Source organism: Muscardinus avellanarius (assembly GCF_963383645.1).
Source record: "Muscardinus avellanarius genome assembly, chromosome: 2".
Lineage (NCBI taxonomy): Eukaryota > Metazoa > Chordata > Mammalia > Rodentia > Gliridae > Muscardinus > Muscardinus avellanarius.
Window position 1 is genome coordinate 12,488,153 of NC_137787.1, and position 72,089 is coordinate 12,560,241.

A 72,089-nucleotide genomic window follows, 5' to 3' on the forward strand; every position below is an offset into this window, starting at 1 on the left:
ATAGCCTCACCAATGTAGCAAGACTCTTAGCAACCTAGCCAAACCCTGTTTCAAAACAGAAAATAGCCGGGCGTAGTGGCGCACGCTTGTAATCCCAGCATTCGGGAGGCTGAGACCTGGAGGATCATGGTTCGCGGACAGCCTCAGCTACTTAGTGAGGCCCTCTGCAACTCAGTGAGACCTGGTTTCAAAATAAAGAATAAAAAATAGGGCAGAGGGTGTAGCTCGGAGGTCAATGCCCCTGGGTTCCATCCCCAGACCCCCCCACACACACAAAAAAAAACAGAAAATAAAAAGGACTGGGGATGTAACTCAGAGGTAGAATGCTATGGGTTCCATCCACAATACTACATTAAAATATATATATATTGCCCAAATGGAACAAGATTAGTACTTTTGGAAGGGCTGTACTGGGGATTAAACCAGGGACATTCTACCTCTATTTTATTTTATCTATTTTATTTTATTTATTTTGAACCAGGGTCATGCTAAAGTTGTTGAGGTTGGCCTTGAATCTGCCATCCTCCTGTCTCAGCTCCTCAAATTCTAGTGTTACAAGCATACACCACCACATCCATCTAAGATTGGTATTTTGTAATGTATTTGTATTACATGACAAATAAAACTTATGGTCTGAATAACTTTATGTTTAAGTATTTTTCCTGCAATTGCAAATACTTCTTATTCCATTTAGCATTTTTAGTTGCAGAATGGTTTTTGTTATATTTATCTCAGTTTTATAGAAATAAACCTGATTCACTTAAAACCTATTGATAAGTTACTTTGCCAGAACTATTTGACAAACAAAATAGCATTTTAATTATGTGGTAATACACATTAGACAGCACTATATCAAGGCTGTGGCAGAGAGAAATGGAAGGTTTCTTAAAATATTGATAGAAAAATTAACCATATTCACTTGTAATGAGAAATTAAAAATTAAACAGGTATGTAATAAGAAAAACTAAGCAGCTTTAACAAACAAAAGAAACTGAATTCATAACTTGGGAAACCAATGTGTCTCAAGGGGGAAAAAAAGGAATAAAAAGAGTAGAGAAACTAATTACAATGATTTTCAATTCTACTTACAAAGCAGGAAATATTTCATCATTATCATTTACAAAGGCAGAATGTATCTCAATTTTCAGATTTAATGTTCAATAAGAATTAAGACTATTAAATTGTAAGAAAGCATACCAGTTATAAATTCTATTCCCAGCCTGGTGTCTGATACTAACCAAATTAATTTCACAGTAAATAATGAGACTATGGAATCTTAGTGGGAGTTATCAAATGCCATTCTGAACACTGAGACTCCTATGTTATTATGTGAGCAAATCCCAAAATTACTTGCTAAAACTGTCATAAAGTGTGTGGGGTTTTCTTTAAAATCCAAGAAAAGGTTTAATGCTACTTCTGTGAGACAGATTAGCACTATACCTTTACTACTATTTTCTTATCTCTGATAAAGTTCATATAGTGGTTTCCTGAATTTTAAGTGTACAATATTTTAAAAAGTAAAGGAAAATGTAGGTTTGTTCATGGCATTTGTCAAGTACTTATCAAGGGAGTACATTCATAATAATTCAGTGCTTTCCAGATGCTTAAGCCTTGATTTTTTAAAAAAAATGTAATCTATGCACCACAATATTCATTCTCTTAAAGTACACAATTCAGTGGTTCTTAGTGTATTTATAAGATTGTAAAACCAATTCTAGAATTTTCACAACCTCAAAAAAAGACCCCAAACCCATTAGTAGTCACTCTACCCTCCATTCTCCCAGTCTCTGACAACTACTAATCTAAATCCTGTCTCTACAGATTTGCCTATTCTAGACACTTCATATAAGTGAAATAATATATTATGTAGCCTTTTATGTCTGGCTTCTTTTCCTTAACATAATGTTTTTAACCATTCATCCATAATGTATCAAGTACTATCCTTTATCTCTTTTTATAGTCAAGTAATACTGCATTGTATAGATATACCACATTTGGTTTATCTCTTTGGACATTTCAGTTGTTTCCACTTTGGGGTTATAATGACTAATGCTCCTACAAATATTTATATATACTTATTTGTATAAATTTTTTTTCAGGTCTCTTGGATACATACTTTGAATTGAAGTTACTGGATCATATGGTAACTCTATATTTAACTTTCTGAGGAAATAATCATTTTTCAATTTCTGTACCACTTTACATTCCCTCTAGCAGAGTTAGAGGGTTCTATTTTCACATATCCTCAACAATACTTGTTTTGATCCACCTTTTTTATTATAGCCATCATAGTGAGTATGAAGTGGTATGGATCTGCATTTCCCTAATGGCTAATAATAATGAGCAAATGTTTAAATTTATACTGCTGGAAATACAATATAACACACACACACACACACACACACACACGTTCACAAACACATACATAAGTCTAAGTGTGTTCACCCACCTCCCTCCCTATCCCCAAACCCAACAAATGATTTAATGAGCTTAGATAAGAAAGCTTCAGAAAGAAAGGTGAAACCACAAAGAAACTGGCTGGCTAAATTACAAAAACCTGTAGCACTGCCATTCCCTGTGCTAAGTCGTGCTAAAACGAAACATGCATGTGCTTTAGTAACACAGCGTGGCTCAGGCCAACACATTTGACTACAAATACTATAGAATCACTTTGAAAGAAACAGGATTACTATGCCTTCTTACCACAAACAATCAATGCAAAATGCTATGGAAATAGCAACTATATGTACTAAACATACAACTTCCTCTGCTTTTTGAATTGTAAGACCTGTTTAACAAATTAGTGTGTAATAAACAGCACATTACCTCAGTCAGAATACACATAAAACACTACATGCATTATTTTTCTGTTATTCCATTTTAGCAGAGTCTATTTTCTTTAGGAATCAAGTGAACTAGAACATTTCTTTTCACTCCTCTAATTAAAAAATCTTATCATCCATGGGTTTATAGTGGAAACTTGAACTATTTTTTATATTTGTTAATGTAAAGCCAGTGGATGAGAACTTTTAGTTCAGCACAGTAATAAAATCCTTTGTTCCTCAATGAAACTTTAGTACACTTTTATTTTTCCTAAAAAGTATTAGCTTTCTTAGGTCACAAACAACCCCAACGTACAAAATACAAATTATTAAGGTTTTTTTTTAATTAAAAAATGATATAGCATAAAATGTTTTTGTATTTAGTCAAAAGCAAGAATTTATTAACTGAATACTTACAAAAAAATCTATTTTTGTTTTCACTAATACATTCCAAAACGTTTTGCTATATGAAAAAATATAATTTTATAAATAACATGTAATCTGTGCTTTTTAAAATGTAATATTTAAATATTTAACATAATAGCAGATGGTATGGCTTCCCATCATTACACCATGCTCAATTTACCAGAATGCATCATCTACCTAAGCTGATTAGTAAAAAGGAAGTCCTGGGGAAACAGTAAGACAGCAAACTTATTCAATGACAAGTTGCATTGCATAAATGGCAATATTTTCTGACCATCTAAATCTGTTAAGTGGCTTCATGAGCTATTTAATCAAAGGAAATCAGAGTAAGGCTCTCTGTTGTCTTATTCCATATTAAAAGTAGAGATACAATGAAGAGACAACAAATGAATGAAAACTGACTTCATTAATAAAAAAATGAAAACTGGAATCAAATTATATTAAGGTAATGAGAATCGAGTCTTTATGAATATTTTGATACTTTCAGTAATTACATTCCAGTGTCTGTTCATAGAAATATCTTTAATTTGAACTGTGTTCCAGAAAAAAATTTAAGAGCATTTTCTCCTTTTGAAGGCTGCTGAGATCTTTCGTACCATGGCCTCCCAATCTCTAGTACTTCATCATTAGAATAAAATTAGAAACTCTAACTAGCTTGCCACACCCATTAGACTAATGCCTACTAGTTAACTCTTTCTGATTTTAAGTGAGCAGACATAAAGTTTTTAAGACACATGAGCTCCTCCTTCCTTTTTTCCTTCCTGTACCATCTCCCCCAACAAATAGAAATTAAAACTTTCTCATCCCTGAATAGACAACATTCAATTGTTTTTTCATAATGCCTTAGGTATCAACACCACCCACATACACAGGCAAAGAAGAGGAACTCCAGAATGTAGGATTTGAGACTACATGATAAACATAAAGAACATTCTAGACAAGTAAGTAACCATTACTAACCACATGTTATGTGGTGACAGACCCTACCGAAGGTCACACCTGTCCCACCTTACACTCTTTTCCATAATGCCTGGCTTGATGGGGTTAAATTTAATTCCATCATGTGACCTCTCTACTGCAATCCATCAAATGGTTTCCTATACTTCATCATCAAACGAGTCAATATAGTATCCTGGTTAAGAGAATGTTCTCTGGAACCAAATGGCCCAGATTCAAATCCTGGCTTAACTGCTTAGTAGCTACATGATCCTAAATAAGCTCTTAATCAATCTGTGCCTGAGTTTCCTCATTTATAGCAAATATTAAACAATAATAAGATCTTCCTCATAGAGTTGTTGATGATTCAGACATGTTTTAAAAAAACTCAGGATGATGCCTTAAACATAAGAACCATATAAGCATCAGCTAATATTAAATCTTAATCATCATCATCCAATCAGTTTCAAGCTCCTCAGCCCAGGAACTCAGGTGTTACTGTATTAACACTCCTTATAATACAACTAATATTTATCCAATTACACTGTACAAGTAGTTGTACATAACTTGCTTTTTTACTTAATCCACCGAAGGCTACTAGCTAATCCACCCAGCACTTGCCAACAAAGTGACTGTTTTATTTCCACTCTGATGCGCTCTACAGAGCTTCTGTCCTAGACACTGTGAAGATGCTGAATGCCAGGCCTCAGCTTTCTCTGTCCACGGTGCTTACTAAGCAGGGCCATCTCCACAGATGGCAGTCATGTCCCATGGGCTCTCGCACCACTAGAGGTCACCAGAGTGAGCTGCATACACATTCCACAGCCTGTACTTCAAACTTCTATTTCTTTTTTACCACTCCAAATGGTTAATTCCTGATTTAGTGAAAATCCCAGATGTTCTGGTATAAAACCATGAAAAACAATCAGAAATCAATAGCTTTTATACATAAAGAAACGAATACGACACTGTCCCTAAACTGGATGGCTAGGACTCAAACCCAGCTCTTCCTACCAGACAGTGCTACTAATCTGTCAACACTTCAGCGTTCTGCATCTCACTCATTCAACTCTGACTGCTACTGTCTACCCTGCAACCCAACCCACCCATCACTCAAGAAAACCAAATTCCATGCTCTGTGCTTTGACAGCACATAGCAAGTGCCTCAAATATCTACAAGTGGTTAAACTTAAATCTTTTGAAATTCTAGGCTGTGATCTAGAGGGAGGCCAGGAAATAGTTCAGTGTTCTACTTTACAGTAAATATTTTAAAACTTAAGTCATTAGATTAAAAACCCTTAAAAGAATATGTCAGTTACTTTTTTTATCCAAATGTTTCTTGGTGGATAAAGTAAATTTCAGAGATACTTTTTAAGGTCTAAAAGATCAAACTAAAGTTTAATTTTAGCTCAATCTTTAGTCATAATATACAGTGTAAGATTTAATTAGAACTTAATGAGAAAAAAAGTGATTAAAAACAAAATTCTTCCTTTTATGAAAAATAAACTTGCCAAAAGAGATAAGGTAGAACAATACAATTTGTTTGGCACTGCCTTTGGCAACTGCCTTAGTCTGGGTACTAAGACAAAGCCCCACAGAGTGGATATCTTATAAACAACAAAGTTTATTTCTCATAGTTCTGGAAACTAGAAGTCTGAGGTCAGAGAACCAGGTTCTGCTAAGAGCCCTCTTACAGTATGCAGATTGCTGAATTTTTTTGTTGCATCCTCATATGATGTGAAAAGGTGTGTGTGTGTGTGTGTGTGTGTGTGAGAGAGAGAGAGAGAGAGAGAGAGAGAGAGAGAGAGAGAGAGAGAAGAAGAAGAAGAAGAAGAAGAAGAAGAAGAAGAAGAAGGAGAAGGAGAAGGAGAAGGAGAAGGAGAAGGAGAAGGAGAAGGAGAAGGAGAAGGAGGAGAAGGAGAAGGAGAAGGAGAAGGAGAAGGAGAAGGAGAAGGAGAAGGAGAAGGAGAAGGAGAAGGAGAAGGAGCAGGAGCAGGAGGAGGAGGAGGAGGAGGAGAGGAAGAGAGAAAGAGAGAGAAAGAAAGAAGAATAGAAAGAAAGAAAGAAAGAAAGAAAGAAAGAAAGAAAGAAAGAAAGAAAGAAAGAAAGAAAGAAAAGAATGTGAATATATGCTTAAACCCAGGAGCATTCTAGTTCCAAGTTATACCTCCAATCCTTTTTATTTTTTGTTTGGAAACAGGGTTTCCCTAGGTTGCTAAGAGTCTTGCTATGTTGCTGAGGCTGTCCTTGAACCTGCCATCCTCCTGCCTCAGCCTCCCAAGTACTGGGATTACAGGCATAAACAACCACATTTGGCTATCAGGTCTGTTTTATAAGGGCACTAACCCATTCATGAGAGTTCTGCTGTCAGGAACAAATTACTTCCCAAATGTAATATCACACTGGGTATTCTGGAGTCACCAGAATTCCTGGATTCAGATCCTGAATTTCAATTGCATGTAGACTTTTTATAAAATTTATTTCTGTAAACACAAAATTTACTGAGGCAAAACTTAGATGGTACCTAGAAAAAGAAGTTTAACTATGGGGAAATGGCTTCAAATTATGTTCATAAACCACCATATCTACTTATACAAGCTACAGAAATACATGCTGGATCCAATAAACAGACTCACCAAAAGAAATTGTCAAGACTTGATAATTAGTTCTACCCTATGGACTCAACAGTAAGAAGAAATATGGGAGAGCAGAAAAGTGCACAGGGTTAAATAGAAGACATCGGTTTCTCCCTTGTTCTTGCAACTAAAGAGGAGGAGAAAATGGTGTAAATAAATAAAAGACAAGAAAACTAAAAAATGCCAACACTGCCACAACCAAACCCAAGCTATTCCATTACACTGAGCACTGTCTGCTGAAGGTAAAATTCCAAAGGAACTGTATGCTGGCTTTGGGTAAAGACAGATGACTCAGAAAAGGAGTTAAAGATTTAGAAAATGCTCTAAACTAGTTTCAACAACAATAGCACCACAAAAACAAAAGGGTACAATGTGTCAGTTTAAGGTCAGTTTGATTATAAATTACAGAGGCAACAAAATTAAGATTCACAATTAATTTATTCCAAGGGATTAGAAACTTCTATCAAAGTGAAAGGAAAGATAAGGCCTTAGTAGTGTGAACAATGTACAGCCCAGCAATGCCGAGGCTTCACATAAGAAAAAAAGGCAGCAGAAAGAACTGGAGTAACTATTCAACAGGGAGACAGCACTTCCATCTCTGCCTTTACCAGCTGTAATAGTCCTGCTCATCCAGGTTCAGCTCCTAGCTCTGTGGTCCTGGATACTCAAGATCATAAACCTCCTGAATGGTGCACTGAGTTGAATCATCAACTTGAGTTGCAGTATACAATACTCAGGAAGCCTAAGTGTAGTAGCTATTGTTTATTGACTAAAAAGGATATGCCCATTTTACTAAAAATATTTCTTCTAGCCGGGCGCGGTGGCGCACGCTTGTAATCCCCGCGTGTGGGAGGCAGAGACAGGAGGATTGCGCAGGTCCTAAGCCTGCCTCACGCGCTGGCTTAGGAGACCCTGTTTCCAAATAAAAATGTAAAAATAGATTTGGGAGTGTAGCCCGGAGACAGAAGGGCTTCCAGGAACCCCAGTACCACAAAAAAAAAAAAAAAAAAAAAAAAAAAATTCTTCTAAAATACAGATCAAAAAGAAAGTCAAACCACTGGTCAAAGTTATACATACACACATTACTAGTTAATCTTTGGTAATGCCACTCTCAAACTTGACATGTATGATAACGCCATTCAGACTTTTTTTTTTTGTGGTACTGGGAATGGAACCCAGGGGCCTTCTACCTCTGGGCTACACTCCCAGACCTTTTTTTTTTTAATATTTTATTTGGAAACAGGTTCTCTTAAGCCAGCTGAGGGTGGCTTCGAACCTGCTTGATCCTCCTGTCTCAGCCTCCCAAGCGCAGGGATTACAAGCGTGCGCCACCATGCCCAGATCCATTCAGACTTTTAAACGTTATGAACCAGGTACTATTACTATTCATTCCAATTGATGAGCAAGGATTTTAACCAAAATAATCTGGCTCCAGAGTCTCTGTTATTACAATATTATTATTAAATGTCAGGCTGGTCTACATTCCCAATAATTTATCAAAATTACTATTTTAGTGTTCCTACTAGCTACTTCTTCCAATATCTTCAGTTCCATCTAAGTTGATCTGGGTTATGATTCCCTGTATCAGCCTTTCTCTCTAGATTTCCTATAGGCAGTCTGAACTGTGGCCTGTCTTATAAGCACTGTCTGACAGATCTAAGAAAATAATTTTATTTTCAGTTTGTTCAGCTTTTCTCTTGTCCTGAGGACAAGGGTGATGACTTCCAAGCATTTTACAAGTCAGTACTCACACTTGAAGTTCTCCTACTGTCTTCTAATACAAGATATGACATTTTACTCACCAAATAAAAAAAAATTATGGACATACACAGTCTTAGTATAAGAATTAGTATTCCCCAAGAAGGGCAGTTGGTGACTTCAATTAAACATACAAAAATAGATAAGCCTTCTGAAATATTTCAAATATAGAAAACCTCTTTCCATAAAACTTTTACTCTGCATCAGCTGTAATTTTTTTCTTGCTATGAGTCAATTTATAGATCTACTTTTAAGAGAGTAATACAATATAATCATCAAATTGAGCTGCAGCACACAAAGTTTCAAATACTCAAGCTTCTTTTGGTAATTGTTATTATAGTCATAGCTAAATAAAAATCAAAGTCAGTTTTTAAAGCAACTTAACAAAAAATGTAATAATAACCAATTATCATTTCCTCATCTATACAAATATATATACAATATATATATATATATATATTTGTATATATCATCTATACAAATATATATATATACAAATGGGAAAATACGAAACAAAGGCTCTTAAGCCTTCTAAGACTTTCTCCCATGACAGCCAGGCACCTGCTGGCTATACTATGGATGAAGTTTGGAGGAGAGAGTCCTTAAGTTTTAACTGTTTTTCACCCTTTCACCTCTAGGCCCTACCTGTAAAGCAAATGTCAAACTGAGAGAGGCCACAGAGAAAGAAACTTTATTTTTCCACCTAAGAATTACCAGTTTAAAGAATCACTGTCCTAACATTTATCCCTGTGTTTTGCCAGATCACAAAAAACCTGCAAGCTCAGATCATACTGCTTCACCTTTGAATAATGAATTCTGCAGAAATGCAACTCAATATTTAGAGGCCTTGACATAAGCTTCTCTCAAAGAATCATCTTTCCACTTTTTGCACTGGGAACTGTTTCTGTGCAAAATTCCATCAGATGTAGAAAACATTTATGGTTACCTAATAAACAGATGTGCTTTCTTCGGCTGGGCTACACAACCATTTGTGTTTCTTGTTGTACTTTTTCTTTACTATAAGCTTGTGTCTTGTATCATCAAATGCAGATGCTTTTTTGAAATGTGCACATAAGATAAAAATATGTGTCAATATAGAAAACAATAAGTCAACGCAGAAGACCTTAGAAGATTCCTCACCTGAACCAGGCATGGAAAACAAAAAGTAAAAAAAAAAAAAAAAAAAAAGGAAGAGCCAGGCGTGGTGATGCAAGCTTGTAATCCCCGCGCTTGGGAGGCGGAGACAGGAGGATTGCACAAGTTCGAAGCCAACCTTGCTGGCTTAAGAGACCCTGTTTCCAACGGAAAAAAAAAATTATACACACACACACACACACACACACACACATATATATATATATATATATATATATATATATTATTTATTTATTTATTTCTGGGAGTGTAGCCCAAAGGTAAAAGGGTTTCCAGGAACCCCAGTGCCACCAAAAAAAGGGGAGGAAAGTGTTAAGGATAGGAAATAAATAATACGCATTTTCAGTTAGGGCAGATAAATAAAGTACAGTGAGGTCTAGGGAAGTAGTAGTTAGTTCTCCTATAACATGTGTTTATTTATTTATTTATTTTTGTGGTCCTGGGGAGGAAACTTAGGGGCTTTCTATCTCCGGGCTACACTCCCAGACCTATTTTATATTTTATTTGAAAACAGAGTCTCACTAAATTGCTGAGAACTTCACTAAGTAGCTGAGACTGGCTTCAAATTTGCACAATCCTCCTGTCTCAGCCTCCCAAGTACTGGGATTACAAGCATGCATCACCATGCCCGGCTTAAAACATATTTAAAATGAATGAACAAATATGTTTAATTGCAACTGATATATTAGGGAACAATTTAAGTATAATACTCATGGAATTTCCAGGAAAATGGTGACTAAGAGAAGCAACACACCTCAGTCATGCTAACAATTGAGATCTCTATCACTATAAAAATAGCATCTTAATAAGAGCAAAAAAAAAAAAAAATTGAAGAAAGCAACAAAATACTGAAAGACAGTGGAAACAAAGCCAGAATATATAAAAGAGGACAGAAAAGTACCCAGACTGCCTCCCCTGGGGAAAGGCTATGGCTGTGGGGGCCATGGCAGCACCAACTTGCCTAACTGGGCAGGGACTACTGGCACTATGGCCTCCAGAAATCCCCAGCAAAAAAGCCAATGACTTGATGCAAAGTAAGTGCTACAGCTCATCAGAAGTGTAAGTGGTCAGCACCCTGCTTCATGGTCCACACATATCCTACTGCCCAGACCCCTGGCTAGAACCTACAGCAGTGGTGGCTGAGCCTACCTCTTCCTCCAGAGATGCAGAGAAGCATTCAACAACATCATAAGTGAACTACCTGTCCTCATGTGTCCACAGGGACTGGTGCAGCAAGCAATAGACTCACCAAGTCTGAGATTTTATGCTTCACCCTGGTGAAGGTGGGACTGGAGTCTGCTGTCGAACACAGCAGAACACCAATTAGCAGACAGCCCCCAAGGCCAAAAGTCCATATGGCACAATGCCCTAATAGGGCCTCCAATATCACCACAAACCACGCAATCATGGTGACCGGGGAGAAGTTAGACTAACCCAGCACTATAACACAGACTCCTACGTACATACTGGGTCCAATCATAGTGACACCTCCCACCTGCATAGGTGGAGAGCCACAGGCTTAGGGTCTGTGGAAAGCACTGAGACCTGTGCTTACAATGGGTCCGGCCCCAATGATACCAGCCACCTGTGTAGACAGAGAATCAGGGACAGCCCCTGTGGCAAGCTCAGAGATCCAGGCCTGCAGCAGGAGAGGCACCAGTGGCACACAGCACCAAGATAGACAAGAGACACTGGGCCAGGGTCTCAATCATTGAAGGAGACCAAAAAGGCGGGCCATAAACTGACATCACTGCTATAGGTTACAGAGCAAATGAGAGTTCTTAGAACATGCTCAATAACCTAAAATAGAAAGTGAACCTTAAACAGCTGAAAGGATCCACACAAACCCAGGAGAACAACAGAGGCCAAGTCTGCTCTATACTCATATTTTTAGGGTGGTACTGCTTTGTTGTTGTTTTGGGTGTTGATTTTTATTTTTGTGTGTGTGCTTGCTTGTTTGCGCTCTTCCCTACCCCTTTTACAAGCCTCTTCCCTCTTTAATACCTACTCTCTTCTCTCCATCCATTTTTTTCCTTTTCTTTTTCTTGTTTTGTACTAAATCCATTTCATATCACTATTGTAAATACTCTACACTGGTTACCAGAATCCTCCTAATCTCTTCTATATATTATCTAACTACACATAAACTCTCATTCTGCTATTTTATTCTTGCACTTACTATTTCAGCAAATTCTTCTTTATACAACCTTCACCAGTGAATTCAACACAACTTGCCCTCGTATATACCAGCTGAAACCTGTAGACTGAGAGAAATCTATCAAAAGCAACAAAGATACAAACTTAAGAAACAGGAAATCATGAGAAGGAAGAATAGCAAGAAAACAATGAGCTCCCACAACAGTACAATACCACAACCCACCAACACAGAATTGCAGAGATCGCCAGAAGGACAAATCAGAAATTTAATAGTAGAAATGATACAGGATGTCTGAAAAAATTTAGAGAGCCTAAAAAATAAAGCAACAAATAAACAAAGAATATGGCACCCTTAACAGGAATCAAAAATAAGCTCTGAAGGAAGTGAAGGATGCAATAATTGAAGTGAAGGCATCAAACAGACTATAAACAGTAGACGAGACCACATAGAAAATAGAATTTCACTCTTAGATGATGACTACTCCAAAAATGAATATATAGTATATAATTTAGAAAAAATGATTCAACAGCATAAATTTGACATTGAAGAGGTAGGAGCCAATTTTAAAAGAGGTAACTAGGAATAATAGGCATAGAAGAGATATAACAGTGAAACCAAAGAAATCAACAATCTTTTCAAAGAAGTATTATCAGAAAATTTTCCAAAGAGGGGGATTCAAAATGGCGAATGCAGGACGCAGCATATCTCAGTAGCCAAAACAAATAAAATTCAACTAACAAGAAGGCAGCACCTAGACAAGCAAAATAAATACAGCTTACGAACCAAAACACAAACAGGAACCATGGCAGAAGGAATCCAATAACTCTGAACTGGGAGATCCACTGCAAAAAGCTAAGCGTGCAACTGACCTGCTGTGGACCAGGCACCGGCGCTAAACTGCAAGCCCCGGTGCCTCAGCCTCAAGAAATCCAGAAAATAATCCAAGTTCTTGAAAGCAGACGCAGACCTCCAACATCTTAAGTGGTGAGCAGTACCTGAGCCAAAATCCTTTGTGCTCACCAAAGGCGGCATCCCCAGCAGAACAGCCCTTCAGAGACCCAGAGGAGGACCAGGTAACCGTGTGCACCCAGAAAAGCCATGGGACCCACCAGCACAGCCAGCCCTCCAGTGACCAGGGCAGCCAGGTAATCATGTGTGCCCAGAGAAAGAACCCAGCAGGCTAGTTCTGTTAGAACGTACAGAGACACAGAAAAGGTGCTCAAGGTGCAGTACCTGCACAGAGTCACAGGGGGTCATGCCAAGTCTATATCAGAAGCCCTCTGCACAAAGCTGTCAGAGGTGAAAGAGATCACGCAGAGACTGGGTTCAAAAGGTGGCAACAGGGTACAGAGCAAATATGAGACATTGGAATATACTCTATAATCTATCACAGTGATCAGATATACAAATATTATATGGACCCAGCTACATATTTGTAAAATTAGTAGGATTTTTTATATGCTTTTGGTTTTTTGTTCTGTTTTTAGGTTTTTTTTTCTTTCTTTTATTTGGGATTTTTGTTGGTTTAGTTGTTTTGCTTTGTTGTCTCACACTGTTGCTAGTTCTTTTTATTTTATTTTTGTCCTCTACTTTTTTATCACTTCTCTTATTCTTTTTTCATTTGTTTTTTATTGTCTTTGAAGTATAACTGTTAGCTTTTGTATCTTGTTTTGTTACTTTATTCATATTTGTTTGCTCCTTCCCCCCACCCCATTCTTTTTACAAACTTCTTTACAATAGCCTATCTACTCTCCACTCTCAAAACTTTATTTTCCGTTACTGTATCTCCGTGTTTAATATTCAAGGTATATCTTATCTCCATACTTAAATACTCTACAAGAGTCCTACTATATAAACTTCTTTCATTCTCAACTAGATACTACATTATTATACTTAAATTCTTACTTAAACAAATCATATCCTCTACCTTATCCAAATTCTGTACCCATCACCCCAGCTCCTTCCCCATTACCCAACCCTCACCATTGGAAAAAGCACTGCTTACCTGCTGACACCTCTAGATTCCTACTACTACAATTGGATTAGACATAATACCCACAATTGATGGGAAGAAATCAGAAAAACAAGCTTGAGAACCTTGAAAATACGAGAACTAGGAATAGTGAAGAGACAAGAGAAATCACGAATACTGACAAGAAATGCAAGAATGGAAATTCTGAATCCTGATCAACAATATGATGAAGGGCCTCAAAACAAGTGTACAGGAAATGAAAGTGGAAATGGAGACACTAAGAAATAATCAGGAAGAGGTCTGGAATAAAATGAAAGATCAATAAATGAAATAAAGACAGCAATAGAAAGAAATTCTGGAAAATTAGATTAAATGTAAAGTAGAATATCACGGTTAGAAGACAGTTCATTCAAAACTAAAAACACAGTCAACAACATACAGAAGTAATTACAGCAACAAAACCTAAACATCCAACAACTATGGTACAATATGAAATGTACTTACAGATAAAAGGAATTGAAGAAGGAACTGAAGAAGGACCAAGGACATTCATAATCTCTTCAGAGAAATAATTTCAGAGAATTTTCCAAACATGGAAAGAGACTTAAACCTACACGTCCAGGAGACATACAGAACACCATTAGACAAGATCAAAGAAGGACCTCCCCACGCCATATAATAATCAAAATGACCAACAGAGAGGCCAAGAAAAAAATCTTAAAAGCAGTGAAAACAAAAGGACGGGTGACATATAGGGGCAAAACAATAAACATCACCCCAGACTATACAACCAAAATCATGAATGCCAGGAGAGACTGGTATGTAGTGATCCAGATTATGGAAGAAAACAACTTCTAACCAAAACTGCTATATCTAGCAAAATTATTATTCAAAATTAATGGAGAAAATTATTTCAAGATAAGCAGAATCTCAAAAAAATTCATGAATTCAAAGCCAACACTACAGAAAATACTTAACTAAACCATAAAGAAGAAAAAAAAAGACTTCAGAACCAGAGAAGAGAAAAGTCGATCAGCAGGGCATCTAAGTAAAGAAGAAATAACAGGATACCAAACAGAAGACAGAACATAAAATGATAGGAAACAAAAATCATATTTCAATAATAACTGTGAACATCAAAGGACTTAAGTCACTAATCAAAAGACATAGACTGGCAATGTGGATTAAAAACATAATCCAAATATATGCTGTTTGCAAGAAACTCACAGCCAAAGACATTCACAGACTGAAAGTAAAAGGATGTAAAAAGATATATCATGCTAATGAAGAAAAAAAACAGGCAGGTATAGCAAACGCTGATATCCCAACAAAGCAGACTTTAAGCTAAAACACATCGGAAGAGACAAAAGAGGGCACTTCTTTTTGTTAAAAGTGCCAATCCAACAAGACGATATAATGATAGTAAATGTTTATGCCCCAAATGTGGGTGCACCTACATTTGTAAAACAAATCTTTCAGGATATCAGATCTCAAATAGACCAAAATACAGTAATATTGGGAGACTTCAACACAGCTCTCACACTACTAGATTGATTGTCAGACTCTTCAGAATTAAAGAAAATTATAAACCAAATGGATCTAATAGACATATACAGAATATTTCAACCAGGAACAAAAGAATACACATTCTTCTCAACAGCCCATGGAACCTTTTCCAAAATAGATCACATCCTGGGCCACAAAGCATCAACAAATTCAAAAGACGTATTATAATTCCCTGCATCTTTTCAGACCATAATGGAATGAAAGTAGAAATCAACAACAGGAAACCCAAAAGAAACTCTTTAAATGCATGAAGACTGAACAACGGGTGGGTAATAATATGGAGAGAAATAAAGAAATTAGGAGAGAAATAAAGAAATTAGGAGAGAAATAAAGAAATTTCTGGAATTAAATAAAAATAGAGAAACAACTTACCAAAATATACGGGATACCTTGAAGGCCCTGTTTTGAGGTTTACAGCATTGAATTCCCAAATAAGAACAAAGAGTCACCAAGTAAACAACCTGATAACACATCTCAAGGACCTAGAAAGACTGCAACAGTCTAATCCCAAAGCCAGCAGAAGGCAGGAAATTATTAAAATCAGAGCAGAAATAAATGAAATAGAGAACAAAAAAACAAATCAACAAAACAAAAAGCTGGTTCTTTGAAAAGATTAATAAGATTGACAAACCCATGGCCAACATAACCAAAAGAAAGACAGAAAAACTCAAATTATTAAAATCAGAAATGATAAAGGAGACATACCACAAACAGTGAGGAAATTCAAAGGAGTAACAAAATTCATCTGGAATAACAAAAAGCTCATAGTAGCTAAAGTAGTTTCAGCAACAAGAACCATACAATAAGCATCACAATACCTGACTTCAAACTCTGCTACAAAGCCATAGCAATAACAGCATGGTATTGGTACAAAAAGAGAAACACAGACCAATGAAGCACAATAGAAGACTCAGAAACAAACCACACACTTATACCTAATTGATTTTTTACAAAGGGGCCCAAAAACCCACATTGGAAAAAAGATAACCTCTTCAACAAATAGTGTTGGCAAAACTTGTTAATTATATGAAGAAAAATAGGAATAAACTCCATTTTCTCACCCTGCACAAGAGTCAACTCAAGATGGATCAAAGACTTGGAAATTAGACCAGAGACCTTATAGCTCCTTAAAGAGGGCATAAGTCCAACACCTCAACACAGAGGCACAGGTTAAAAAATTTCTCAACAAGACCCAAAAGCACAAGAAGTTAAAAGGAAGGTCAATATATCACATTGCATTAAACTGAAGAGCTTCTCTACAGCAAAAAAAAACTATCAAAAACCTCAGCCGGGCTTGTAATCCCCACACTTTGCTTCTGTACAACAAAGAAAACTATCAAAAACCTCAGCTGGGTTTGTAATCCCCGTGCTTGGGAGCCGCAGACAGGAGGATGGCGCTGGTTCGAAGCCAGCCTTGCTGCCTTAAGAGACCCTGTTTCCAAATAAAACTATAAAATAGGTCTGGGAGTGTAGCCCGTAGTTAGAAGAGTTTCCAGGAATCCCCGTACAAAAAAAAAAAAAAAAAAAAAAAAAAAAAAAAAAAAAAAAACTTAACAGAAAGCTCAGGAAATGGAGAAAATTTTGTCAACTATTCCTCCAATAGAGGACTAATATCTAGAATATACAGAAAACTCAAGAAACTCACTACTAAGAAAACAACCTAAACAAAAATATGGGCAATGGGCAAGTGAACTAAAATGATACTTCACAAAAGAAAATTTCAAATGGCTAATAAATGTATGAAAAAATTTTGAACATCATTAGCAATCAGAAAGATGCAAATTAAAACTATCCTGAGAGTTCACCTAACTCCAATTGGAATGGCAATCATTAAACATATGAACAACAACAAATGCTGGCGAGGGTATGAAAAGTAGAAACTAGTACATTATTAGTGGGATTGCTAATTAGTGCAACCACTTTGGAACAATATGGAGGATCCTCAGAAAAATGTGAATAAACCTACCATATGTTCCAGCGATACCACTCCTGGGTATCTACCCAAAAGAATAAAAATCAAGCTACCAAACTAATGCATGCATATACATGTTCAGAATCGCACAATTGCCAATTGCCAAACTATGGAACCAGCCAAGATGTCCATCAACAGATGGACTACAAAACTATGGAATATGTACCAATGGAATTTTATATAGCCATAAAGAACAAAATTATGTCATTTGCAGGGAAATGGATGGAACTGGAGAACATTATGCTAAGTGAGATTAGTCACAAAAAGTAAAAAATTGGATGCTCTCCCTAATATGCAGAAGATAGGGAGAAAATGAGTCATAGGAGAAACTCTAAATGAAGGATCAGAAACCACAGATAAGTAAATAAGGTGACCTGAGGAGGAATGGAGGGGTAAAAGGTAAAAGGAGGGGTAAATTCCCTAATGTACATGGCATACATTGAAAAACATATCAAAGTCAATCATTAAGTCAAATATGGGGAGGGGATGAGGTGGTAATTGGGTAAGAGCTGAATGAGAGATGTGTAAATGTATGCCTCTACCATCTTGTACCCATTAAGATGTATGACTGCAATGCATCAATAAAAATTTATTTATAAAAATGTATACAAAAAACTCCATGCTGCTAAAACAAATAGCATAGAGATTGATAAAATGTACACTACTCAAATGTCTACCAACTACCTCAATTCCAGAGTACATTATAAACTACACTAATCCACATCTGTAGTTACAATTTCCCATCCAATTTTAGAAAACTCTTTTTTCCACTACTTTACAATAACTCACAAGTTGCAATCCTATAAGCACTTCCAAAATCAGCATTCAGGACTGCCGGGCGTGATGGCACATGCTTGTAATCCCAGCGCTTGGGAGGCAGAGACAGGAGGATCACGCAGGTTCGAAGCCAGCCTCAGCTACTTAGTGAGGCTTTCAGCAACTTAGCGAGACCCTGTTTCCAAATAAAATATAAAATAGGGCTGGGAGTATAGCCCAGAGGTAGAAAGTCTCTGGGACGCAGTACCACCAAAAAAAAAAAAAAAAAAAAAGAAAAAAAAATTCAGGACTTTTTGAAGTGTAAATTGCTATATTTACTATCCTGCTTATGTATTTCTTAATCATTTAATGTGTAAAACTGTGCTATCATTTAATTAGGTTCTTATCCTTTTTATGTGCCACTGACAATGCTTTTGAATGTTTTGTTCCAGACACCATTGGTCCTAAAACTCTACAGGTTTTATTGACTAAATGTGCACAGTATGTTGATTTTCCAACATGGAAATGCCATATTCTAGCAAGGCTGGCTACCCTTGGCACATAATATGTGGGATGGAGATCAGCCCCACACCTGGAGGCTATCCCACTTCTATCCTCTATCTTTCTCTCATAATACACCTTCCTGGTCTTTAACCAAACTCAGCAAAGATAGACATTCTCTCAATCATGTACTCAAAATACCATAAAATCTTAGCTTTCTTGGAAAAATTAGAAAAAGGAGAAATAATTTCGGTCTATCAAATATGCCTCTATTTTCTCTCTTTATGATTTCTGTACAAAGGCTGATTTACCTTCCTTCATATACACTTTAAAAAGAGATTCATTTAATTTTGACATTTGTTTACTGGACTTTATGTCCTACATGTGCCAACATGTTGTGTTTGATTACAACTATTCAAGGAGGCAGACAACATTTGTGTTTGGCCAGATGCTTTTAGTAAGAGAAATAAGTATAATATTCTGTTCGAGGATATGATCCTGATCACCAATTTCAACAAAGAAGTAATGGAAGAATAGAAATAAGAACCCAGTATCAGATGCTCTGACAACACATACAGCTCAATGAATAAACCACATTTACATTCATTGTGCATGTTTCACTTCTAACAGCATACAAGGTCAAACTACTGTCAGTTACAATAAGCTTCTAAACTTCTGGTCAATTACCTGGTTAATAACAAAAGACAAGGCTATGACATCATTACAGCTATAATTAATTTACACAGATCAGCCTCCTGTTAATCAAATACATCTTTAAAAGCATTTAATTATTTTTCACCTAGAAAGCAACATTCAGCTTGGTTAAATGCAAAGCAATCTTGCTGAATTCAACATGAAAGGCTGTCAGGCTGCTCTAAGACATAAAGGACAAAAGGCTTCACAGGGCACACGGCTGCAATATAGGAGCTGTTGCCACATTTACAACAAACAAAAGCACTAGAGATGGATAATACAATACATTTTAACAGTTTCAGGACATAAAGAGGTTGTCAGGGAATTGGGGATAAACAGGCTCTGGAAAAAGAAATGCCCCATTGCTGTTGTGCAATTTATATACAAGACTGGCATATTAATGTATGCATTGTAGGGCAGTACAGTTAAGGCATGGTCTTTGGTAATATCTCTACAACACACTAAGCATGTGACCTTAGGAAAAGTTAACTTTCAGTTTCTCCCTTGCAAAACAGGACAATGTAGCTTCTTTGGCTTAGTACAGGCTAAATAATATTATATATATGTGTGTGTGTGTATATATATATATATATACATATAAAATAGATATATGATAGTTTTATGAACATAAAAATAATACTTAAGATTAAGATAGTTTTATATAACAGTAATCAATTGTCATTTTCTAGGACTTGATATGATCCCATCTTTTTAAACTGCATCATGTGATTAAATTATACATACATTTTTAAGAATAGTAAAATACGTTATGTGGAAGGAACATAAAAGCAGAATTTTTTAATTAAAATGAATTTTATAATAAAATCTCAAACCAGTTTCTGTCGAGATTTTTCTGATAACTTGAGAATTTAATGAGCCTCCATATTTGGAGATAAAAAAAAAATCTCAATATGTCAGCTGGCAAAATTTTTACTTTTCCCTCTTCTTAAAAATGTTACAGTATTAACAGAACTGATTAGACTATATTTACACATAAAAAGTGACTAAGAAATGAAACTACTAGATTTTATACATAATCCTGAACTTGCTCCACAGCTACGCGAATTAGTGCCAACTCCAATTCTGACCCATCACCACTTATGATTCCCAGTATCAATCATAAGCTGGTTCCTTCTCTCTCAGACCACAAGTTGTAGTGTAATGAGGGCTCATTAAAGTTCTCTAAATGACAGCCCTTCAGACCTAGGTTTTTAAACCACGAGGCACCCGCACATGGGGAACCATAATGCCAGCATTCCATGATCATTCCCCTTCAGGAGGATTTGAATATTTCTATTCTCATGTTTACTTGACATCAGATTTCTTTACCTTACTAAAATCAATGAAAAAGTGATAGCTACCACCACTACCACCCCTCATTAATCTTTATGTTAAGAACTGTTGGTGAATTATTTATGTACCTGAAATCCTCTCTGCACAAAAACTAGTCAAGAGGAGGAAAAGCATGTGGGACTTCAAAGATGTGTTATGTTACCACAAAGTATAAAGGACGTTCACAAATTACTCAATGACAGAGAACAGCTTAGGGATTTTTGCCTGCCTAGCATCAATACCTCATGCTTTCAGTAGCAGGAAACCATCTCCAACACCCATTCAATGTGGTCTTAGGGAAGAAGGGAGACTGTCAATCAAAATTGACCTCACTACACTGATTCAAAAGTGACAGTAGACAAAGCTGCAATTGTAACTCTTCCAGAACCTAGAACTTGTGCAGAGACACTAGGAACAACAACTTTTGCAGTTGATGCTTAGATCAGTAACTTGCAGAGCTTTCCAGATCTGCTAAGTCTACCCAAATGTAAGAGCCCATCTTCCTATGGCTTTTAACCATTGTGGTGTTTTAGTTTGTTATTGTTTCTGTTGTGGACTCAGCTATCTGGATAACAGCTAATTTATATAACTTTGCTTCAGCTGTTTGTAACCAAAGATACCCACCCAAAATAATAGGTATCTGCAAAAGGCTAACAGATCCTTGTTTATTTTAAGCATCATCAGCTCCCCCTTCTACAGAGTACAATGCTCTAGCTCATAAGAAAACCAAAATATGAAAGTTTCTAGGTTGTATCACAAAGGTCTCTTATATACATGATTTTCCTGCAGAAAGCAGGAGTGCAAAAAACTATGTGAGCATGAGATCAACTTCTGCATAAATAAGATAATGTCCTCTCAAAGTCACACAGCTAGTGTAAAAATTTAGACACTAGATGAAGAATGATGTCTCACAAGGAAAACCAGATGGTCTAAAATTTGTCTTAATATGTATGTACAGAAAAGTTGATGTTTCTAAATAACATTTTAATTTTTGACCTAATTTACCAAACACTGGATTTCCCTGCCTTTGTTTTTCAATGGAAATAAGCCTAGTATATACATTTAATAAAATGCTATCACTTAACGAAAGGTTCTGCTTAGAACTTTAAGACAATCAATAACCTAAATTCATCCACCCAAAAAAGAAAAAAGAAAGAAAATCAAATAATAGGCTTCTTAAATCTGGTGGCCTTCAGGAAGGAACATGAAGGGGTTCTGCATGTTTCTAAACAGATTTTACCCTTTCATTTTCTATGATTATATAATCCATTAATAAACACATATCATCACATTTCTCCAATCATAATCACACAGAAGAAAGCCATTAAACATATGACATTATACCTCTCCATTTATATATTTTTAACAAATATCTGAGTATCTACTAAGGGATGAGTGTTGTCCTTACAGGAAAACACAGCCTAGAAAGAAGCAAAGACACAAACAGCAACATTACCACGTGATAAAAAACTAAACCAAGACTGCATAGAAAGGTGCCTGGCGTGTTCAGAAAATAGCAATATAACTTTTTAAAAGTCTTATGTGCAGTGTGGAAAGAGAGAGAAATAAAAAGAAAATATGATGTTAGGTGCTATCCTATGGGCTATGAGGTCCGAGATGATTAAATGACTCTTGAAAACTCATCATCAACCAGGTATGGTGGCACACGCTTGCAATCTCAGTACTTGGGAGACTGAAATGGAAGGATCACAGGTTTGTGGCCAGCCTCAGCAACTTAGTGAGGCCCTATACAACTTAGTGAAACCCTGGTTCAAAATAAAGAATAAAAAATAGGGCTGAGGATCTATCTCAGTAGAATATCTCTGGGTTTAATTGCGTGTGTGTGTGTGTGTGTGTGTGTGTGTGTGTGTGTGTGTGTGTGAGAGAGAGAGAGAGAGAGAGAGAGAGAGAGAGAGAGAGAGAGAGAGAGAGGAGGGAGGGAGAGGAGGGAGGGAGGGAGGGAGAATGCAAGCTAGGTCATCATCAAAAGCAGAGTCCAGCTATCACTTGGTAGACATAAAAGCTAGAGTCCAGAAATTTAGAAAGCTAAAGGGTGCCTATTAATTTAAAATTAATGCACCTTGAAGAAAAAAAGGGAGTATCCGTTAATATGTTGGTATGAAGGAAGAGACTGCAAGGGCAGTGTGCAAAACATTTCTACATTTGTTCAAATTTAGAATCACAACTTATTACAACACAGATAATTGCAAAATCACTGGTACTAGAAATATGAAAAGGGTGGCAGATTTTCTTTTAATGTTGACTAATAGGCTTTTTTCTCAAGGAAAAACACAAATTTATAGAAGACGTGCGCAAGCGCGCGCACACACACACACACACATTCACAGACACACCCTATTTATTATTTAACACTGAAATCAACGATATATATAATTTAATTCATTATTGTCCTGGCTGTGATTTGGATTAAAAATGCATAAGCAAGTTAACACCATGGGGAAACAGATGTTGGTGTGTTGACAACATTCCTGGAACTACAGCCAGAAGTTCTGGGGTCAAATATGGATGCCTCGCTTACTCGTATGTGGCTTTGGGCAAGAAAATCATGTACTCAATTCTCCTGAATTTCTGTTCCTTTATCCATAGATGGGAAAAATTTCACTTACTTCCTAGAGTCACTGTGGAAAAGTAAATGAAATGACATGTTCCTCAAAAGTACACAGCACACCACTGAAGTTTGTTTTTCATTCTCCCTTCCTCTCCATAAAGTAATGAGCCTTTCTCCCCATGGCCCTAGACTTTATTGCTTTGTAATTATGATGTGCATGTAACAATGTCCAAGAAACCAGACAGTAAATAATACCAACATGGAAACCTGAACACTGGCACAGTTGGCGATCATCTAGATCCCAAGGGCTCTGGCACTATCTATTGCATCCCAGAAATCTGATAAATTTTCTTTTCTGAATACAGCCAAAATTATCCATCATGATGCTGCATGGAGCAGCTGGTTGATTAAAGTGACTCTCCCTCCCCCACACTCCAGCTGCCACTGGGAACCCCTCCCTAATGTGCAAAAAAAGAAAATGTACTATTACCACTACCACTATTAATAACAATCTAACAAATACTTAGCATTTGAAATTTTCTTATGAAAGCTCATTATTAACTAAAATTTTACTATCTAAAACAAAACAAAAAGCACTTTACCACAGAAATGCAGGCCAGCTGCTTTCATATAATTTAAAAAAAGCAGTGGGTATTAAACACAAGTAGTATTGTGCATTTCCTTTGACCTCTTGTTTCTTCCCCCAACCCTAGTCATTTACAATACTAAACAAGTCTCTTAATATACTAAATATCTTTTAATAGTGACACAGCTGTCACAACTTAAGAGGGATTTTTTTTCCAAGAGAGGATTTCTTAAATATGCATACACAATCCTATTTCTCTAAAATATGGGTCAGACTGAAGGCTATATTTTATTTTTTTAAGTAATCACACTCCTGCATGAGAAGCCACATATATGTTGGCAGTGAAAACCCTGGGAACTGTCTTCATTACAAGTTTTTGAATCTCACTAACCAGAGTGAATTAGTATCATTAATTTTTTTTAGTAGTTCAAGCTTTAAGGATTTCTATCCCACAAGTAGTTTCCTACCCAGCTGCCTAGAATCCCAGGTTCCCTGGACATGCCTTAAAGTATGATTGCCCAGGATCAAGAGCCTATGTCTTTCAACCTCACTGATCTAAAGCCTCTAAGTGCCAGAACTCTCCATTTAAGATTCTGTTTAAGAGGACTCTCTGGTAAAACAATCTGAGGAGCACTGCATAGCTGATATAACATTCATCTTTTTAAAAAATAGTATCTTTTATTGGTTTTTAAAAGAATTTTACATATCCACATACATATGTAACTTTATGTATACATACTTCCTTTTATTCCTGGACTCTAACTCCATATTACAATACACTGCCAAGTAAACAAAATTATGAATGCTTTCAAGTGTTTTCCATGCCCATATATACACAGTGATGCATATACAGAAAAATATAAAGGATCTATTACATTTCCACAAATGGAACATTGCTATCATTAAGCATACATACTGAAAACAATTAACTCAAGCCAAGCATGGTGGCACACCCCTGTAATCTCAATACTTGGAAGGCTGAGATAGGAAGCTCACAGACTCAAGGCTAGCCTCAGGAACTTAGCAAGGCCCTCAGCAACTTAGTGAGACCGTTCAAAATAAAGAGTAAAAAAGGCTGAGGGTATAGCTCAAAGGTAGAATGCCCTAGGTTCAATGCCCAGGACTCCCAAAAACTTAATTCAAGGCTAATAGCATGCATATATATATACACACACACACTATTATATATATATGTGTGTGTGTGTGTGTGTGTGTGTGTGTGTGTATAATATATAGTGTGTGTACGTATATATGAGTATGTGTGGATACTGGGGATTGAATAATACTGGGGATTGATACATAACAGGGTAGGATTCAAAGCATGGTTTTGACTGATCCAAAACCATTGCTACAGATCTACCTCTCTCATATGGAAAACAAGAAAATACTTTTGGCCTTTGAAAAGTTAATGCTTCATGATGTGACTGTCAATTTTGTGGTAGAGGTAACCAAAGTATTTATAGAAGCAGATCTCCAAGGTGACAGTTTGAGCAGAGATAACTCTCACCCACAATAGGAGCCAGGCCTTGGGAACAGCACTCTTTAGTAAAACTGATGTGCTGCATAGGCTGTGACTTGCCATGAAGCTTCTCAACACAGCAAGGAGCACAGGCTTTAGGGCTGGAGCCTCCAATCCTGAATACTTCTCTTTCTCTTCCTACAATGCCTTAGAAAGGGAAAGGAGTAGTTGTAAGAAAACACTGCATCTGGAGAGGAAACAAAGTATGGGGAATGAAACAGACCCTAGTTACTGTATGTACATGTATGAATACCCCACAATTAATCCATTGTTGCGTATAATCATAACATACCAATAAAAATGTTTCTGACAGTCTAAAAAAAAAAGCAGTATTTAAGGCACATCTAACTAAACGCGTGTGATCCTTCCAGGAGTTTAGATAGATATGCCTTAAACACTGAGGTCTTCTTTATAATCGTGGAGCTATATGGCATATGAGGAACAAAGATAAGGCTAGAAACATCATGAGCCTTGGTCTACTTGCTAGTCACTGCTCCACCGTGCTCCACAACTGGAAAGCTATTCTTACCACTGATCTTCACCAACTTCTGAGCCAAAAGAAGGCACGACTAAGCTGAAGAAAAGAGAGGCCAAGAAATTTTAAATTGCTATAGCATAATTACTAGTGTTGTTCAAAGAAAAAAAAAAAAACACTGCTTCAATAGCATTAGCATTAGTTTTTATGTTGTTACAACTTTCAACAGAATAGCTTGCATCCAACAAGCTTTTTAGAATAGAGAATCCAGATATAAACAAATGAAATGCCCTCTAAAACAGGTCATACCCTCAAGCAGTGTGTATATATATATATATATATATATATATATATATATATGTATGTATGTATGTGTATGTATGTATACTGGGGATGGAAGAGGTGGGTCTACCTCTGCAGTCATCCTGGCTCTTATATTTCCTATTTTGCAATGTCTCCTAAAGTTGCCGCCAGTCTCGCTAAATTGCTGACACTGGCCTCCAACCTGCAGTCCTCCAAGTTTTAGGAGAACAGGCATGTGCCACTACACCCAACTAGGACAATTCATTTCTAAAGCCAAAAAGAACCCTACCAGCACAATGTGTGTGTGTGTGTGTGTGTGTGTGTGTGTGTGTGTGTGTGTGTGTGTTCATGCACTGTTTTGTCTGTGTTGGTGATAACTGCTTCTCCTACGTTTTCTTACAGTCCTATGGAAGTAACATTTACGTGACTTGTCCAAGGTTTTATATCAAAGATATGCTTCACCTCAATTCAAATCCTACTGTGACACCATAAAAGGTGTTCTTTCAACACTATACCAGTTATTCTTAAACCTTTGCACTCAGATCCACTGGGGATCAACTAGGATTTTGGGGTAAGACCCCCCCAAAAAAATTTCCAGGTGATACTGATGCTAGTAGTTTCAGGGACAACTTAGGAAACAGTGCACTGCTATTCTTCTTTGAAAGATCCCTTGGGCCGGTCATGGTGACACAGGTTTGTAATCCCATTATTTGGGAGTCTGAGACAGGAGGATCTCCCAGGTTCAAAAACCAGCCTCAGCTACTTATTGAGGCTTCCAGCAACTTAGAGAGGCCTGTAAAAATAGGTCTGATAGTGTAGCTCAAAGGTAGAAAGCCCCTGGGTTTCATGTCCAGTACCACCACACACCAAAAAAAAATCCCTTGCTTCCCTAGGCCAGGCCAGATCAGCAGCAATCAGTAGTGTTTAAAGATTAATACAATCAGGAAATAAAAAATATGTGAGAAGTCATAATACAATCAGGAAATAAAAAATAAGTGAGAAGTCAGACTTTTTAGAGGCGATTTCAAAAAACTAAAAAAAAAAAAAAAAGGCTGGGTGCCACCTAAGTACTGAAAGGGATCAACAACAGCATCACAACTATGCAACAGTGCAGTAACAGCACTGCTTTCCGAAGAGGTTGTGTTCAGTTCGGACAAACACCTAAGTATGTGGTCTGCTTCTGAAAAACCCAAGACTTTTCTTTATAAGGTTTGGGCTGAATGGGGTCTCTTAGAATGTGGAATACCACTACCGAGGTTAGGGTTGGGTTCCCCACAAGTCCTTCGGAAAAGCAGAGGCTCCATCCCGAGCACCTGCGACTTGAGGCTGTGCTGCTGACGCAATGTCAACGTCCTGGACACTTCCTGCTTGAACAAGGATCTTTCAAAACTCCCTGGGTCCCACCCATCCTCCTCCGAGCCTCTCGGCACACCGTCCTGCAGGAGGCCGGGACATCGGAGGAGGCCCGGCCGGCGGCTCCGGGGCACGCCCTCCCCTCTCGCTGGGGACCTGGGGCGGTGGTGGTAGGCGAGGCTGCTCCCCCAGCCCCGGCCCGCGCCCGCCTCCGCCGCGCAGCCCCCGCCCCGCCCGCCGCCCGCCGCCCGCCGCCCGGGACGCGGCGAGGGCCGCCGCGCAGACCAGCGACGCCAGCGAGGCCAAGCCGACGTGGACACTCACGCTCTCTACGGCTCGCCCGCGTCCCCACGTCCTCGCGCGCCGTGCGTCATCACGCACGGACGTCGACCCGGACACGCGGGTTCCTCGGCGGCGGAGGGAGCGTGGGGAGGAGGGGGCGGAGCTTCGGCCCCGGCGCATGCTCAGTGGTGCGCGCCGCGTTCCCGCCCCCTGGTGCTGCTGCGCCGAGGGATGAGGCCACCAGGACGCCGGCAGCGGAGCTGAGCGGTCGACCCAGCCTCCTAGCTCTCTGCCAACCATGGAGGATAATAGTCCTTCCTGCCATAAATGCCCAACGGTCGCCTCCCATGAGCTAAGCAAAGGAGCGCACCGCTTTCGAAGGACCACACTTGGGCGTCCAGCAGCAAGTCTCTATCACTTAGGCCCGATGGATACCTTTTCCCGGCACTGTCACCGTGGAAAAACTGCTCTGTCGGGTTCCATCGTAACAGCAGGCTCGGGAGCTGCTGCGTGGAGTCGCGCACTGCCAGTGAAGGGGCTGGCTCGTACTCTCCTCCAAAAGTTACCACCGTGCAGCATGAGAGGTGCTTATCTCAGCCTTAAAAAGTAGGCCAGCAAAACAAGATTCTGAGTGTGTGAGCATGCACTTTACTCCACAAGGCTGGGTGCTGATGCTGCACGACTTCCTCTGCCCTTTTTTTATTTTTGGCTACTGAGAATGGTACCCAGGGGCATTCCACCTCCGGGATACACCCCCAGCGCTGTTTTTTATTGTTTGTTTTGAAACAGGGTCTCACTGAGTTGCAAAAGGACCTTATGAAATTGAGGCTGTCAGCAAAACCAGAGCCTCCTGTCTCAGCCTCCCAAATGCTGGATTACAAGTGTGTGCCACCACGACCCCTAAAAACCCCTCAAGGGTCATGTTTTAGTCTTGTCATTTGATGCAGTTTTAACTGTGTTCAGCTTCTCCTGAACAAGTTTAATGTTCAGGTAGAGTCAGATTAGGCTGTTATATAATGTCATCGTATTTATTTCATATGATGTTAAAAGAAACTTTGTCATGTATTTATATTTTATAAAGGGGAAGGCTTCACTTCTTCCAAGAAGGACTCTGAATGCAAGTGGTTTTATTCTACTGCTTATTTATTGGCAGTGGTAGCAACTGTTTGGTCTGTTAAACAACAACTGCCGAGTTTGTGTATTGCGAGAACTCTTAATAGAAATGTTATTTTGGAGTTGAAATGTAAGTTTAAAAAATCGCCTCATTTCTAGGATATATATAAAGATTTGATTTTTAGCAAATTGCAGGTATTACTTGAACCTTATAAACTATCATTTCTCTAAAAAACTATGTTGATAAGAAAGCTTCACTGACAGTGAGAAACTGCATTCCTGGAGATCGAAAGTGGGAGTGGGGGATGAGAAAATTATCTACTGAAATATATTTCCCTAGGAACAAATCAATGTGATTCCTCAAAATCAAGCGGTCCCCATTTATCCTTCTGACCCATGAGCATATGCATCCATTAATTAATACTAATCCTATCTTCTGTTCCCTTATCACCCCTACACCTTGCTATAAGGCAATCATTTTTCTTGTCCTTATCATAATACAGAAGAGAGCCACAAATCAAGAAGTCTCAACACAGTAATCTCACAAAAATGCAATTATATGTAGGGATTAAGAGTATACTCGAGTAACTTTTTTATTTAAAATATTAGTGAAAAAATTAGCAAACATTTAAGAATACATAAAAGAAACCTATCTCTGTGTGATTTGTTAAGCAGACTAGAGGTTTTTTTTTTTTTTAATTCTCATTGGAGAGAGCACATGCTCAAGTCCCATTTAAACTGACAATCATTACCTGGATAATAATTGCATCTCTTGAACATTAACATAGGGGACAATCAGTAGAATCCTTTCACTGAGCAAGGATTAAACATACTAAAGAGTCAAAGCCAGAAATCCTTTAACATAAAAGACATATAATTGTTACATTACCATGTAAAATAAGGATTTCTAAAAGCTCAAAAGTGTTTATGAATTGTAATCATAAGACAGCTCTATGCACATTTCACATACTATGTGACATAATTTAATGTTCCCCCCAAAATGTTTAAATTTTATCTAATGCTTAAAGGAAAGGTAACAACCTAGAATTAAGCTAGCTGACTTAAACTAATATTCCTAAAGTGTGGTGCTTGCCTTCAAACAGAGAAGTTATGCTAACAGCCTTTGCACATTTACAAACTCAAGATGGGAACTAATAGAAAGGTAGGTGAGTACCATTCCTAGCTTTGAAAACCCAGACTGCAGATAAAAGGATATCAGTATCTTGCAGCAAAAGCACGACCGGATTACCTTTAGATCTCTAATTGCTTTTTTTAAAATTTTTTGGTGGTACTGGGGATGGAACCCAGGAGCCTTCTACCTCCAGGTTACACTCCCAGACCTATTTTATATTTTATTGGAAACAGGGTCTCTTAAGCCAGCTGAGGCTGGCTTCAAACCCTCCTGTCTCAGCCTCCCAAGCACGGGGATTACAAGCGTGCACCACCACGCCCGGCTTCTAATTGCTTTTAATGAATCAAATATGTATTACTGTTTTACCCACAACTGTACCAAAAGATAGGTAAAAGTTATCAAAGAATTTATAGTTTTCTTGTTATGGAGAAAGTTGAAAATTAAATAATTCAAAAGTAACTAAGAACTCTAAAAGCGTAAATTTGCATCATGTATTTTGATGATGATTAGATCAACAATACCTGACAGACTATGCAAACAGTGCCCCTAAGCAGCTGTACCAATATAAAAAAGAGTTTGTGACAAGAAACATTTCTAGAGACAGATATTTTATAGTCATAAGATATTACCATGAAAAGTGTACATGCAGTGAACAATAGAGCTCTAAATTCATGAATCAAGAAAATGATAGAATTAAGCTGGGCATGGTGGCACATTCTTGTAATCCCAGCATTTGGAGGCTGGAGGATCGCGGTTAGGGGACAGCCTCAGCTACTTAAAGAGGCCCTTTCACAACTCAGTGAGACCCTGTTTCAAAAACTAAAAAGACTAAAAAATAGGGGGGTGTAGTTCAGAGGTACAATGCCCCTGGGTTCCATCTCCAGTACCACGAAAAGAAAAGAGAGGGAGGGAGTGAGGGAAAGGAAGGAAGGAAGGAAGGAAGGAAGGAAGGAAGGAAGGAAACAGAATTGAGTGACTATACTCAGTGGCACAATGCTTGCCTAGTATGTGTGAGATCTTGGGTTCCATCCCTAACACGGGAAGTTTTTTTTTTTTTAATGATAGAATTAAATGTAGAAATAGACAATGGTTTGATATTTCATTACTCCTAATAATGGATTGTATAACTAGAAAAAAGAAACCACTAAGGATAAAGAAACCTTGACACTCAATCTAACTGCTGCTTTATAACAGGAAAACATACACACACACACACACATACACACACACACACACACACACTCCAGGATACCCCATAAGGTGAGCTATAAAAAAGTTTCAATAACTTTAAAAGAACTGGATTATAAAAAGTATGTTCTCTGTCTACAATGAAATTAAATTAGGAATTGATAGTAGAAAGATATTTGAAAATATCTTCAAATATTTGTGAGTTAGTATACTCAGAGAAGTAATTAACATACTAAACTGGATAAAATGAAAATACTGACATTGAAATTTATGCATTGCAGCTAAAACCATGATCTGAAAGGTATTTACTGCTTCAAACACTTCTAATAGAAAAGAAAAAGTCTCAAAAATTGAGGCTTAAAATTAGAAAAAGAATAGCAACTTAAACCTATACCAAACAAAAGGAAGGAAATAATCATACTGAAAATCAGTGAAATAGATAAGTGAAAATAAATTAAAATAAAAAATTTGTTCTTTGAGTCTTCCATGATAACACACACTTGTAATACCAGTACTTGAAGGTTGAGACAGGAAAATTTCAAGTTCAGGACCAGCCTTAGCAACTTAATAAGCCTGTCAACAACCTAGAAAGATCCTGTTTTAAAACAAAAAATAAAGACTGGAGATATATCTGAGATAAATGCCCCTGGATTAAATCCTAAGTACCTCCCTGCTCCCCCCAAAATATTTCTTTGAAAAGATCAATAAAATAACATGATTTTATTTGGCTGACCTAAAAAGAAAAAAATACAAATGACCAAAATCAGGAATAAACATAGCCACATCATTTACATCATTAACCCACTCTACAAAATTAAAAGTAGTACTAGAGGCTATAAATAACTTTATGCCAACAAATTAGACAATGCATATGAATTAGAGGAATTTCTGGAAACACACTAATTGCCAAAACTGTCCAAAACTTAAAAAGACTCATTTTCTAGAATTGCTAGTGGCTAGTAGTTTATCTATTTGTTAATTTTTTTTTGTGAAACCAGCTTTTGGTTTTGTTATTTTCTGTATTTTTTATTATGAACTTCATTGATTTCTGCTCTGATTTTAATAATTTCCTGTCTTCAACTGGCTTTGGGATTTAATTGTTCCTGTTTTTCAAAGGCTTTGAGGTGTGTCATTAGGTTATTTATTTGGTGATTTTCTGTTCTTATGTGGGCACTCTGTGCTGTGAATTTTCCTCTTACTATTGCCTTCAACATTTCCCAGAGGTTTTTATATGTTGTATCTCTATTTTAATTCGTTTCTAGGAATTTCTTGATTTCGCCCCTTACTTCTTCTATGACCCATTCTTCATTCAGCAGTATGGTGTTCAGTTTCCACATGTTTATGTGGTTTCTATGGATCTTCTTATAGTTGATTTCTAGTTTCATTCCATTATGATCTGAGAAGATGCAGGGGAGTATGTCACATTTTTGTAAATTGCTTGTGCTCACTTTGTGGACCAGAATATGACATATTTTGGAGAAGAATTTATGAGCAGCTGAGAAAAATATGAATTCCACTTTAGTTGGGTAGAAAAACCTATATGTCTAATAGGTCCATTTGGTTGATGGTGTTCTGAAGCATCTTTACTGACCTTTTGTCTAGAAGATTGGTCTAGTGGTGTGAGAGGTTTGTTGAAGTCATTCAGTATTATTGTATTGGGACTTATGTGAGGCTTAATGTCACAGAGTTTGCTTTATGAAAGTAGTTCCACTTATGTTTAGGGCATAAATGTTGACTATCATTATTTCTTCTTGCTGGATTGTTTCTTTTACCAATAAAAAATCACCTGTCTTGTTTCTTCTAATAAACTTGGGCTTGAAATCAAACTTGTCTAAATATCATAGTCGCTACTTCTGCTCATCTTTCCATTGGCATAGATTAACTTGCTCCAACCCTTTACATTTAGTTTGCTACTATCTTAACTTGTAAGGTATGTTTCTTACAGGTAGCAAGTAGATGGATTCTGTTTTTTAATCCATTTTGCCACCTTATGTCTTTTTATTGGGGACTGAAGCCATTTATGTTCAGTTTGATTATTGAGAGATGATTTTTTAATTCCTAACATTTTAAGTTTTAACTTCTGTTTGAGAGAGTACTTGTTCTTCTTTGCTTAGTTGTTTGCTTGATGAAAATTCTTGTTTCCCTGGTCCAGGCATGTATTATTTATTTCTTCTTGCAGTTAATCTCTTTAAATATTCTCTAGTACTGCTTTGGAAAACATAAATTCTTTCATCTTCTGTTTGTCATGAAAGATTTTTATTTCCCCATCTAATTTGAGAGATATTTTTGCTGGGTAGAAAATTTGGGGCTGCAAGTTTTTTTTTCCAGATTTTGAAATATGTTATTTTAGGCCCTTCAGGCTTTAATGATTTGTGTAGGAAGTCTGGAGTGATTCTAATTGTTTTGCCTCTGAATGGCATGTGGTCTTTTGTTTTTATTTCCTTTAAGACCCTCTCATTGGCTTCCACATTGGTCAGTTTGACTATTATGTGAGGTGGTGAACCTTTTCTCTGATCTTGTCTAAAAGGGGTTCCTTAAGTTTTATGTAACTTTATATTGACCTCTTTTTTATGTTTGGAAATTTTTCTGATAGTACTTCTTTGAAGAGATTGTTGATCCTTTTGGTTTTACCTTCTATTTTTTCTTCTATGACTATTATTTTTAGGTTAGCTCTTTTTTTTTCTTGGTGGGTCTGGAGATGGAACCCAGGAGCATTCAACCTCTGAGCTACACCCCCTGCCCTATTTTTTATTCTTTATTTTGAAGCAAAGAGCCTCACAGAGTAGCTGAGGATGTCCACGAACAGCGATCCTCCAGTCTCAGCCTCCCAAATGCTGGGATTACAAGCGTGCGCCACTGCGTCGAGCAAGGTTAGCTCTTTTAAGGTGGGCCTATATATCTTTACTGTTCAGTTTATGTTTTCAAATCATTTTTTCACAATTATATACTATGTGTTCATTTTTGGAGTGGTCATCTTTTAAGAATAAGATTCTACTTTCCATGTGGTCTAATCTATTGTTTTTAGTTTGTATTGATGCCTTCACTTCAATGATTACATTCTTTATTTCTTTCAGACTCTCTCTAAATTCTTTTCAACAATCCTGTATAATTTCTACTGTTAAACTTCTGATTTGTCCTTCTGGTAATCTCTGCAATTCTGTGTTGTCAGGTTCTGTTCTTGTGGGATTGTGAAAGCTTATTGCTTCCTTGTTATTCATCCTTTTCATAGTTTCAAGAGTTTGTATCTGTTGCTATTTATACATTTCTCTCAGTCTCTAGGTGTCAGCTGGTATATCCAAGGACAATTTGTGTTGTATTCAATATTGAAGGTTGAGTGAGAAGGGAAGTGAAGTAGTAAATGCAAGATTAAAGTCACAGATAAGATTGAATAGAGAGTATGAGTTTGATAGGGTAGTATAGAGATTAGAGATAGTGAATATGTAGTAGTATTCTAGTAACCAATTTAGAGTATTTATTATAATGATACAAAGTGGATTTAATACAAAAAATAGAAGAAAAAAAGGGATGGAGAGAAGAGAGTAGGTATGTACTAGGGAAGAGGCTTGGGAAATGGGGTGGGAAAGAACAAATAAACAAGGATACGCACAAAAAACAAAGAAAACAAAAACAACAACAAAATAATGCAACCCTACAAATATATGAATACCCAGCCAACTTGGCCTCTGCAGTCTTTCTCTGTGTAGACATCGAGTGCCGCTGGCATCTTTCCAGCTGCAAGCCTGTTTCTCTGAGTCTTTCTTAGTCTATACAGATTGCAAGTATCAATGGGGCTAGATCTAATGTTAAGAGTAGGTCACCCTCTACACTTTCTGTAGATGCAGAGCCTGAGTCTTTCCCTGCCTGTGTAGGAGGTGGGTGCCTCTTCAACAAAACCCAGTGTCTATGTAAGAGTCTCTGTTCTTCACAGATAGGATTGGTTTAAGTCTGAATTCTCCCTGTTCATCACAATTGGATGGTCTGTGACAATCTTGGATATTCTACTATTTGCATCTAGTGTTGAGCATAGTTCTCCCTCTATGCTTTCTACTGATGCAGAGCCTGAGTCTCTCTAAGCCTCTGCTATGTTCAGAAGCAGACTCTACTCCCACCTTCACCAGGTTGAACCACAAAGTCTCAGACTTAGTGAGTTTGTCCCAGCTGTGTTAGTCCCTGCAGGCACTGCATTAAGCCTTCTCCCATCAGGACAGTGCATTAATTTATGGTGTTGAGCTCTGCTCTGGATCTCTGGAGGGTGTGGTGAGCTTGGCTGCCACTGCTTCAAGTTGTAGCTGGTGTTTTTTCAGGAGGAACTAAGGGCTTACAAATCCGATGTGCTTCAGCCACTTACTTCATTTCAAGTCGCTAGTTATTTTCCTGTGAATCTCTGGCGGTTGGGTGCAGTGAGGCAAGATGGTGTGGGTAGGGTTCTTTTCTGCTCTCTGCTTGGTCTTCTAGCTTTTTTCCTTCTATCTTTTACTTACTGTGTTCTTTTTAAAGTTATACTGTTTTGTTTCTTTTGTCAAAACACTGTTTTTATGGCAATGAAGACCGAGTATCAGAAGGACTGATACATGCTGCTTCCTTCGGTTGCCATTCAGTTTCAAGTATTTCTATATGCTATGCATTGACAGTCCTGATTTAAGAAAAATGAAATTAAGAAATAATTTATTCTAGAAAGTATCAAAAATAAAATACTTAGAAATATTAAAAATCAAGGTATAATAGCAATGCAAGACTTTGTATGATTAAAACTATTAAACATAGCTAAGAAAAATTTATATTCTATATTCATGAGCTGAAAATCTCAAGATCACAAAACAGAAATTCTAAATTGACCTAAAGATTAAGCCAATTAAAAATTTTTCAAGCTTTCTTTTTTTTTTTTTTTGGAAGAAACTAACAAGCTGATCTTGGTCATATAGAATGAAAGAGCTGGAATAACCACAATTTTAAACAGCAGAATAAAATTGGAGTTGATAAAATTTTAGTTCACAAATTGGACTTCCTCATAATTAAAAAACACTACTTAGAAGACATCACTAGAAAAATGAAAATCAAGCTACAGATTGGGAGAAAAAATTGTAAATTTTCTATCCAATAAAATATTTACATCTGAAAATCTTACCACTCAAGAAGAAAAAAATACATGATTCAATTAAAAATTGGGCAAAAGAGCTGGGGGTATAGCTCAGTGGTAAAGTGCTTTCCTAGCCTATACAAGGTCATAAGTTTGATTTCCTGTACCTAAAAAAAGTGGGCAAAAAATTGAATAAATGTTTTACTAAAAAAGATATATAAATAAGCTATTTTCAACATCATTAGTCATTAGAAAAATACAAATTAAAACCATAATGCAAGACTATCCCATACTACTGAAGTCACTGTAATTAAAAAAAAAAAAGAAATGTGGCAAGAATGTAGAGAAGTTGGAATGTTCATATGTTACTGGTCCAAATTAAAAGTGTGTGTCCACTTTGGAAAATTAGTTAGGCACTTTCTTTTTTGTTGTTGTTTGTTTGTTTGGTGGTACTGGGAGTGGAACTCAGGGGCTTTCTACCTCCGGGCTATACTCCCAGACCTATTTTATATTTTATTTGGAAACAGAGTCTCACTAAGTTGCTGAGAGCCTCACTAAGTAGCTGAGGCTGACTTCGAATCTGCGTGATCCTCCTGTCTCAGCCTCCCAAGTGCGGGGATTACAAGAGTGCGCCACCACGCCTGGCAGTTAGGCACTTTCTTAGAAAGTTAAACATACATTTACTGTGTAGCCCAGAAATTTCATTCTTAGAAACAAATTGACTCAAAAGAAATAAACACATGTCCACAATAGACTTTCATGCAAATTTAATAGCAGTTTTATTTCCAATAGCCCAAATCTGTAACCAAAATTCATCAACTCTAAATCAATCAATAAAAAAGGGACAAGTTTCTGATTCATCTCACACATGAGTGAATCTCTGAGATATTTCAGGCACTCCATCTATTCAGGAGGATATGTTCTAAGAACCACAGATAGAATCAAACTCTATATACACTATGTTTTGTTTGTTTCTTTTTGTACTGGGGAAGGAATTCAGAGGCATTCCTACAGTTGAAGTACAACCCCAGTCTTATCTTTTATTTTATTTTTTGCCTTGAAACAGGTTCTCACTAGGTTTATGAGTCTCATTACTTGCTGAGGTTACCCTTGAATCTGCAATCCACCTGTCTCAGACTTCCAAGTCATAGTACTTTTTTAAACCTAAGATAAAGCTTAATTTATAAATTAAGTACAGTGAGAGATTAACAGCAACAATAAAATAAAATGGTTATAACAATATACTATAATAAAAGTGATATAATAACACATGCAGTTTTGTGTGTGTATGTGAGGGAGGGAGAGAGAGAGAGAGAGAGAGAGAGAGACTGTCTTATCAGTGGGATTGGATTTACTGAGAAAAATGGAAGAGCATCACAAGCTTAACATAAAAACCAAGGTGAAGTGAGCACAGTATTTTGAAGAGTCACTAGGATGATTTATATATATTTTTTAATTTTAACATTGTTTTAATCAAGTAGTGTAGCTGTCTGAAACAGGAAAATTTAAGACAATTCAACAGAGCAAAGTGAAGGATCACTCTATTATGACCACCTCTTTGAGGAAGTCCCAGATCTGAGTTTTAATTCACTCAAGTTTGGCACTGACATGAACACTAGTCTAAGCCCAAACACTCTTCTTAGTGTTAAAAGCCTGGAATGTGTTTCCCATTAGAGAAAGCAGTAACTCTAGGACAGAACCTCACCAGCTTGACTTACTGGATACTAAGTGGAATCCACAATGGTCACCAGCACCTGGAGAGCCTGGTTTACCACAACACATGGGCCTGCCTGGCAAAAGATGTCAAAAGATTTGACTGGTGGGTTTGCAAAAAATCCCTTCCCTTTGGTGTGACACAACACTTCCCCTCCAGATATATGGCTCCTGCTTCCTTGCTCACCAGTCTATCAAAAGGCGGATGGAGATGGAATCCTCTCTCCGGGAAGACCACTAAATTTTAATTCCTCAAAATATCAAGCTAACAAGGTTTTATTTTATCAAATGTTTGTATAATTTCAATGTGAAAAACTTTACATACATTTGTTATTAAAGTCTCAGTATCTGTGAAATGGGTCACAAATAAGAGGTGAACAGTGTGAGTGTGAGCCAGTGCTCCACACAAAATTAACTACATGGACTTTTGATGCCCAGGGGGCACTTTTCATGGAAAGGAATGTATGTGAAGTTTTTACCTTGTAGATAACTCAAATATAGGCAGAACCCATATCAAGTGAGTTTTTTATCAGTTGACTGGGTAAGGAATTCACTTGTGTATGTCCAAATCCAAGGTGCTAGAGAGGCCAGGCTGGGCCCTGGTCACTGGAACCCAGCAGCCATCATTCAGACTTCTTGGTTGGCCAGCTATACTCAAGGAGAAGAAAAAGGATCCCAAGTCTCACACCTAAATATAGGCTGACTTAGAAGCATTCATTTCTCTTTAAATAAGACATGGGAGCAGAGGAGAAAGAAATCAAGCTTGAAACATTACACTTAGTTTGGCAATCTAGCAACCAAAATCTAAAAGCGTAAGTGTCCAAATGTAAAAGGCATTAAAGAATAAACCATATCAGAAGGGGGGGCACACTGAACACAAGATACAGCATGTCTAAACATTTTGAAATTATAATTTAAAACTTAAAGGTAAATGCTGAAAAACTATGCTCAGTTTCTGCTAGAGATTAAGTGCACCTTCTCCTGTTTCCCCCAAATAAAATCATTATTTATTAATCACACCTCAAAGTCTGAGTTTTCTCTCAGTACAAAGCAACCACTACATACACATAAAATACTCATTTGTTAATGTAATAATTTCCCTGGCTCATCCAACGTGCAATGCACATGACTCCAAAGACTAAAATTTGGGTAAATGTCCATAAACTGAAAAAGCACAATTTCAAGTTTTCAAAACTAGTTCTTAACATTACTTACAGGACACTCAGGTCAATTGTACTTCTCAGCAAAATTTATCAGTGTACCTCAGCACAAGAATTATCAAATGTCAAATTGAGGGTCTAGAGATACAATTTTAAAGGTGCTAGATCCTTAGTGGTTGACTCATTATAATTAAGTGTGCCTTTGCAATCTGCTGAAGACCCCTGTGTACAGTCTCAGCACCTAACGATTTCTAACAGGCTCCAAGGACTCTGGTCAAGAGACCATACATTTTAAAAAGGAGCCAATTACTTCAACATCAGTCACTCAGAGCCAAAAACCTGAAGAATGACCAGAACCAAATATTTTATTTTTTATAATTCTATAAAAATAATCCAAATGTGTCCACCACTAATTTTTCCCGAAAGAAACATGCTTCAAATAAGCAAACTACATCGGCTCACTGATGTGTGTGTATGGACGTCTTAGATTTCTCATTGGGCTTAATTACAGACCAATCACAGTAATAGATTTTTTAGTGTAAAGTGTAGCATGATGTTAAGCCTTTTTTAGCTTTAGCACATACATGTTGCATTTCTGGCTGATAATGGAGAGAAATTTGCAGCATTACACTGTTAAGCTAGGTGGCATCCATTCTTTAAATAGAATCAACATCAATGTCATCATCCTTGTTTTCAGACTTCACAGTTTCAACTTTCGGTACACTGGCAGTCTTGGAATACACCACCTCAATGTTCTCATCTTCATCTTCTTCTTCGCCACCTGAGGATTCTTCCTCTGCCTCCTTCAACCATTTTATAATCAGTTCTGCTTTGACACGAATCTCTTTGGCAAGTTCTTTTGAGACATTTCTTGGATGCCTCTTCCAACCAGCTGATGATGACCTCCTCTTCTAAAAGGCCTGCGTCATACATCTCCTTCAAGATAATGCGGGATCTTGGAGATGAGCTGAGCTTGATACATTGCCACCACACACTCCACACCATGAAGAAGGTACCTCTGAGCTTTTTTATTATTGTGACAAAATCTTAAGAAATGGCGCCTGTATTTCTTAATTTGTTCCCTAACCTTCTCATTAAATAGAACCTCAGTCAGAACAAGAGGACCCATGGCTTTTACATCCAGTCTCTCTGCGTCTGCTACAATTTCTTTGTCAGATGAGTCAATGATACCCTCTTCCTTCTTTTTCTTAACAAAATCAAATAGGATATTGACACGCTCTTCTACAGTTCTTTCCAAATCCTCACTGAGTGTCAGAACTTTTGCAGGGTCACAATTTCATCCATTCTGTGCCTCTGAGCTTCCTCCGTGGTGTCCTCCCCCCAATCATCGTCCTCCTCTTCTTCCACAGCACATGGAGGAGGACTGATCTCATGTGGCGGTGGTGGCGGTGGTGTCTCTCCGCTGGATACAGAACCATTTTCCTTGTCTTTGCCCTTTCTATTTTTCTTTTCCTTTTCTTTCTTTCCTGTACCACTATCACTATTCTCAGGTGGGTTTTGGAGACTGAATGTGCAGAGTTTATGATGTGTGTCAAGCATGCCTCGATAGCCACGGGCTTTACAAGAATTACCTATTGTTCGTTTCTTTGGATTGACATGCAGATCTGTTTCAGGATTTTCACACTCAGGACAGAGAACAAGTTTTTTAATGAATCCATCCAACATGTCTCACAGCTCATCGCCTCCTGAGATCCATTGACAATGTAACGGTCATTCTTACCATCTAACTGGGTCTGTGCTCCCAGCTCACAACCAAAATATTTGGTGGGATACGTTGGAGGCCAATTAAGCGCCTTTGCAACATCAACCATGTTGACTATAACTGTCTTGATTCCATTTCCTTTGCCCTCAACCTTGGCAATCAGACGGGGCATCTTGTAGCCATAGAACTGGTCCGACACGCTGCGGTTGACGTTGACAGACATTTGGCTTTATCAATAAGATGAAGAGATCTTTGATTGAAACTTTTTGGTATCTTCTGTCTGGAGAAGAAGGGATGGCATAAACGACTGCAAGAGTTCTCGGTCTCTGACATGAAAAATTTTCGCCACTGAGGCTGTAAGCTTCTTGCTTGTATGCTAAGTTTCCCCAATACAGGTACCAATGGCTGCCAACAGCTCGTTTTCATCAAATAAAGACATAAACCCAACGCTGCTCGCCCGGGACTGGGAGGAAGAGGCGCTGCAAACCGGGTCCGGAGCGGCGGGGAGCGCGGCGAGTGGAGGGCGGCCGGGCAGCGATGTCCACGTCCACACCCGCAACGCCGAGCCTAGCGACCTCTGCAATGTTCTCGCTCTGACTGAACAACACCGCTGCCACGCTCATGCTTGGATGATTTATATTTTATGTAGTATTTTTGGCAGTGTTATTTTGATCAATAGTGAGGAATGAGAGGGTAGGCCACCATGCCCGGTCTTCTTGCTTTATGAGCATTACAATGTGGATACTTGACTTAAAGGGATAAAGAATTCGCTTGTGAGAACAGTGGAAAAGTTTATCTATAGCTTATGGATACAAATCTACAGGTAGAATATCAAAGTTTATTTAAGAAAAAAAAAAAAACACCATTAGCTGGGCGTGGTGGTGCAAGTTAGCCAGGCATGGTGGCGAGGTGGCGCACGCTTGTAATCTCTGTGCTTGGGAGGCGGAGGCAGGAGGATTGTGCAGGTTCAAAGCCAGCCTCGCTGGCTTAAGAGACCCTGTTTCCAAATAAAAATATAAAAATAGGTCTGGGAGTGTAGCCCGGAGGGAGAAGGGTTTCCAGGAACCCCAGTACCACAAAAAGCAAGCAAACAAACAAAAACAAAACACAAAAAGCATCATTGGTTAATAAAATTCAATCTATTAACATGTTTTAGAAATTCTTATAAGAAGCTTTCTTTGAGTCCTAATATGAAAACACACAGTTTTTCAGTAAAGAGAAAAATGTAGAATTAAGAATTTATTTTCATTGAGTTCCTTCTGTAGCCAGTGTGAAAAGTCCTATCAGTAACAAGCTATTATCAAAACTACAAATACAGCAAGACATTTGCAAGAAAACCTGCCATGATTAATTATCCTTACATGCTTATGGACATTATTATAATTGTATTTCAGTTTTCACTAATAAACTCTCAATCTAATGGAGCTGAGAAGAACTGTTATAATAAAATAACTTATGTTACTCTGCAGGTATTTTAATATATTTCCAATTTAATATGAAACCCTTGCCCCTATATCAACCATTCCTTGATTTCCAATCATACCATAAACAGATTGTTTTATTTTTTATATTGAGGCATTAAATCAATAAAACTTCATTCTCTCCCCATGCACTGTCTAAAGTCTTTCCTAAGGATCAGTGTCTTCCCACCATAGATGGCCAAGCCTCCATCTCCCTGCCCTCTTAGGACCAGGGAGTCTGAACGTGGACTCTGTTAGGCCAGGGTTCCCTCTTGGGACTCCTACTTTAAGGGTTCTGGAGGTGGTTGTAGCCACAGTTATTTCAGCACCAGAAATGGCAGTTCCCTGGTGAGAAAGTATGAGCGTCCTGCCCCACACAGAGCAGCGAGGGAAGGGACAGATAGCTTGAGTCCCCAGGAGTCCCTGAGCTGTCATACAACCCTTAGTCCTCTTGTTCTCCTAACACCTTCAGATTTAGGTTTCAGTAGATTTAAAAATTGTTATTTCACTCCTTTATTGTCCTGGAAGGTCTCAATATTACCATGATCTCTAGTATTTAACTGAGATAATATATTTAGCACTTTTATCAAAATGGTGTTTGGAACATAGTAAACACTCAATACAAGTTAATTGTCTATTAGTTGGGTTCTAGTACATGCTAGACACTTTAATATCCAGTTTACAAAGGAGTCAGTGGGTCAGTCTTGAGTAATTTACCAAAACTCATATAGCTAGTGGGCAGAGGGATAAATAGCTCAAATATATTATTTCTACTCCTAAATTTTTATTTACTTATGTATTTTTTTATTTATTGGTACTGGCAATTGAATCCAAGGCTATTCTACCTCCAGGCTATGCCTTTCATATCCCCTTTTTAATGTTTATTTTGAAACAGGGTCTTGCTAAGTTGTGAGACTGGCCTAGAATCTGTGATCCTCCTGTCTCAGTCTCCCAAGGACCAGGATTAAAGGCATGTGCTTGCTGCACCCAGTTTATTTCTACTTCTGAATATTTAATGTCTACTTCTGGGACGCATTGGATTCATGATCATTCACATAAGAGCTAATTTTGTTTTTACTCATGTGCATGTTTGTATAATGTTTCCATTGTTTTATTAATTACCTACACTACAAAAAAGGAAAATAACGACTATTCACGATTAATTTCAGAATTATTTTGAATGATATGTTTATTTCAGTGTTCTACATTTTTCTATTTTACAAAGTACTTTTTGTATTGAATGTGTTGGATAAATCCTCCTTAATCTTGTTTTAACTCATTATGATCATTAACTAAAAATTAAATTGGCTTTACAGATGTCCCATTGTCCTTAAGTTTGCAGGATAACAGCAGAATATTGTTTGAGAGTTTCCATTTCTTTCAAATAATAAGCCCCAAATAAGCAGTTTATTTTAATAATCATCCCTTGAAAATATTTTTACATCTGTAATTACAACTTCTGTTTTTGTATCAGCTAAAATTCCGACACTTCCATGACTACACTACAATGAACAATTTTACCCTCCCTCCCAAGTCACATTTTCTACGTGCTATTTGAGACCTTATCAGAGCCTTCTTAACCACATCTCCTAAAACCCCGGCAACAGGTTTCATGAATACTAAATATGTGCTTCATGAAAAACTCATCTAGACGATGAATTCTTAGAAAAGGAAGAGCGACGAATGACATTCCTAGGAAAAAATGTGCAAAGGGAAACTCGTTTCAGTATCAATCTGCAATGACAGCGGTGTTTAATGACTCTTAGGCATTTTGGCTATGTTATCCCATCGGCCCTTGATCTGAAAGTGATTTTAGGAACTCCTTTGGGCACATGTGAACACACACACACACACACACACACACACACACTCACACACTCACACACAACACACATCTCTGACTCTTCCACTGCTTGCTATTAGTTAAAATACCTTCAAAGGGGTCTTTCCATCTACAACTAAACCTAACATTTAAAATGTACAGCTGTGAAACCGGTCGTGGTAGTGCACGCTTGTAAACCCCGCGCTTGGGAGGCGGAGACAGGAGGATTGCGCAGGTTCAAAGCCAGCGCTGGCTTAAGAGACCCTGTTTCCAAATAAAAAGTATAAAATGGTCTGAGAGTGTAGCCTGGAGGTAGAAGGGCTTCCAGGAACCCCAGTACCACCAAAAAAAAAAAAAAAGTACAGCTGTGGAGAGAACGCTCAAGAAAAAAAAAATGAATTTCAGTTCAAGATCAATGGGTCCATCTGTCCACACCTAGGGCACAAGTTGGTGCCCTAGGTGGTAAAATAAAGGGAAATAGAGGGAGAGGGCCTTGGGTGAAGGGAATGAGAGGAGCATGAAGTAAAACACACCATTGAAAGTTCTGTAGAATGATTGTTAAGGCTCTACCTAAATTGCTAATTAGGGTTAGGAGGCATAGAAGCTGGGGCTGGGGGGAGTTACATTCCTGACAATTCAGATATCCCCAATTAATTTATAGTTTTTTTCTTTTTCTGTTTTAATTTAGCATACTTGACTATGGAGAGTCCTGCATCACTTGACTTATAACAAAACATTATAAATGTATAAAAAAGCATTTTTTCCTAGAGAATTTTTTATTTGAGGCTTAAGCATATAAAGTGAAGGCTATCAGTTATCTAAGAATGTTAGGCATATGTCCATTTAAATTTTTTTTACAGTTTTGTTTATTTTTCTGAAGGTATGAGGAACCCAGGTTTTAGGTGGGTGTCTTATAAGGATTAATATTGCTGATTTCCACCCCCTCCCAAGTACTGGGGATGGAACCCAGGGGTGCTTTACCACTAAACTACGTTCCTGCCCTTTTTTGCAGACAGGATCTTGCTAACTTTCTCTGGCTAGCCTTTAACCTGCGATGCTCCTTCCTCTGCTTCTGAAGTAACTAAGACATGCACCACCAGGCCCAACACTGCTGGTTACTTTTAAATATTTATTTATGAATAAAGAAAGACTTACAGAAAAAATGGATAGTATAGAGAATTCCTGCATATTCTTTACCAGATAGCTCAATGTTCATATCATATTCTCTCTCTCTCTCTCTCTCTCTCTCTCTCTCTCTCTCTCTCTCTCTCAGTAGACCCCAGCTCTAAACACTGTTGCACCGGAGAGTGGTGTGTGTGTTTGTGTGTGTGTAAAATGGTTTTCTATATTTAAATGTTACACTGATCTACATATATATATATATATATATATATATATATATATGGCTACATATGTAAAACGTGTATTGTGTGTATGTGTATACACATATATATAGAAAAAGGTGTGTGTGTGTATGTACTAAAATTCTAACAAATATTGTTATGGTTTGAATCTGTCTCCTACTGAAAGTGTTTAATGGTATGGTCTGGTCTACTGGGAGGTGTTTAGGTCATGAAAGCTCCACCCTGTGAATGAATTATCCCATGACTATGTTTATTATTTTTAGCGTAAGTTATTTATAGCTTCCTCTTTTTTATAACTTCCTCTTCCTTATGAGCTTCCTCTTGCCAGTGTGATTTATTCTCCTATGCTATGATAGAGGGAAAAGAGGCCCATAGCAGATGAGTCCTCCCAATGTTGGGCTTCCCAAATTTCAGATTTATGAGCCAAATCACTTTCATTATAAACTACCCACTCTGGAAATTCATTAGAGCAGCAAAGAGTCTAACACAGAATATTGATCTGGAGAAGTGGCACTGTTGCTATAACAAACACACGAAGATATGGAAAAGGCTTCATAACTAAATAGTGGGTAGAGGCGGAAAAATTTTGAGAATCAGGCTAGAGAGAAAAAAGACACCTCAATTGCTGTGAAGGAAGCATTCAAAGCAATTCTAGCAAGGGTTCAGAAGACAGGAGCTATAAGGAAGGCCTTAAATCTTCCTAGGGATTACTTAAATAATAAGAATGCTCACAGGAAGATGGACAATAAAGGCCATTGTGATGAGACCTCAGATGCAAATGAGGAACAAGATCTTGGAAACTGGAGTAAAGGCAATGGTTTTACTTACTAGGATTGATTGAACCCAGTGGTATTCTACCTCTGGGCTACACAGCTACACAGCGCGCGCGCATGTGCGCGCGCGCGTGCGTGTGCGTGCGTGTGTGTGTGTGTGTGTGTGTGTGTGTGTGTTAGATTTTTAGAACATGGTATCTCTAGGTTGCTGAGAGTCTCACTAAATTGCTGAGGCTGGTCTTAAACCTGTGATATTCCTATCTCAGCCCCTCAAGTACAAGGATTACAGGTGTGCACCAACACATCAGGCTGAGTAAAGGATATTCTTTTTTCTTTTTTTTTTTTTTTTTTTGGTGGTACTTGGGGTGGAACCCAGGGGCTTTCTACCTCTGGGCTATACTCCCAGACCTATTTTCTATTTTATTTGGACACAGGGTCTCACTAAGTTGCTGAGAGCATCACTAAGTAGCTGAGGCTGGCTTCGAACCTGTGTGATTCTCCTGTCTCAGCCTCCCAAGCACGGGGATTACAAGCCTGTGCCACCATGCCCGGCTGATATTCTTGCTATACAGTTGCAAAGCACTTGATTTAATTGTGCCCATGTCCCAAGACTGCGCTCAAATTTAAGCAAATGAGCTATAAAATGGGCAGAAATCTATTAGCAGCAAAGTGTTCAAAGTGCTGGATGGTCACTTATAGTAAAAGCACAGAAACAAACAACTTGAAGAAGGAATTGATAATTAAAAGGGAAGCATACTAGAAAGAATTGCAAAAATGTGGTTGTGTAAAGAATGAAAAGGCATGCTGAGAGAATATAAAGGATGTAGCCAAGTGATCCTTTGCTAAGGAGATTAGTAAGGATAGGTCAGTGCCAGGTTCTATTCAGCAAACAATGAGAAGGCCCTAAAGGTATTTCAGAGATCTCTGAGGCAGATAGGACCCCAAGAGCAAGTTCCCTAGGGGTACCTGAGTGACAAGACTGTGTCTGACCTTTGGAGCAGTGGTCTTCAGCGACCCCAGCCATAGCTCACCTGGGGCCAGGTATAGCTTGTGACTTCAGAGATTTGGGGCCCAAACCTCAACCCCACTGTGCACAAGAGGAGGCACACTGGGTGAAAGATAATCTGGAGTTTTAAGATGTACTGTCTACCCGCTTGTGTTTTAGATGTTTGTAAAGCCCGTTACTCCGCTTTTCTTGCCTGTCTCACCTCGTGTTCTGGAAGCCTAGACCGCGCGTTACTTTCACAGCTGGAGGGGAATTTAGGATGAATTGTGCCTTGAGTATCATCTGTATCTGATTCAAAGGAGACTCCGGACTTTGGAGTTTGTGCTAGGATTGGTTAAGATTAGGGAGAACTCTTGAGCAGAAGTGAAGGTATTTTGCATGAGAAGGATGTGAAGGGGGGGGCAGAGGCAGAATGTTGTGGTTTGAGTATGTTTGTTATGACAGGAGTGATTTTTCTAAATTTGAATTTGGCCCCCACTTCACCTCTTGCAGTCTCTTTACTCATTTAATGATTCTTGCCATGTTTTGATGAAGCAAAAAGGCACCGGGTGTAGCTCCTTCATCTTGAACTTCCCAGCCTTCGTGACTATGAGCAAAATCAACTTATCTTCATTGTAGTTCTCTTCGTTATGTTTTGTTAAAGCAGCATGAAACAGACTAAGATAGGTAGATAGGTAGATAGATAGATAGACAGACAGACAAATGCGGTTTTGTACTTCTCTTACTTAAATGCTTAAGTATACATTTTCTAAAAAGAACGATATTTTCTTTTTCAAAAATAAAGTATTGACAGAATCAGCTACTTAGTGAGGTTTTCTGCAACTTAATGAGATCTGTTTAAAAAATAAAGAATAAAAACTAGGGCTAGGAGTGTAGCTTAGTGGCAGAATGTCCTGGGTTCTATCCCCAGTAAAATAAAATATTAATCTTAACTATCCAGGGTAAATCTAGTGCCCTGCTATCCATTTTATGTTGCCAACATCTCAGTGCCACAGGTCTCAGTTTGAGAAAATGTTGACAGCTACTCTATACTGTAAATCCCAAAATTAAGTAGAACACCAACTCAGGTTTTGAGAAATAAAATGTAAATTTGCCCTATCAATCTATTTAGGCTACTAAAACAAAATACCTTAGATTGGGTAATTTTTAAATAATGGAAATGTACTGCTAGTGTCTCCGGAAGCTAGGAAGTCCTAGACCAAAGTCTAGTAGAGCTATATCTCCTGAGAAGTTTCTGCCTCACTGACAGCCTCCTTCTTGCTGTGTCCTCACATAGCAGAAGGGCAAAAAGGAATTAAAAAAAAAGCTCACTCAGGTGAGTAAGTAACCCCAATCATGAGGCCACCGTGTTCATGACCTAGTTACCTTCCAAAAGCCCACCCACCTCTTATTACCAACACATTGGGAATTCAGTTCTCAAAACATATGAATTTGCAGGGACACAAGCATTCCAACCATAAGAGACCCTTCCAGCTGAACTGCCAACATGGCTCTTAAGCATTTCTTTTTTTCCTGTGAACAAAAGAATAAGCCTCTCAACAAAATTAAATTTATTTGATTAAACAATAGCCAGAGCCTTGAAAATAACTGATTAAATGAGCATAGCATAAGTCAAAAGGACACAAATTATCGGAGTGAGGTGAGAGGGAGAATGAGAGGAGGTATGACTTTAATTGGCTGTGGTACAAATGATTGTCACATGAATCTATAAAGCTATTTGTGAGCCTTTGTGAGCCTAATAGGAGTTTTTGTTTCTAATGTTTGGGGCATACAATGAACAGAAAAAAGCATAGAAAATTGGAAAATGTACAAAATATGATTTTTAGCTCTACTCTGAGCTATGTGGCTTTGAGTAAGGCTCTGGAAGTTAATTTTTCTCAAGTTTAGATAAGGAACTAGTTATAAAGTCTTTTTAACTTAAGTATTTTATTTTTATTTTATTTTTTATGGAACTGGGGGTTGAACCCAGGGGCATTTTATCTCCAAGTTATACTCCCAGCCCTACTACTTTTATTCTTTATTTTGAAACAGGGTCTCACTAAGTTACAAAGGTCCTCACTAAGTAGCTGAGGGTAGTCACGAACCTGCGATCCTCCTATCTCATCCTCCCAAATACTGGGATTACAAGCATGTACTACCATGCCTGGCTAACTCAACTATTTTTGAGAATCTAAGATCTAGGAGAAAAAATATATTAAAACCACTACTAATAGCTATTACACTTCTAAGCAGCCTTAAAGCAAACAAACCCAATCTCCTGTTCTGTCCCAGCCTCAGCTTTGGGACTTAGTAATTTGTTCAGCCTCTGACATGGGGCAAGCTTTTCTTCCTCTGTGGTTTTTATCAGGATTAGCTGAGGTAAAGCCTATAAAAACTGTTTATAGTTCCATGCATGAAAGATTATAGCTCCATGCCTGAAAGATATTATGGCCTTGGAAAACTGTTAACTATACTATCAATACCATCATTTGCATTTAATTTTCTGGGCATTTTTGTTTGCTTTCACTATGTATCTCTGTGGTGTGTTTTGTGTGTGAGTGTGTGTGTGTGTGTGTGTGTGTGTGTGTGTTACTGGGGATTGAACTCAGGGGCATTCTACCTCTAAACTACATCCCCCAACTCTATTCTAGTTTTTATTCTTAAACAGGGTCTTACTAAGTTGCTGAGGGCCTCACTAAATTGCCGAGGCTGGCCTCAAACCTGCGATCCTCCTACTTCATTGTTTCAGTCAACATTCTGACTGCTGTAAACCAAAACATCCAACCACGACACAACTTAGAGAAAGGGAGATTATTTCAGAGTTTTTGGTCCACCTAAGGCCAGGTCACATCTTTGGAGTTCAGGGCATCGTGGTGGGAGGCAAAGAGAAAGAAAGAGTGAGCAAGAAAGTGACTACTCTCACATCATGAAGGCCTGAAGTAAGAGAAAGAAAGAAAGGAATTTCAAGGACACAAGTACAATCCCAAAGATCACACTGCCAGGGACCCACCTCCTCTAGCCACACCCCCACCACCAGTAAATCCATTATAATGGATTGATCCACTGACTAGATTTTTTTTTTTTTTTTTTTTTTTTTTTTTTTGGTGGCACTGGGGTTCCTGGAAGCCCTTCTACCTCCGGGCTACACACTCCCAGACCTATTTTTACATTTTTATTTGGAAACAGGGTCTCCTAAGCCAGCGCGTGCAGCTGGCTTCGAACCTGCGTGATCCTCCTGTCTCTGCCTCCCAAGCACAGAGATGACAAGCATGTGCCACCACGCCCGGCCACTGACTAGATTCTAACCCTCAAAATTTAACTATATCAACTCTGAATATCAATACATGAGCTCTTTCAGGGAACAGTCTATATATATATAAACTGTAACACTCACCCTCCCAAATACTATCAATATTCTGTTTTGTTTGTTATCTGAGTAACAAAGACAAAGAGGATGGGGGTAACACAAACTTGGAGGAAGAGTTGAAAAGAGAGCCTATGCCAGGAATCTGTCTGCTCACCCTCCTGGATAGGCCCCATAGCTCTTCAAGCAAGATGGAGTCTCGAGTAAGAGTGATAACTACCTGTCAGCCTAAACAATGCTCTGTCATAGAACATAAACTCATTTGCCTTTTTTGCATAATAAGGGAAGCAAACAAAATTTAAAAGAAAAAGTAAAGCAAGGGTTTGCCACTTCATTTCTAAAGAACTTTTTCTTAGATCCTTTAAAAATACCATTTCTTTGGCACAATGAGAAATTCACCTTCACTAATTACAATAAAAGCTATCATTTATTGATTCTGTGCCATATACTTAATTCATCCAACTACATGTGTCCTCTTTAGTCTATGAAGTGGGATTATAATTTTATTTTACATATAAAGAAAGAGAAGATTGCAAACAAAGTGCCTACTTCAAATCCACACAGTCAAAAAGTAAGAAACTTGAAATAGAAATTGAAATCACCATGAATTCACCCACAGAATTTTAGCTTGTCTTAGCTAAAAGAGAGAACTGAATTGCAGGAGAAAAATTATAACAGAAAATGTAGTTTTCAAACTTAAGCCTTGACTTAAGATTGTATTTACAGATTTTTTACCTTGGATTTTTTTTTTTTTTTTTGAGACTGGTTTCCAGTGCATATAATCAAAAGAGTAAAAATAAGAAGGGAAAGACATTTTTTCTACTGCCAGGTCATTTGTGGTCTCGAGAAAGGCAAGATAGTATTTAGTTTTCAAGACCCTACTGAGAAATAATATGAAATATTTTTGACTATATTTTTATGCAATGGCAAAAGCATAGGACATATCAACTCATTGTATATTCTTGGGCTAGTAAGCTTGAGCGATTGATTTAAAATAAAATATTTTAAGACATTTTAAGAGCCATTTTAAGCTTCAAAGCAAAATGGAGAACATTGCGAAAATTTTTTATATAATTTTTTTCTCCCATATACAGAGCCTCCCTCAATATCGACATCCCCACCAGAGTGTACAGTTGTTAAAACTGCCAAACCTACATTGATATTAACCAAGGTTGAATTTTTAGAGTGGTTTAAAAAATAATTTTCATTTGGTAAGAATACTATAAACTAGTCTGTTTTACATCAGACCACAGTTTCTCTAAGCAGTATCTTTCCTTCAGCTGTAGAAAATATAAAATAAAATAGGCACATCAATTAGACATGGCAAACTGTAGCCTCTTAGAAAGACTGGGGTTAGATTGGACCTTCTTGTGATTAATGGGCATCCTTTAAATGAATTAGTCCAGATTCTTGCCTGAAGCATAGTAGGGATATCCCAGGGGAATGCAGTACAGCGAATCTGAACTTGGATCTATCTGTCTTCATCATCAAACACTGCTCAAAAGCAATTGGTTTTGAAGTACCCTCAAGACAGGGGTCATAAACTCAAGTGTCTGGAGGATCCGAGCAGGTGATATAAACAAGCCAAGTGGGGCAGGTGGAAGAGAGTGTCTGAAGCATGGCGGTGACAAATGGCGCCTGACACGTCGTAGCCATGGTATAGGATGATGATGTGGGTCACAGGACGACTGCAAACTGGCCATGGGAAGGGGCAGCCACTTTTCAATTTTAGCTGACTAAGGCAATGCAGAACCTGGGGGTGAAGAGCAGTCTGTGTCTTCAAATCATCTGATTTTTAAATTGTTCTATTTTTATTAACACAAGTGAATGGCATATATGAGTGGTTTTCTGTGTGTTGTTTCCACACACACATTTGGTCTGCACTGATCCTCTCAATCACCCTTCTTTCCTCTTCCCACCTGCATGCTTCCCAATTCCTAGTAATAGCTACTCTACTTTCGGGTGAACTTTCTTTAGTTTTCACATATAAGAGAGAATGAATGTGGTGCTTTTCTTTCTGTGCCTGGCTTATTTCATTAAACGTAATGTCCTCAAGTCATCCGCTTTTTAAAGAGGAACTAGAATTTTAAATTTCAACATATTATTTTCTAGTATTTAACGTTGACAACTAATTAAAAACTACTATTTGGGCCAATTACAAAGACCACCCATGGACCAACCATATTTAGCCAGCAGGCCACAAGTTTACAACTTCTTTTTTTTTTAAGGAAATATGACCAATAAAAAACAAATAATACCTGGAAATGATCTCATCATTCTAAATTCTTATACCACTAAAGTAACCTTTATGTAACTTTAAATGTGCACTTGAGTTATACCTTACTAAAACAAACAGGAGACACTTAGGGATCTGTGTAAAGCTATGAAGTGTATTTCTCAATGTGTGAGCAGTATAATACTTCATATATAACCGAAAAGCTTGTTCAAAATCTACGTGCTGGATTTGCACTTATGAGGGCTCACATAGGTCCCAAGAATCTGACCTTACACAAGCACCCCGATTCCCAGATGATTCTAATACAAACATGGCTGGATTTCTCCCATTGAGAACGTACAGGCGACAAATGGGCATTTCCCTGAGCCTTAACTTTGAATCTTCCCTAGTCTCCAGGTGGAGATAGCGCCAATTAAGAGAGGGAGAGTTTGAGATCATTGGGATCCCTGCTTGGCTGGGTGATCCTGAACACTGGCAGTACATCTGGGTCATTCAATTACATAGTTACAGGTTGGTACTTTTTAATGACGAATGTCTATCTCATTAGCTTCCAGTTTATGGTTCCAGTTAATGTCTTCATTTAGCTAATGCCTTAGTGGGTTATTTCCTCTTGGCTCCCTACTGAGTATCAGTGTAATGTACCTGATCGGTGCCCAGTAAGTGATTTTTGATTGACTATTATAACACATTAATTAGAACACTATCAACCAGGCCTACCAGATCAACTGTCTGTGACTGAACTGAACAACCATTTACTTTAACCCACTAGGCATTTTAGTTAAGCTAATCCCTGGACTAATTCTAGCTCTAAAAAATTATTGGATGACATTGACTAAATGAACCCATTTCAGATAATTAATATAACTTCTGACCTTGCCTGCTCTTAAACCTATGGTGGAAACATATTACAGGGAATATATGCCTCATGATGCATTCTTACACAAGACAAAAATATTATAATGAAGGTAGTACACCAATTTAGGCGCTTGGAAACATCAGCTGTAGAAAATAGTACTGGACTTACATACTATAAAATGTAGAACTCTACATTTTAGTATCTCCAGGGAAAACCACCACTGAAATGTAAATTGTTGTTTTGCTTCAGCAAATGAGCCCAAGTACAACTTGTCTTTTAAAGACACTGAGGTCAGGAAAAGGCATTAGACCTGTGTTTTCTATCTTGTGTTCATGTCTTATAAGCAACAGAGTTGCATATGGAGCACGGTTGAAAAGATTATTCCTCCCTTAGCCTAGATCATAAATAGGTGATTTCTTAAGCCATTCCAAGTATCCTTAGACAAAAGCAATTTATGACTTCTGAGGCAATGCTCTCCTGAAGATGAACTGATAATTTCTTGCATCGCTTGTCTTTCCCCCCCATTTCCATACTATTCTAGTTAGCGCAACCAGGCTTGCAATTCAGAATATTCAAATCTGCCGCTGGGTTTCTGGGCACGGCGATGAGTCTTGAATTCATCCTAGCAGAGGTGAAGTAACATGAAATTGTCACTGCCTATTGTAACTCAGCAAGATGAAACTGTGTAATACCTTTAGAAATCCAGGGGGAAGAAGGTGAAAGGAAGGTCAGCTACTGACATCACATCAGGTTCCAGATGCAATGACCTATAACCAAAGGCTTATATGTAGTCTGGGAGTCAGCAGAATGTTATCGAATCTAGCTCCTAGCTGAAGCCTGATGCCTTAACAAAGGCAGCCCCACCTGCAGACTAATAGATGTGCAGTCAGCATGGTGTCACCATGGACAACTGGACACACAGAGCAGGGGGCAATTTACTTAGAAAACTTTCACGTTACAAGTGACCTCTTTTATTGTCTACGCCCCACCCTAAATTGTTGATCTTCATTCAAAGTCTAAACTGTCCACGAAGCCGGGCGTGGTGGCTCACGCTTGTAATCCCCGCGCTTGGGAGGTTGAGACAGGAGGATCGCTCGGGTTCGAAGCCAGCCTCAGCTACTTAGTGAGGCTCTCAATAACTTAGTGAGACCATGTTTCCAAATAAAATATAAAATAGGTCTGGAAGTATAGCCTGGAGGTAGAAAGCCTCTGGGATCCACCCCCAGTACCACCAAAAATAAATTAAAAAAAATAAACTGTCCACAAATATGTTATATCTTAAAGATGAAAATTAACCTTTAGTTACTAGAGTTTTAAAAATTGCACTGTGCCGGGCGTGATGGCACACGCTTGTAATCCCCATGCTTGGGAGTTGGAGACAGGAGGATCGTGCTGGTTCGGAGCCAGCCTCGCTGGCTTAAGAGACCCTGTTTCCAAATAAAAAGTATAAAATAGGTCTGGGAGTGTAGCCTGGAGGTAGAAGAGCTTCCAGGAATCCCAATACCACCAAATAAATAAATAAATAAATATTGCACTTTGGAGGCCTGACATCGTAGTGCATGCCTGTAGTCCTAGCACCTGGGAGGTTGAGACAGGAGGAGTGAAGTCCAGCCTCAGCAACTTAGTGAGAGCTATTTTAAAATAACAAAGTAGGGCTGGGGGGTGTAGTTCAGAAGTAGAATGTCCCTGGCTTCAATCCCCAGTTCCACAGAAATAAATAAGTAAATAAATTGTACTTTGAAGAACTGAATATTTCTGTTTCCCATTTGTTAAGGAGCTAAAATTAAAAAATAGATTTGACAGAAACAAATATGATGACAACTATTCAAATAACTTTTCCTCCTACAGTATACACTCACAGAAACAGCTTAGGCTGTAATGAATGGAGAAAATAGAAATCACAAGATCTGATCTTTACTTTTTCCTTCCCTTATGTAGGTAGAGTTGGTGGCCTACCATAAATTATTCAAACTTGATTCACTTTAATTAATATAAATAAAAAATTCCAGCCCAGCATGGTGGTGCACGCTTGTAATCCCCGCGCTTGGGAGGCTGAGACGGGAGGATCGCACAGGTTCGAAGCCAGCCTCAGCTCCTTAGTGAGGCTCTCAGCAACTTGGTGAGACCCTGTTTCCAAATAAAATATAAAATTGGTCTGGGAGTATAGCCTGGAGGTAGAAAGCCCCTGGATTCCACCCCCAGTACCACACACACACACACACACACACACACACACACACACACAATCCAAAGGACTTCTATGTTACCCAGACAAATTAAGACATAAAATATTCAATATTGTTTTTAGGTTTGGATGAAATTTATAACTGCATTATCTGATGTGCTGATCCCCCCCTTTTTTTAAAGATAACCCTCAAACTAGATGTGTGGGATTCCAGAAGGCACATTCTTGGAAAGAAATCATGAGAAAACATTACTTTGGAAATTAGAAAATAATCTACTTTATAGTGAAAATTTACTTTTCCTTTAACTACTAGTAGGAAACTATACTGAGATGACTAAAGTCTTCAAAGTTACCAACAATTACAGCTCATGAACAAAGCATATGAGAAGAAAAATAACTAACTAGGTTTTAAAAGATGTGCCCGCCACAAGCCCAAAGCAGGCTCTGAAAGTTCTTGGGGTGTGGCTAGACTGCAGGAGGCTGATCCTTCTCCAGCACTGAGCAGGTGCTGTGCAGGTCAGTTAGGCAATCGGTGGGTCAGGGACAGGGACGCACAGCACGATGACTCCTGGGAACTATCTACCTCCCAGGGATCCTTGGGGCTGAGGGGCAGTTGACTGATGCTGACTACTGTGTTCGCTGCCTGCTCAGCCTGTGCTCTGCCTTCTGTCTCCTGCACCAGACTTCTGTGTGCTGCACCCACCTTTGCCACCTGTACCGCCCTTGTGGACTTGGGGGATAGAGAACTGGCACAAACATACCAACTTTGGTTTCATTTTACTGTGATTCATCAAATATCTGAGATGTGGGGAGAGGTGCTTAAATGTCCCACCTGTCTACAATCACTCAAGGTAAAAATCCCAGTCATCTTTGACTTGTACTATTGCCCCAAACATGCAATCTGTCTGTAGAGACTGTTGTTTCCTCCTCGAAAATTTTTTCTTTATCTGTTCCTTCCTCTTTATTTCCACGAACACAAGCTTATTTGAGACCCCCATGATATCATTTTATTTATTCATTTATATGCTGGGGATTGAACCTAGGGGCATTCTAACCCTGAGATACATTCATCCCCATCCCTATTTTATTTTTTAATTTTGAAACAGGGTATCAATAAATTGCTGAGGGCCTCACTAAATTGCTGAGGCTGGCCTGCAAACTAGGATCCTCCTGTTTCAGCTTCCCGGATACTGGGATTACAGGTGTGTTCCATCGTGTCCACCTTTGCCCTTCTTTAAGGATGGAATTTTTATGAAACTTTTGTGGCCTTCACTGGTAATATGCCAGGCTCTGTTCTGCAGTGGAGTGTGGGGATGGGGGGCGGCTATGGGGGGATTTTAAGAATAGTGAAACTAATTTCACTCAAAGCACATGATTGAGGCCAAGAACAGCAATGCTGATGGCAGCTAATATTTAGTGAGCTCTGATAATACAAATACTACATCATTAAAATCTTAAAATAATTAAAGGAGATTCTATTATGTCCATGTTATTGATATTTGAGACGCGGAGGAGGTTAAATAAGTTGTCTACATGTACCGTGATGTTCAGAAGCAGAGAGGACTGAACCGACACAGAATAGATCTAAGATCTAAACTATTTGCCATCCTATGAATTAACAGGGTATCAGGGCACTCATAGCAAAGATGGAAAAAGTGGACTCTGATTAGGTGCATAACAAGTTTTCACGTGAGTGGACTTTGCCTCCACTCTCCTCTCTCTAAATTCTTCCTTTGAAGCAAGAGTGCTCGATTTAATGTGGAAGTTCAACGTGTCCTGATTCAATGGCTCCCACTACTGGAGAGGGAAACCGTCGTTCTACAGTGCTCTCTCATGATGTGCATGGCATCGTGTTAACTTTAAACACTTAAGAAAACCAACAACGAAGCTAAGCACCTGATACAGAAGGAAACGTTTGTTTAGTGACTTGTTATAGTGGCAATATGAAGATAATTCTTTGTGGGATGTCTCTGAGAGACTGCAAGAAAATTTAGTCTTTTTGTTTTAATCCACAGAAATTTCTTGGAAGTATTCCTGAAAAGTGAGTTAAAGTTGGGGGTGCAAAAAGGAGAAGGGTGAAACAGAAAGGCCTTGGAGCCAGAGTTTAGAATCGTGACATCATTGGACTCTGAGCTCATTATTCCTAGCTGCCTAATCTGTAACAGCCTCATTGGCAATTTGAGGATGCTTCCCTCACAGGGTTACTAGAACTGAACGAGGTAATATATGTAGAAGATTAAAGTAGTACCTACAAAGGAATTCCTAAGCAAGTGATAACTATGTCTACCTAAAAGTTTTCATTATTCCCGCACTATAATTATAGTGGTTTAAAACATTGTCCTAAATATTAATCATATTTATATTTGTTATTTATATTAGTTATATTAGTTATGCCTGACTAACTTAAGTAGTAAGAGATGAATGGGGTTTAACAAATCAAACAAACAAGCAATATAGGAGAATGGAGAAGTAGAAGAGTTCCTTTTTCCAGAGAAAATTATGGCTAAGATATCTTCTTTGAGCCAGGCGTGCATGGTGGCCCATGCTTGTAATCCCCGTGTTTGGGAGGCGGAGACAGGAGGATGGCGCAGGTTTGAAGCCAGCCGTGCTGGATTAAAAGACCCTGTTTCCAAATAAAAAGTATAAAATAGGTCTGGGAGTGTAGCCCAGAGGTAGAAGGGTTCCCAGGAACCCCAGTACCACCAAAAAAAAAAAAAAAATCTTCTTTGCCCTTCTGCAGTTTTCCTATGTGCTTTAAGTTTGAACATTCATGTACTTAAGAAAAACAACTCGGAGCATTTATGATTTATTTCTGCACCTTGCTTTTTCTCCTGTGTGGGTCGGTTCATATTGGCACATGTAGACCTACTTCGTTACCTCTAATGGCGATGTGACATTTCAATAAGTAAATGTAGGATAAATTATTTAACAAGTTCTGTGTTTATGAACATGTCTGTTGTTTCCCATCATTTTCTATGGCAACATAACATTTTAATGAATATTATTGTATAATAATTACTGTATAATCCAGTTCTCAAAGTGGAATTTCTGGGTCACGTGGTATATGCATTTGAAACTTGTTTAACTCCAAAGAGGCTGAAAGAATTCTCTTACCCCACTGTAGTGAGAGAGGTTATTTAATTTATTCCCTTTAAACAACTAAATTTTCGTAAGCCAGTTTTCTCACTACTGCAGAATACTCCATGCCACACCCCCATCTCCTTGCCTATAATCTTGTATTCTATTCTAGAATTCTTCTGAACTCATTTCTTTACTGCACTAGAATGGTGCACTGAGTTGTAAGTAACAAAGCTCTGATGAAACGTCTTAAATTAAAAGACGTGTGTTTGTGGGGTGGCTCGTTGCTGGAAAGGTTCCTGATGGTGCATAGCACCAAGAGATGAGATGTAGATTCTGAGGAAGTTCTGGACATCCTGGCTCTTAAGCCTCCAAAACCCTCCTTCTAATCTATGCATTCTAAATTGTGCTCTCTGTATGACTGACTTCTCTTCTGCAGTGGACTGGCACATTCCATCATTATGAAAAATGTGAAGATTTACAAAAATGGCAGAAAATTATAAACATAAACTGTCAAAAGACATTTTACACTGGTAACTTATGGCTATTTGTACTTTCAGTGTCTTCTGATGTGTCATCAGATGGAATTATTTAATGGAGAAGTTTACAAAGCATTGGCCAAATATGTAGAAAACTCATTTCCCCCGCCCCAAATTTCAGGGTCAGAAGTCTATGGTCATTCTTTATAATAATGTCCTTTGAATAAATGCTGCCAAAACAACAATTTTAGGATCATCTCAAAATATTTCGGTAGTGCCCCTTTCTTGTGCTCTCCATGGTCCTGAACCACACCCTTGGGCTTTGTTTCAGAGTCAGTTGAAATGTGATTGGAGCAGAAAATAGGGAGTTTAGTAAAGTAAGACTGCTGAGGGAAAAATATAAATGGTTTTTCTTTTGAAAATTTTTATGTGATCCCAGTTATCAACAAATAAACCACAATCAACCTTGGGCAAATTAAAAGACAATAAGCAATTCTGTGGGAAGCATTTCTGATTTGAGCAAATGTTTACACACATGAGCACAAGGTAGGTCACCGGGGGAGTGGGCAGGAGATGAGAACATGGGAGGAGATGGTGAGAAGTGGTCAGATTCTGAATATAATTTGGAGGTGGCACCAGTAAAGATGGTTTAGATGTGCCAAAAAAGAGACTTAGGGATGTCTCCAGGATTATTTACCTGTGCCACTGGACAAATAAAGTTTTCATCAACTGGAAGAGCGAATTGATTTTACATTATTGGGTTATCAAACTACTTCAACAAAAGTGTTGTAAAGCTCCAACCATTTAATTATGCTTGAGGACTCTGTGGGTCAGGAACATTGACAGGGCACTGTGGGGATAGCTTGTTCCTGCTCCAAGGCGTTTGGAGTTGTCATTGGGATGGCTCATGTGTCTAGGCATGACTTCAATGGCTGGAGCCTGGAATTATTTGGAAGTTTCTTCACACATGTGCCTGGCACCTAGGCTAACATGACTGAAGGCTAGATCAACCAGAATTTTCATACTTGGTCTCTCCATGTGTCAAAGTAGACAGGAACCTAAACAGAAAGGAACCGTAACTACAGTCCTTCACAGAAGGAATGCCAAATAATTTGTAGCCAGTTTATTTTAACTATCACAGATTGGAAGGCTGAGGATGAATAGGAATGGGGGAGACAGGGGAAGAGGAAGAGTTCTAAACATGTCAAATTTCATGTGTTTATTGAATCTCTAAGTGAAGATATTGGTTAAGCATATCTTATAAGACTGGAGTTGAAAAGTCTAGGCTACAGTTAGAAATTTAGAAGTGATCAGCATGAGTGGGATTTAAAGCCCAAGATACACTTGATCTTAGCCAAAAGGCTGAGAAGCTTGTATATCCTTACAAGTCTTGTATTCCATTGTGACGTATGACTACAATGCACCAATAAAAATTATATATATCTCCAAGATACTGGGAAAAATCACCAAGGGGCGGGGAGTAAATAGAGATAAGAATAGAACCAATATACCAGCAAAGAAAGATGGTGGTATCGTCTCTTTTAGGCAAAGAGAAGACGTAATATTAGGGAGTAAACGGTGGGCCAATTGCTGCAAATATGAAATTGGCATCAGCTCTAGCATCCTTTTGTTTGTGTTTTAGGTAAGACAGGTTAACATTGCCTTCAGATACACACATGTTCAAGATAGGACTGGCTTCTTAACTGAAATTGTAAGAGTTCAACACACTCTTCTGCTATGTTTGGTAAATCTTCAGTGTTTGTATGGCTAATTAGTACCATACATTTTACATTTCCTATATAAACTTAATTTGAAAATTGCCCGGAGGCTAGAGACACTGGAGTATGTTCGATGTTATATTTAACTAATTCTTATCATACATTTTAGCTTTTACTATTGGCTTTGAGATTAGACTTCTATACATTTCTTAAAATTTTGAAATAAGGAAAGAGAAAATATAATAGAAAACATTTCCAAGATAACATTTCCTACATTTTTACATATTATTAGTATTTTAGGTAAGTTTATTTTTAGGAGTATTAATTAATATTTATTAGACTTTGCTGCTAAAAATACCAAATAACAAATAATACCTTTTCTACAATTTGTTTTAAGTTGAAACATATGAAATAAAATATTAGGTAAATTACAACAATATTCAACCAAATAGCCGGGCATTTGGGAGGCTGAGACAGGAGGATCATGGTTCGCAGACAGCCTCAGCTACTTAGTGAGGCCCTCTGCAACCCAGTGAGACCTTGTTTCAAAATAAACAATAAAAAATAGGGCTGGGGCTGTAGCTTGGAGGTCGAATGTCACTGGGTTCCATCCCCATACTGGGAAATGAAGTAGGTGCACAATGGCCTACAGTAGAACTGGTTTAGTAGGGTCAGGGACAGAATGGAGGAAACTTTCGTTTTAATAGGTCCTCAGGTGTTTGTTTGTTTGTTTTTCTTCTTCTTTTAGTGGTACTGAGGTTCCTGGAAGCCCTTCTACTTCCAGGCTACATTCCCAGACCTATTTTATATTTTATTTGGAAACAGCGAGGCTGGCTTCGAACCTGCACGATCCTCCTGTCTCTGCCTCCCAAATGCAGGGATTACAAGCGTGTGCCTCCGTGTCCGGCTCCTTAGGTGATGTTGATGTGCATGACTTTGTGTATAACCATATCCACCATAGGTAGTAATAGGATTACAATTTTTTTTTTAGTTCAAATGGACTTTTATCTTCCCCAACCAAGCTTCTGATCAGTTTGTATGTTTTTTCAAATGAAGAACCCTGGAGTACGAACCCTAGTTTGAGGAACTATTTTTTTTTAAAATAAGGAAAAAGCAAAAAGATATATGATTGTTAGTTTTCCAGTTGAGGCAGGGAAGAAAAGAAATAGGGAGTGTCAGGTGACCCAAGGATGCTTTGTGAGTACAGGAAACCTACTAGTTTTATCTACAGACCCTGACTACTAAATAGCTGGCATTGGACTTTCATTACTGAAATTCATTTAAAAAATTAAAAAAGGGACTTATTTTGGTACTGGGGATTGAATCCAGGGGTATTCTACCTCTGAGTGATACCTCTAGCCCTTTTATTTTTTCTGTTTTGAAACAGAATCTCATTAAGTTGCTGAGGCTGCCTTTGAACCTCTGATCCTCCTGTCTCAGCCTCTCGAGTGCTGGGATTAAAGGTGTGTGCCATTACACCCAACTTGACAACTTTTTTGGCAATAATATTTTAGACTGAGTGTACTGTAACAAAAAGACAAATTCAAGATGAAGAACTGTGCAGTGTCAACAAGAGGTGTTATAAAGTCTATAAACCATTCGAGGCATGTGCTTTTCAGGATAAAACACTGGCTTTTGAGTTTAAGAAACAGATGAGGGTTCTTTCCTTTGATTAGATTACCTAAAGAGTCAGCAGGATTATCTAAGATAGAAAATTGACAGGCAAACCTCCAATCCACATCAAAGAAGATAGTAAAAAGAGAGAGAGAGAGAGAGAGAGAGAGAGAGAGAGAGAGAGAGAGAGAGAGAGGGAGAGAGAGAATATAATACTTTGGGAAATCAAGAAAATTAAAACAAAAATAAAAAATCAAGTCTTTCAGACAAAAGCTATTAATGGACTTATCTCCCCCTCCCCCAAATTACCAATCGGTGAATTTCTGAAATGGGAAAGAAATAAAATAGTGGCACAGAGATTTTCTCTCCTCCATCCTTCAAACTCATCCATCTGTTTATTTTGTGCTTTATTTGTGCCCCAAACACCAAGTGCTTAGAAATTGTCTGTTGATGCTATTGCTGTCTTTCTGGAATCCAGGGTTGGTCCTCAGAGTATTTATTTTCCCTGAGTTCTCTAACAGAAAGAATGAAATCAAGATGAGAGAGGCACGGGATTCCCACTCACTGGTTGCCAGTAATTGATTTCTCTCAAAGCAGCCATGAGACTCACCCAGGCTGAGTCATTGCTTGCTCCACCTAACAGCCCACAGGAGGAGACCTTTGTTTAATGGGTAAGGCTGTGCATTCACCAGATCCCAGAGTATCTGACTATAACAATTTATGCTTAAGCCAATGATCGTTAAAATTTTATTGCAAATAAGAGTCTCTTGTAATGCTGCTTAAAATTTGAATCTAGGTGACCATCCTTCCCAGAGAAATTTTGGTTCAGTGGGACGTGGATGAAGTCAGAAATCTGCATTCCCCTCCGCCTCCTCTGAGAGGCATTAAACTCAGGGCCTCCCGCATGTTAGGCAAACACTCTACAACTGAGTTATATCCCCAGCCACAAATCTGCACTTTTAATTACAGTTTGCAAAACAATAAGCATTTAAGAGAGGCTAATTCTTCACACTTGTCAGAAAGATTGGATACATGTGATTGAAAAGAGAGAAATCCTGAAGGTAATGATGACTCAGTTATGTAGACTTTTTTATTGCCTCTGTCTCTTTGATTGCATCTAACACTTAAATGTAAATACCTGCCTGAGGTTCACAGTGCCATAATGACTGTGCCTACAGTTAAACATCAGCCTCTGAGAACTGTGCTACTGAAGGGTGGCATCCCCTCCCAGAGAAGTCAGCATCACCGGCTGTTTTTTTAGTCAGCTTTTTGTCACTGTGACCAAAATAATGGCCAAGCTCCACTTAGATTTATTTTGGGGCTCAGGGTTTCAGAGGTCAGTCCATGATCAGCTGGCTCCAAGGCAGGAACCCAGGGAGCTGGGCTTCAGGACATGGTAGAAGAAGGAAAGGTGCTCTCATCTGATAGTGACTAGGAAGCCCAGAGGGAGAGGAAGAGAGCCGGGGACAGAGACAGTCCCCAAGGCAGTACCCCAATAACCTCCTCTAGCCATATCCCGCCTCTGAACCTTGCTACGCTGGGGACCACGCTCTCACCATGTGAGCCTTTGGGGACACATTCCAAACCCATTTGAACCATAACACCCACAGCATGTACACAACACAGCCCCACAACCTGCCCTCCCCTGTCTGAAGCAAGACATGCATTTTAAAAAGATCTTCTGAGAAGCTCTGATCTAGCAGAGCCTCAGGCTAAATGTGACCTTTTAATTGTCCTTGAGAATTTTTTATTCCAAAAGGATGAAAGGGGAAAACAAAGTTATTAAGAGAAGAGGCATCTTCCAGACTCTCGAATTGTACAGTGGCTGATGACTTTTAAGTTAGTTACGTTGGTTCTTACAGGATTTCATTTACCCTGTGCCTACTTCCCTCCTCCCCAAATAAAAAAAGATCCTAGTGGTCTATAATCGTGCTGACTCATCTCCCATCTTCTCTGTAAGTTTTCTATGGATCATGTCATGTCCTCAGTGTCCAGCCTCATGCCTAGCACACAAGTACATGCTCTGTGAAGCTCAAATGTGCGAAAAATTCTGCCAGTCTCTTATCTGAATTAGAGCCACCCTGAGAGTGCAAGCTTAAGGCTCCTCTCCTTCATAAAGATTTCTTTAGTTATTTTATCCGCATGACCTCCATCTACTCCAAGTAAACAGAACTTACTTGATATTTAACAGACATCTTTACTGAATGTCTTTCATTACACCATCAAACCTGTAAGCAAGGATTCAAATATTTGTTACTACTGAGATATCTTAAAATAAACTTTAACTTTCATTTTTTTCCTTCAAGCCTTGTTCTAAATTGCCAGACTTAATTCTGAGATACCAATATTTAGACAGCTTCTACAGTTGTGATTCATTCATCTTTAAAAAAAACATGTTTTTATCTAAAGTACTTTATAATTTTAAAGTGATTAGTTGTGCTTTTTCTCAACTCACACTATTCAGGGGTATATGTAATAATTTATAAATTTTATGTTATTTTCTTGATAGTGTGATAGATAAGCCATTTCCATTTTAAAGCTAATTGCGGACATATTGTTCAAAAAGTGCACATCTGACATGCAAAGTTTTGGCTCCTTCAATTATAACTGTATTCATGATATCATAGCTCTGTCAATGAATTTTTATTTTATTTTTACACTTTTCTTGGTGCACTGTAATAATACATACTAGTGAGGCTCGAAGCGGTGCAGACACACAATCACACATGACTTGGCTTATTTTCTTTTACGTCCCACCCAGATCCCCTTTTTCTGAATCATCCCAGTCCTCTTTGGAAACGGGCTTTATCCTACTTATCACACACATTGTACCTCACTGTCCTATAGATGGCAGCATTGAGCAACATATTTTAGTAAAAGGTTGCTTTTCCTTTCCTGTGAATTTTCAGCTAGGAGTAAATTTTTCATACAGTGTATTTTTATTACAACACACCGCAAGACTAATTTGGCTTACGTGACAGGATAATACATGTATATTCTCCACATTACTTCAGTTAGATTCCACAATATACCTCTCTTTATTCTGTGTATTATATGCACCAAATGTGAATTTGCATTTCTTGAGTTAACCCAATAATAAAAAACGTAGAGAGCAATTGTACTTACTATAGAATAATTATAATAAATATTAACTACCTTTAGCACTGGCTAAAGGTAAAACAATAGTAGGTACAAAAAATGGCAAGAAAATCCCATTATCAGAGACTATCTTCCCAATGAATCCATTGCTTTGAAAAGAAGTCACAGCATCTGGCTTCCTCTTATGATTTCTATCAAATATCTTAGCCACATAAATTGTAATTTAAAGCAGAAATCCCTTACATCTGAGAGACATATTTTTTAAAAAGCTTTTCTGATAACAAGTGGTTTTACACGATCAAAATTCTCATCGTTCTGTGAAGATTAATACGATATTTGTAAATTAAATTGACCTTTTAGCTCTCCCCTCCTTCACGGAAAGAGTATCTTGTTTCTCATAGAGGTATATTCGCTTTATTTAGCTTTATTATGGGGGTGGGGTGGGGGAGGAGGTCGTTTGGAAAGTAAAAGTCTATAGAAAAGTCTACAAAATGCGAAACACCTGCCCCCCTTCCGTGCTAAACATCAAACCTGTCAAAAGCCCTTTGGCCTTGCCTAGATTACATTGTTCCCAGTAAACAACTCTTATGGTTTCTCTTTTTTCCCTCCCTAGCCTAAAACTTCCAACGCAGTTACACTTCTGCGCTAAGTTCAGGCTTCTCCAATCTGCATAGACCTCCTCTGTCCTTCCCCCATAAAGCACTTCATACCCGCAGAACTGCGACCCATTATTGACGCCTGGTTGCCATTTCCAAATTATCTGCTATTTATAGCCTTGCAGTAGTGGGCACGTGTGCCCACATCGCCAAGCTGTCAGTAAAAGAAGGGAGGGCTTTCAATTCAACAGTGTGTACTCCAATCACATATTAACCAGATTTAGAAGAGACTGCAGGACGAACGAGGTGAGCCGAGGAACAGACGATTCCAGGCTTCGGTGGGGAGAAGCCACTCTGCAGATGCTGGACCCTCCAACGCATGTACCGCAAAGCCGCTGAATGGCGCCTACGGTTCTTCTTTTTTTTTATTATTTTTTTAATTTTTTACTACTCCTTTCAACCTACCTTGGTACCCTCAATCTCTCGCCTCACCACCGCTGCAGTGCAAAGTGAAAGACAGGCGGCCCAGCCAATCAGCAGGCTTCTTCGGGAATTTGCCCCGCCCTTCGCCCAGCTTAGGCCGAGGCGCGCTCCAGGGCCACACAGACAGTCCTAGCCATGGAGCATGCCCAGCCCCTCACTGCTGCGTCTCCCCGCTAGCATCCTGCAGTGCCTGATGCTAGAGCCTGTGTCTGGCGCAGAAAGGGGGAGGAAATCCCAGAGGAGCCAGAACTGGGGTGGGAAAGTAAGATAGCATTAAACAGTGACAAACGTCATCTCTGTAGGTCTTTAATGCCAGCTGGGCAAGCAAGGACAAAATGCTTGTTTATAGGTCACCTTTAAAAAAATAAGACAACTTTGGGGAGCGTGTGCTTCTGGTGAGACTGCTGCCGCAAGGTAACCAAGTAAGAGCCTGTGCGGCTAGACCCAGACTGCTGAGCTGTTTTGCTCCTGAACTGCGCATTTTCCTATGCCGTGGAGCTGGCACCATCCTTGTTTTCTCCCGCTTATCCTTGTGGTCAAGGTTAAAAATTTATAGGGTGGTTCAGTGGGTGTGGAAGCTGTGTGTGAAACAAACATTGCAGCCGATATTTGCATTGGAAGGATCTGGCCCTTGAACCCTCTGTAGGTTTTTAGCACCTCTTTAAAATCACCAATAGACCAGGGAATATGGTAAGGGGCTTCACATTTACCCTCACCCCTAGGTGTGAACCCCGGTGTAGGATGGATGTGGGGGTGGAGACATTGTGATATTTACATGTTCTCCCTAATTGCTCAGCAACTAATCCCACGCTGCCAGACAGGAGACGCTGCTTCGGGAGGGTGGGAGAAAAGGGGTGTCCCCGTCTCGGGCTTGGAGTGAACACAGCCTTCCAATCGCTACCCTGGGGCGTCCCTCTGCTTACAAGGTACCCCGAGGCAGGGGATTCCAAGGTGGAGGTCTGGCCCAGAAGTCCCTAAGAAAACCTTGCAAAATCCTACTCACCGTGGCCTATCACCCCAAAGCCCCAATCATGCGTTTCTCTTTCCTGGGAGGACACGCCGGCACCCGAACCCTCCTTCCCGAGGGGTCCGCCTTACCTGCGCGCTCGGATCCAGCCCCGCTCCCGCGCCCCCTCCTCCCGGCCCCTCCCACTCGGGGCTCTGCAGCCGCAGTGCCCCCCCGCCGCCCCCCACCCTCACTCCTGCGTCTTCCCGAACTCGCCCCCTCCCGTTTTCCCAGACTCCCCTCGTGCTTTGGGTAGCCACCCCAACACCCCGGCCGCGGGGATTCCTGCGGGCCGGGGGCGCGCTGGGTGGCGCTGCGCGGGGCGGGCGGCCGCGCAGGGGCGCTGCCCGAGCGCTGCTCCGAGGCCCTGCGCGGCGCCGCGGCGGCTCGGCCGGGGGGCGGAGAGGGGCGGGCGCGGGGCGGGCTCGGCCGGGAATGTAGAGACCCGGGCGGGAGCCTCCCGGCCGCGGCCGGGCTGCAGAGCGAGCGCCGAGACTCCATCACGTGCTTTTCTCCTCCGAGTGAGACGGCGGCGCGGTCGGAGGGGGCCGGCGCGCGGAGCCAGACGCCGCCGCCGCCGCCGCTTGTTTTGGTTGGGGCTCTCGGCAACTCTCCGAGGAGGAGAGGGAGGAGGGAGAGAGCGAGGGAGGGAGGGAGGGAGGGAGGGAGGGGAGAAGTAACTGCGGCGGGCGGCAGCGCCTCCCGGGCACAGGCGTCTCCCCCGCCCGCGTCCCCTCCCCTCCTCCTGGGCTCGGGGCAGGGATGAGCCCGGCCCTCCGGACCGTCCCCGGCTGCCCAGTGGCATTTCGCGTGGGAAAGACACTCTCCCCTCCCGCCGAGATGGGCGCGAGCGCGGGCTGCAGAGGACGCGTCCGCGGGCGGCGGCAGCAGCAGCCGCAGCAGCAGCAGCAGCCGCAGCGCCGCGGTCTCCGCGATTGAGCTGGTATTTGGGCGGCTGGTGGCGGCGGGGACGGTTCGGGGGTGGGAGGAGGCGGAGGAGGAGGCGAAGGAGGAGGAGGGAGAACCCCGTGCAACGTTGGGACTTGGCAGCCCGCCTCCCCCTGCCCAAGGATATTTAATTTGCCTCGGGAATCGCTACTTCCAGAGGGGAACTCAGGAGGGAAGGCGCGCGCGCCTGGAGGGGCAGCGCGGGGACCCCGGCCGCCGCTGCCTGGCTGCGCGGGACTTCAGAGAGGGCGGCGAGGGATGCATCTTTGCCCCTTCCCGGCTTCAGCCGCGGAGCGGAGACTCGGCTCTCGGAGGATCCTGGCCGCGCTCACCCCGGACGTGCTGTCTCCCCCCTGGGCATGAAACGCCTGTAAACTCCAGTCGGGTTATCTTTCTTGGCGCAGCCACTGCGTCCTTCTTCGCCGCCCCTCCCCAGAGCGGGGGTCGGCCTGGATTTTGGAATCAGGGTGGGGGGGGGGTTCTGCTGCCTTCAGCCCTGTTTGCATGAGCGGGGCCGCGAGGAGCCTCCGACCCCCGCCCAGTTGTTTTTCGGCGTCTCCCTCTGCTCGGCGGCGGCGGCGGTAGCGGCAGCATGGCGAGTCCTCCGGATGCCGATGGCTTCTCGGACGTGCGCAAGGTGGGCTACCTGCGCAAACCCAAGAGCATGCACAAGCGCTTCTTCGTGCTGCGGGCGGCCAGCGAGGCCGGGGGCCCGGCGCGCCTGGAGTACTACGAGAACGAGAAGAAGTGGAGGCACAAGTCGAGCGCCCCCAAACGCTCGATCCCCCTGGAGAGCTGCTTCAACATCAACAAGCGGGCTGACTCCAAGAACAAGCACCTGGTGGCTCTCTACACCCGTGACGAACACTTTGCCATTGCGGCGGACAGCGAGGCCGAGCAAGACAGCTGGTACCAGGCTCTCCTGCAGCTGCACAACCGCGCCAAAGCCCACCACGACGGGGCCGCAGGCTCCGGAGCCGGAGGCGGTGGGGGCAGCTGCAGCGGCAGCTCCGGGCTCGGAGAGGCTGGAGAGGACTTGAGCTACGGGGACCCAGGACCTGCGTTTAAGGAGGTCTGGCAGGTGATCCTGAAGCCCAAGGGCCTGGGGCAGACAAAGAACCTGATTGGTATCTACCGCCTCTGCCTGACCAGCAAGACCATCAGCTTCGTGAAGCTGAACTCAGATGCAGCAGCCGTGGTGCTCCAGCTGATGAACATCAGGCGCTGCGGCCACTCTGAGAACTTCTTCTTCATCGAGGTGGGCCGTTCTGCTGTGACAGGGCCTGGGGAGTTCTGGATGCAGGTGGATGACTCGGTGGTGGCCCAGAACATGCACGAGACTATCCTGGAGGCCATGCGCGCCATGAGCGATGAGTTTCGCCCTCGCAGCAAGAGCCAGTCCTCGTCCAACTGCTCCAACCCCATCAGTGTCCCCCTGCGCAGGCACCATCTCAACAACCCCCCGCCCAGCCAGGTGGGGCTGACCCGCAGATCGCGCACCGAGAGCATCACCGCCACCTCCCCAGCCAGTATGGTGGGCGGCAAGCCGGGTTCCTTCCGCGTGCGCGCCTCCAGCGATGGCGAAGGCACCATGTCCCGCCCGGCCTCGGTGGATGGCAGTCCTGTGAGTCCCAGCACCAACAGGACCCACGCCCACCGGCATCGGGGCAGCTCCCGGCTGCACCCCCCACTCAACCACAGCCGCTCCATCCCCATGCCGTCTTCGCGCTGCTCGCCTTCAGCCACCAGCCCCGTTAGTCTGTCGTCCAGCAGCACCAGCGGCCATGGCTCCACCTCGGACTGTCTCTTCCCACGGAGGTCTAGTGCTTCTGTGTCCGGCTCCCCCAGCGATGGTGGCTTCATCTCTTCCGATGAGTACGGCTCTAGTCCCTGCGATTTCCGAAGTTCCTTCCGAAGCGTCACTCCGGATTCCTTGGGCCACACCCCGCCGGCCCGCGGCGAGGAGGAACTTAGCAACTATATCTGCATGGGCGGCAAGGGGGCCTCCACCTTGGCGGCTCCCAATGGCCACTACATTTTATCACGGGGTGGCAACGGCCCCCGCTACCTCCCAGGAGCCGGCTTGGGCACGAGCCCAGCCTTGGCCGGGGATGACGCGGCCAACTCTGCAGATCTGGACAATCGGTTCCGGAAGAGAACCCACTCAGCCGGCACGTCGCCAACCATTTCCCACCAGAAGACGCCATCGCAGACCTCAGTGGCCTCCATTGAGGAGTATACGGAGATGATGCCTGCCTACCCACCAGGAGGGGGCAGTGGAGGCCGACTGCCAGGCTACCGGCACTCAGCCTTCGTGCCCACCCACTCCTACCCAGAGGAGGGTCTAGAGATGCACCCCTTGGAGCGCCGCGGGGGCCACCACCGCCCAGACTCCTCCACCCTCCACACTGACGACGGCTACATGCCCATGTCCCCCGGGGTGGCCCCGGTGCCCAGCAGCCGGAAGGGCAATGGGGACTACATGCCCATGAGCCCCAAGAGCGTGTCTGCCCCACAGCAGATCATCAACCCCATCAGACGCCATCCCCAGCGAGTGGACCCCAATGGCTACATGATGATGTCCCCCAGCGGCAGCTGCTCCCCTGACATCGCGGGTGGCTCCAGGAGCAATGGCGTCAGCGCTGCCCCTGCTGGGGGTAGCTACGGGAAGCTGTGGACAAATGGAGTAGGGGGCCACCACCCTCATGCCCTGCCGCACCCCAAGCCCCCCGTGGAGGGCACTGGTGGCAAGCTCTTGCCTTGCACGGGTGACTACATGAACATGTCGCCAGTGGGGGACTCCAACACCAGCAGCCCCTCCGACTGCTACTACGGCCCTGAGGACCCCCAGCATAAGCCTGTCCTCTCCTACTACTCGCTGCCAAGGTCTTTTAAGCACACCCAGCGCCCTGGGGAGCCAGAGGAGGGTGTACGGCACCCACACCTCCGCCTGCCCTCCAGCTCCGGTCGCCTTCTCTATGCTGCAACAGCAGAAGATTCCTCGTCCTCCACCAGCAGCGATAGCCTGGGTGGGGGCTACTGTGGGGCTAGGCCGGAGCCCGGCCTCCCGCACCCGCACCATCACGTCCTGCAGCCCCACCTGCCTCGAAAGGTGGACACCGCTGCCCAGACCAACAGCCGCCTGGC

The 72,089-nt window shown here is 40.1% G+C and overlaps 1 protein-coding gene and 1 pseudogene across 2 annotated transcripts in view; one reads left to right on the forward strand and one right to left on the reverse strand.

Moving 5' to 3' along the window:
- Window positions 1-39,809: 39,809 nt before the first annotated feature.
- On the reverse strand, window positions 39,810-41,099 carry LOC308258438 (eukaryotic translation initiation factor 5-like; annotated as a pseudogene). The gene has a single exon. The product of its transcript is annotated as a eukaryotic translation initiation factor 5-like (transcript).
- Window positions 41,100-69,534: 28,435 nt separating this feature from the next.
- Window positions 69,535-72,089, forward strand: part of IRS1 (insulin receptor substrate 1) — a gene marked incomplete at both ends in the record, with an annotated part of 3,699 nt that continues 1,144 nt past the window's right edge. Inside the window, one exon of the mRNA XM_080689941.1 lies at window positions 69,535-72,089. This exon is cut by the window's right edge and continues 1,144 nt beyond it. Coding sequence (XP_080546067.1) covers window positions 69,535-72,089 — 2,555 coding nt within the window.